The sequence below is a fragment of the Rana temporaria genome, chromosome 12 (genome assembly GCF_905171775.1).
Source record: "Rana temporaria chromosome 12, aRanTem1.1, whole genome shotgun sequence".
In the NCBI taxonomy this organism is placed as follows: Eukaryota; Metazoa; Chordata; class Amphibia; order Anura; family Ranidae; genus Rana; species Rana temporaria.
This window is the reverse complement of record NC_053500.1, coordinates 40,072,125-40,144,213: the sequence shown is the minus strand read 5'-3', so window position 1 is coordinate 40,144,213 and position 72,089 is coordinate 40,072,125. Positions and strand designations below refer to the sequence as shown.

At 43.7% G+C, this 72,089-nt stretch overlaps 3 protein-coding genes across 3 annotated transcripts in view; all 3 read right to left on the bottom strand.

Moving 5' to 3' along the window:
* Window positions 1–116, bottom strand: part of LOC120919265 (keratin, type I cytoskeletal 19-like) — an 18,788-nt gene extending 18,672 nt beyond the window's left edge. The window contains exon 1 of the mRNA XM_040331333.1: window positions 1–116. This exon is cut by the window's left edge and continues 647 nt beyond it. Coding sequence (XP_040187267.1) covers window positions 1–25 — 25 coding nt within the window. The 5' untranslated portion in view covers window positions 26–116.
* Window positions 117–26,734: 26,618 nt separating this feature from the next.
* LOC120918551 (keratin, type I cytoskeletal 14-like) lies at window positions 26,735–44,833 on the bottom strand. Its single transcript, XM_040330184.1, has 7 exons — window positions 44,239–44,833; window positions 39,112–39,194; window positions 38,794–38,950; window positions 37,287–37,448; window positions 37,065–37,190; window positions 36,710–36,930; window positions 26,735–27,121 (listed from the first exon to the last, which is right to left on the bottom strand). Exons 1-6 carry the CDS (start codon window positions 44,701–44,703, stop codon window positions 36,886–36,888), a joined length of 1,038 nt encoding a protein of 345 aa, XP_040186118.1. The 5' UTR covers window positions 44,704–44,833; the 3' UTR covers window positions 26,735–27,121; window positions 36,710–36,885.
* A 17,300-nt stretch (window positions 44,834–62,133) lies between these two features.
* LOC120919275 (keratin, type I cytoskeletal 17-like) lies at window positions 62,134–70,752 on the bottom strand. Its single transcript, XM_040331350.1, has 8 exons — window positions 70,106–70,752; window positions 68,114–68,196; window positions 67,829–67,985; window positions 65,785–65,946; window positions 64,211–64,336; window positions 63,866–64,086; window positions 63,647–63,663; window positions 62,134–62,524 (listed from the first exon to the last, which is right to left on the bottom strand). The coding sequence occupies exons 1-8, from the start codon at window positions 70,685–70,687 to the stop codon at window positions 62,427–62,429; spliced, it is 1,446 nt and encodes a 481-aa protein (XP_040187284.1). The 5' UTR covers window positions 70,688–70,752; the 3' UTR covers window positions 62,134–62,426.
* Between the last annotated feature and the right edge of the window lie 1,337 nt (window positions 70,753–72,089).

Here is a 72,089-nt window from a genome sequence, read left to right as displayed (position 1 = left end):
CCTTAATTCCCTGCTTTGTGCTCATGGTGACAAAGAAAAGCTTGACAAGAAGATACTACAGAGGAAACTACACAGCTGGATCTGAGACAGGGCCACAGATGTATGTGTTCTGCTATTGATTCCTTTTATACTAATGAGGCATTGGGTGTCACCATTTAATTGGAGTTTACATATCGTTGCCAATTTTCTTTTAGCACCTCTTCTTTTTTTTTTTTAAGATGATGGACAATCATTACATGCAAAGCATCTGGGTGTTATCTTGTTTACACACAAATTGTATAGGTGGAAGCAGAAATTCATGTTCATCTGTTTTTCCTGGATGTAAGCCTGAAGCAATTAAATCAATAACTCCTGGAGTTTGGTAAAAAAAAAGCTATAAGCTATGTGTTGCTACAAAATAATTTTTTATAAAATGTTTCAAAGTGATACAAAACCAAAGCACAGCTGCATCATTTTTTTTACAGAAAAAAACAAAGTAGCATTTAAGTGAAGGCAATAAGAACTTTTTTAACAGCTTAGTCTACCATGAGGCCCCATTCTCACCTCAACAAGCTCAAAGCTCCAAAACGCTGGTGGAGAAAAAAAAAATCAGTTATTCTCTATGGAGATGGTTCACATCAAGTCGCCTGAAGCCAAACACCTGAATCACGAAAAAGTTCTGGAGCTCAATTTGGGCAGATTTGCGCATTTTTATTATCATAGAAAGGAATGGGACCGTGCCATTTGCCTTTTTTTTTATGCTCAAAAAAATTGGTAATAATACATTAATATATAAATGTAAAATAAATACACAAATAACTAAAAATCATCATAAATAAATAAAATAAGTTATTAATATGTAATAATATATAAATAATAATAATTAAAAAAATTACCCCTACAGTAAAAAAAATATTAAATAATAATAATTATTATTATTAATATTATTTATAATAATAATAAAAATAATAATAATAATAATAATAATAATAATAATTATTATTATTATTATTATTATTATTATTATTATTATTATTATTACTACTATTATTATTATTATTTTAAAGAGTTTATTTAAAATAAAAAAAGAATAACAATTGTACAGAAATGGAGACAGATCATGTGAGCAACTGGTACAGAATGTATAACAATTGAACAAAAATGTATGTGAATAAATGATACAAAATACAGGACAATCTCCAACATATACACAACAGACTCATTGCAGACAAGTGAACCGGGGGATAGATAGAAGAAAAAAAAAACAGTACTGCAAAACTCTGTTTATGGAACCCCTCACCCCCCCCCCCATTTTGTCCCACGCACCCCAAATGGGAGCCTGCTGTACGCGGGTAAAAATGGGGGTACGACCAGAAAGCATATGGAGAGGACTAGGCCACTCTCCTAAGCGAAGCCTAAAACCCCATGTGAGTCAAGTCATAAAGGAAAGCCTGTTGATAACCATAGTGATATGAGATAGTCAAAAGGAGATTATCATGGAGGGGTGGAAAATAATAATAATTATAATAATAATAACAATAATAAAATTATGAATGAACACTCAAACCCGAACAAAAAAAAACAATAATAAATAAAAATAACAATAATAATTTATTATTAGTATTATTAGTATTATTATTAGTAGTATTATTTATAATAATAATAATAATAATAATAATAATAATAATAAAATAATAATGTATTTATTTTGCATTAGGTCTAGGGTGTTTAGTCATTTAATATTATTTTATTATTATAAGTTTTTAACAGTTAGGGGTTAAGGATAGGGGTTAATTATTTATTATTATCATTATTATTACAAAGTATTCATTTGTATGTATTTATTTATTATTTAAGTATGATTATTTTTATGTATTTGTGTATTTATTTTATATTTATGTATTCATTTATTATTATTATTATTATTATTATTAGTAGTAGTAGTAGTAGTAGTAGTAGTAGTAGTAGTAGTAGTAGTAGTAGTAGTAGTAGTAGTAATAGTATTAATACCCTAATCCTAACAAAAAAATAATAATAATTAATAACCCTAACCCCATCCCTTAATCCTAACCCTAACCTAATCTCAACTGCATCACCTTACCTTTTTTTTTTTTATAATCAAGTTTTTTTTTAATTATTGTTAACAACATTCCATACAACATTGTTATTTCTTATGTTCAATCGTTTACATAGTAGACACAAAAATTTCAGGAAATAAAATAGACCAAAATCGTCCTATCACAAGCTTATCAGTTATTCTTACCCCCCTAAGACAAAGAAAGAAAAAAAAATTGAAGAAGAGTGGAAAAAGTCGATTATAATTCACTTCCCCTCTTCCAATTCAGTTCACCCCTAGCTATAGTGGAGTCTGTCTGCTCTGTCCCTACACGCTTCATTCCTTCTACTTGAGTACTTAAAGGGGTTGTAAAGACAAAAATATTTTCCTCTTAAATTAAAGTCTGACAGTAGCTGATAAAGTAAAAAGTAATGTTTTGCATTATAACTAGTTTGATACCTGTTGAAATCTAGCTGTTTTATTCACCTCCAGCACTCCTGAATCATTATTCTCACTGACTTCCTGGTTTGCGGTGCGCATTCATTCTTGCTACATCACGGCCCAATGGGAACTACAGTTCCCATTAGGCTTAGCCTCCATGCCTGTGAGGGATAAGAGAGCATCTTCACGCAGGGCTGTAGTCATAGGGAGGGGGTGAGCACATTCTGCTTTCCACCATGCAAAACGGCTCAGATGCTGGTGGAAAGCAAGAAGAGAAGTGACAGGAAATGGCATTTTCAAACCTGGATTACTGTATTTTGGAGGTCAAAAGGAAAAACGAGGTAAGTGATATTTAAATGCTTTAGCTTACAGCAATCAATTGATCTAATAAAAAACGAACCTTTAGTGTTCCTTTAAGTCATGTGTTCTCCAGATGTGTCCTTCTATACCCCGAGAAAAAAGGAGAAAGGAAAAAAAAACACCATCTCACTTCCAAGGAGGCCACTGTGTCTATTCTTTTTATGTGAGAATTTTTTTTTTTTATTTATTTAAAATTAAATACTTTAAAATATTAAGATAGTGATCACCTTACCTAACAAAAAAAAATGAATAATAATAATAAAAAAATACGGTAAAAGCTGAAGTTAGGGGTTAAGGATAGGGGCTAATTATTTATGTATTATTATTACAAATTATTCATTTGTAAGTATTTATTTATTATTAATTTATGATTTTTCTTATTTATTTGTGTATTTATTTTACATTTATGTATTCATGTATTATTATTAGTAGTAGTAGTAATAGTATTAACACCCTAACCCTAACAAATAAATAATAATAATAATAAATAATCCTAACCCCTAACCCCATCCACTAATCATAACCCAGGGTTTGACAAATTTGCTTGGAATCTAGGAGCCAGCTAAAAATGTTAGGAGCCAGAAAACGCGCCCCATCCCGCCGTGCTCGTGCGCAGAAGCGAATGCATACATACGTGAGTAGCGCCCGCATATGTAAACGGTATTCAAACCACACATGTGAGGTATCGCCACGATTGGTAGAGCGAGAGCAATAATTCTAGCCCAAGACTTCCTCTGTAACTCAAAACATGCAACCTGTAGAATTTTTTAAATGTCGCCTATGGAGATTTTAAAGGGTAAAAGTTTGTCGCCATTCCATGAGCGGACGCAATTTTGAAGCGTGATATGTTGGGTATCAATTTACTCGGCGTAACATTATCTTTCATAATATAAAAAAAAATTGGGCTAACTTTACTGTTGTCTTATTTTTTAATTAAAAACGTGTATTTTTCCCCAAAAAAGTGTGCTTGTAAGACCGCTGCGCAAATACGGTGTGACAGAAAGTATTGCAACGACCGCCATTTTCTCCAGGGTGTTAGAATAAAAAATATATATAATGTTTGGGGGCTCTAAATAGAGGGAAGGAGATGGCAGTGAAAAACACATTAAAATTGCTGTTTTTCTTGTCATGTCAGCGGCCACCACAAGATGGCGCCATATCACAGAAAGAAGGTTAGGCCTGCAGAAGGCCGCAAAGCCGCAACCTCAATTACCGGCCGGTGCGGGCCCTGCCGCGATCGCGTGGCGGGGGAGGTGGGGGCGCACGGGGCACAAGATACGCCCCCACCTCCACCGCCGTGCAAAAGCGGCAGGCAGCGCCGGCTGGTAATTGAGGCCACGGCTTTACGGCCTTCTGCAGGCCTAAGCTTCCCCGGACTCCACGTCGCTATTTCTTGTCGCAATTGCAACCGGGCGCCCGGATTTTGTCGAACCCTGTATTATGCAGTAGAATATGTACACTATTGGGGTTATTTACGAAAGGCAAATCTACTTTGCACTACAAGTGCAATCTACAAGTGCACTGTAAGTGCACTCGGAAGCGCAGTCTGCCAACCAAATTACCTGTCCAACAATCTGCGTTAAAAACAGGGGTTTAGTTAGCACGCATTTGCAAAGGCATGCGTAAGCTGCAAGGCCTCTTCACTGCTTGCAGTCTTAACACAATTACATTTATAAGCGTCTCCACAATAGAAGCACATGCATTATGAATGAATGAGCAGGTGGCCCAGGAGGCAGCCCAATTCCCCTTAAAGGAACAGGAGCACACTGGACACCCAGCAATAGCACAGTGGCAGCGAAGGTGCCCAGTGTGTCTCCGGACCATATTTACATCAAGGTCCATTTACACCCACCTGTCCATTAGCATGAAAAGACCAGCTGATCAAGTCCACCTGAAAAACCGACAGGTGGACCTAATCGGATCTCCGTGTTAAAAGAGCTGGAATTCTACATTATTCTTTCTGTGGTGGTGCTGTTTCAGACCCCCCCATTGGTGGATCGTGGTGGTTCTAATTAATGCCTTTTTTCTGCATCAGTGGCCACTTTCAATGTTTAGTAACCCCACCCCTTCATGCTGTGGCATAATGGGTTCATTAATAATGCCACTGGTGCCACTAATGCAGCACAAAGGGTTTAATTACCTGCCATTGGTAACTAATGCATCAATGACCAGTGGCAGTACATTAATCCCTTCATGTTTCCCCCTCCCTCCCCCAAAGAGTCAAACACTCCAGTCAGTTCACTAGAAAAGCCTGATTACTAACAGTGTAACACATTACACTGTCAATGTATCAACAATTAATTATGAAGAAGGATCGGGCAGCCCAGTCCTTTGCTTAAATTACAGCTCACTTGTACATACGTTCCCAGCTGGCGTCAGAGCTACTCTCTCTCCCTTATTCTATCCCACCTCCCGGCCCCGAAATGACGTCACACTGGGCTGACTTCAGGTCAGTGCTTTCCTTCTATCTAGTGCCGGTTGCAGGAGTGCCCTCAGCACACTCAGGGCCATCTTTAAAGGGGTGGTTCCCCCTAAAACAAATTTCTAACAATGCCTGCGTGACGCGCAGTATGCGCCGGTCGGAGGAACGTCAATCAACTAGGTCCAGCAAGACTCATACCTGGAAGTCGAGGGATGAAACGGCGATATCGAGGTATGTACGAAAAAAAAAAAAAAAAAGCCAGCCTACCCGCAGTGTAAGCAGTCTTCCAAATGTATTGTTAGAAATTTGTTTTAAGGGGGAACCACCCCTTTAAGGCAGGGCAAAAGGGGCTTTGTTGTGGGGTTCAAAGCAGCTGCCTCCTACTTGCCAACTATCCCAGTTTAAATTCCCCTGTCCCTTGAAGTTTTAGTCCTGTGCTGTGTCCCGATATCTCAGTGTAAAGTGCTGCTACTAATGCTGTCCAGCTCTGCCCTATTGTTGTGTACAGATGACTCACCTGCAGACCCTGTGTTTACATGTAAAAAAACATCATTCATTTGTAAATAACATGAGCATTCATATGTTAATAGTTTATGCCGGCAGCATTCATATGTAAATAAAGGCGGCATTCATATGTATATCATGCCCCTCTGCAGTGAAGAGATGATGTGCTGGAACCTCTAGCAACCAGTCAGTAAGTGGTAATGATATGCTGTGACCTCTGGCTACCAATCTCAATCACTGCCTGATCTGATACAGTAAACTGATTTTAAGTCACAATGATATTTTTGTCTCAGAGCAGGTGGAGAGCAAAATTGCATGGGGGGGCAAGAATTTTTTTGCCCAGGGTCCAATCAACACTAAAGACGGCCCTGAGCACACTGCTGCAGCTCTGCAAGTGTTCGGTGTAGGTGATTTGTGAGCAATGTGAGTTGGCAATTCACCTGAAAGGTTGTGCCAAAAGACCCCCCCTTTAGTAATATTTTGCACTCAGGGCTTCCCCCCCCCCTTCTGCCCCCTTTGTACCATCCCTGCAGATGCCTATATCTGCCTGCTGCAAGCTGTGCCCTCCCCCATGCCCTACACCCCCCCCCCTCAAGCCACTACATCACCTGCAGTTCTAAAAGGATGCATTGGTGATGAAGGTTCTACTTCTTCCCATTAAGCGTACAATAATGGTAGGAGTCTCTGGCCACAAGGCTTTGCCAATGAAGTCTCAGAGAGATGCAATAAGCTAGTGGGTATAAAATCCTATAGCACCTGACCAAATTTAAATGTTGGGTTGTAAGTGGGTTGAAATTATGCTAGTTAGGTGCTTGCCCAAACAGCAGGGTAAGGGCTTTGCCGATTCTTTGGTTTTTGGCGTGTTATCCTTGGGTCCGACCCACTGCTTCTATGTTATAAATGAGGGACAGTGGTTCAGAGCAGGTGGGTGGGGGGGTTGCTAACAGTTGGTGGTTGGGAACGGTGTGGAAAAGGAGTGCCCATACTGCACCAGCGAGGAGTGAAGGAATGTGTCACCTACTGCTAGTACAGTACTACCGCCTTGTAGGAGGTCATTTTGTCCTGGGATTCGTCCCCAAAGATGCCAGCTACTGGGAAATGCCACTGATGCACTCCTGTCTATACTGTCTATACATGGACTATATCTTTGCAGGTACGACGGGGCAGCACATAGCCTGAGTTAGAGGTAGGGACCTAGGAACAATTCTTATATCATGGCCGGATCTAGCAGGTTGCTGAAGTGGGCTGCGCCCACCCAGATTTCGGTTTGCCCTAGGAGGGGAATTAGAGAAAGACGTTTTTGTGCCAGGAGAGGATGGGGAAATTTGGGCTAATAGGAGGTATTGGGGGGATGTGTGCTGGCAGAGGGGATTCGGGGGAAAAGATTTGTGCTAGGATGGAACACTTAAGAAAATTTTTGCTGGGAGGGGGGATTTGAACTGGGAGGAGGGGGAAATTTTTCATTTTTGTTCAGGGTGAATTTTGGCTTGCAGACAGAATTTATGCTTAGAGGGTGAGTGCTTATTAGTGTATTTTTTTTTTTTTTTGATGGGGAGGGATTTATGGAGAGACAGGATGCTCACACTTGGGGGGGGGGGGGTGCTAGATGACCTCCTTGTCCTGCCACTGCCCGCTTTAAACACAGGACACTCAACAGATCTCCCCCTCCCCACACAGCACATAGCTGAGATCAGATTCCATTACAGACACAGCCTCAATCTGTACAGTGTATAGCTAGCTGTAGCTGCTGTTTAGTGGTGCACTGAAATTTCGGCCACAAATGGTGTTTTCGGCAGGCGGCCGAAAGAAAAAAAGTACAGATAATGAAACCGAAAAGGGAGCGAAAAGGGAGCGTCCCACCTCGGATGCCACACATATGTCCCCCTGGCGTGCCCTTGTCAGAGTCCTCCCCTCCCTCCTCTCCTTCTCTCCTTGTAAGTTCCATCAGATGCAGCCTCACCAATGACTGGTAGTGTGATCTCCCGTTGTCACAGAGCTGGATTTGAATCGCCGGGCAGCTGCTGTAACAATGTCCCGCCTCCTAGACTGGCTCTGGTGATAGAGGGCGCACTAATCCAATGCCAGGAATCATTGTGCCGTGTGTGATAGGAGTAGGTCTAGGATGTGTTACAGCGGCCATCCAGCGATTTAAATTTAGCTCTGCGACAGTGGAAGATCGCACTACCAGGCACTGGTGAGGCTGCATCTCATGGGCACTGGTAGGCTGCATCTTACGGGCACTGGGGAGGCTGCCTCCGATGAGCACTGGTAGGCTGCATCTGATGGGCACTAGTGAGGCTGCCTCTGATGGGCACTGGTGAGGCGCCCTTTGTTGATGTCGGAAGTGACGAAACGCGTCAAAGCGTGGCTACAACGGCGTGACCAGGAAGAGAAGTGCGTTCCACCGCCAACCAGACTGTAACCAGGAAAGGTCTTACCAGCATAGTGCCTTCTAGCACACCCGCGGCCCCTGTGTTCGGAGGATAGCATTGTACGTATATTGGAAGCGGGGCTGTGTTTTACAGGGGGGCGTCTATTAAAACGGGATTACACTATATAGTGCCTTTGTTTTTTATATGCCCTGAATGAAATTAACCCTTGCTGACCCTGGAGAGATGATGGAAGTCTGATAAGGAGAAATTGGTATACAAGGCTCTAATTTATATACCTTCTGGTGAGTTTAAACACCAGAGGGGGAGTGTGACCCACTTTTGAGGTGAAGACTGGGAATTGGTGTAGGGTGCACTACAAAGCCTATCCTAGGAGCACAATTCACCGTAGAACTGTACCTTTTTTTCTGGACTTTTGTTGTATGAGGAGTTGGACTTCATCCAATAACTAGCGCTGTTTTATCAATCAGACTTTGGTTCTTTTAGCTTGATAATTTGTTTATGTTTTATAAATGTCTCTTCATTTATTTTAAACAGCTGCTGCTATAGATAATTTCACTTCATCTTGAGGATTTATCTATTGAGTGTTCACTCAATTTATTTATTATTTAAACTACTGTGAGATATGTTTTTTTCCTAATAGTTGTCACTCTTAAACAGTTGATACAATTTTCCTTGGCGCCGGGAAGTGCACTGTGGGCCCCTTTTTGTGCATCTCTGTCTGTTATCTCTTGTATTATGTCTGCAGTCTCTGACCATTTTCTGGAATATGTCTGCAGTCTATGACCATCTCTTGTATCATGTCAACAGTCTCTGACCATATTCGGTTTCAGTTTTTGGCTAAGTGCATCCTGCATTTTTGTTTTCGGTTTCGGCACCAACATTTCCATTCGGTCCACCTCTAGTTCTGTTTGGGAAGGAATAGTTTGGCTGAGTGACCAGGCAGTGTGCAGTGTGAGGATGGGAGGAGGATCTCTGCTGAGTTCTCTGCCACCAGTAATCCTTTCCTTTTCTCTGCTGATCCCTGTATACTGCCCTACTGACTCCTGTCCTCTACCCTGCTGACCCCTGTACACTGCCCCACTGATCCCTGTACATTCCCCTGCTGACCCCTGTACACTGCCCTTCGGACCCCTGTATACTGCCCTTCTGACCCCTGTACACTCCCCTGCTGACCCCTGTACACTGCGTTTCTGACCGCTGTACACTGCCACACTGACCCCGGTACACTCCGCCTCCTGACCCCTGTACACTGCCCTTCTGACCACTGTGCACTGTCTTGCTGACCCCCTTTCTTCTGTCCTACTGACCTCTGTCTTTTGCCCTGATAACACCTGTTCTTCATTCTGCTGACCCCTGTCCTCTGCCCTTCTGACCCTCTGTAGTACACTCCCCTGCTGACCTTACATCCTCTTTCCCACTAACCCCCTGTACACTCCCCTCCTGACCCCTGTACACTGCCCTTCTGACCACTGTCTTGCTGGCCCCATTTCTTCCATCCTACTGACCCCTGTAATTTGCCCTGATAACACCTGTTCTCCATCCTGCTGACCCCTGTCCTCTGCCCTTCTGACCCTCTGTAGTACACTTCCCTGCTGACCTTACATCCTCTGCCCTGCTGACCCCGGTCTCCTTCCCTACTGACTGCTTGTACACTGCCCTACTGACTCTTGTACATTCCCCTGCTGACCCTTTCATCCTCTGCCCTGCTGACCCCATCTGCTGCCCTGCTAACCATGTACACTGCTCTACAAACTAATGGGTTCTGTATTCTGCCCTACAAACTGCTGACCCTATCATCTACTCTGCTCACACCTGAGTACTGCCCTACTTACTGCAATACACTGCCCTGCTCACCTTGCATCCTCTGCCCCCCTAACATTTTTTACTGCACCCCCATCAGACAGGCTAGATCCAGCCCTGTCTTACATGTTGGACTTCGGGATGTTCATTCTGCAGGTTTCCAAGTAAAGCTCTGAAACCTTGCTCCTGCCTGTGCTGAAGTTTCATGGGGTGTATTGCAAGTAACCGGCACATATAGTCTACGGTTTGGGTCATTGGCACATTGGGGTATGAGGACAGCTCCGTAAGAGTTAACATAGTGTGGAGTGCAAGTCAGTTGGATACCTAGTGTAACAGAAGTTCATCAAGCAGCCTATCATTAAGCGTGCACCTGAGATAGGTGGGGTAGCCTCTTGCAGGGCCTCTATGGGTTTAGTCCCAGGTGCTTTGGGAAACTGACCACTGGGGAGAGAGTCAGAACACTGACAACCTTGCTACTGGAGGACCCATCACCTACACCAGGTACAAAGCCTCAAAACTGTCTGGAATGTACCGTGCACTAGTTCTTGGTTACCCGTAGCATATGCATTACTCCTTCTGTTTGCCTTGCAGAGTACATCTTGCGTAGTGGCCCTGCTTCATATCCTACATGGGCTTTACTGACCCTAGTTCTTTCATACGTCAAGAACATTCATGCACTCCCTTAAATGACTTCAGACCAGGCTTAGAACAGTTTTGACTATTTTACTTGAACGTTTTGCAGTACAGTTCAACATAAATAATTTAATGTAACTTTTCCTAACTAACTCAACTAGCCTGGTCAAGCATACCTCAGCAAAGTGATAGTCCATAATTGGAGTTTTCCAAGACTTGGCAGTCCTCCAGACTCCAGATGGACTGCAGGGTGCAGCTTTCCTCTCAGTAGGTGCTCTGCAGCAACCACTGCATCTTCCTGAGTGGGCCAAAGTAATGTTTTTGTCATACCTCTAGGCTTTTTGAGCTCCCCTCTAAGTCTGACAAAAAAACTCCTAGTTACCAATCCTCACTTCCTGCCTTGTTAATAGGACGTGAAATCAGTTGGATGGTCACTCCCAGCATTACTGGAGCAAAAACCAATAAGGCAGTATTTCTGACAGGCTTCCTGGGACACAAATGGCCTATAGATAAGACAATAAAATTACTGAATTACTGTACAGTTTTTTTTATTATCTACAGGGGCCCATAGCCTGCATGGGTTATTTTATGGAAAGAGTAAGCATAGCCTTTAAAAATGTATTTTGGCCAGACATTTTCCTTATGTACTGCTCCATATGTTGATTACAGTACTTCATAGAAAGATTTAGTGGTCATACTGTTTGTATATTACAGCAAGAATGCAGCTAGTAAAGGCTGATAAGTCTAAACTGTTATCCACCATACTTTTCCCAGATCTGTGACTCACCAGGCCAAGACCAGGATAACAACCCTACAGCCTACACCATTAAAAACACATTGGGGTGCCACTTGGGTGACCAATACATACATGTAGCACCTGGTTACTTCAAAGTACCAGTGCTATTTAAATTTTGAGGGAGATCAGAGTGTAGTTAAACTCTGATCTGGTTTATGTGTTCAAATTGGGTCTCTGTCTCAGCTTGCCTGTGCTGTGGGCTCATTCTGTTGTGCTGGGGTGTTCTTCCCCCCCAGAGCAGTAGATGGCAGCAGTGGAGTCAAGGTTTGGGTGCTCTTCCCCAGCAGCCAATCAGGAGGGTTGAGCTGTGCATGCTGGGGGAGGGTATTTATGGGGCAGACGCCATTAGTTCCGGGTCTTCTTCTTCAAGTGCGGCATCCACCTTCTGCACCACGGCGCCCCAGCATTATGGCCTACCGGCTGGGGCGTGCGTGCCACGTGGAGTTCCTTGTTCCGGGACCATGTTGGTCCGGAACATTTGAGTTGTGGCAGGGAACCCAGTGGTCGACTGGGTTCCCAATCCTGAAGATCCCAAGTGGGATAGCTGTTCGGTGGGGAGTCCATCTGAGGAGAGCCAATGAGAGGCTGGTGATCCAATAGGGTCTCGACAATCCACTGGGGATTGAGGTATCCGGACACTGAGAGGCTGGTCACCTGTCAGTCGGTACCTGAAAGCAACTTGAAGGAGATCCAGGCGTAATTCTACCAAGGAGGTTGATCTCCGTAACCACAATCAGGAGGGCCTGTGGCAGAGGTTTCTCTCTGAGTCCATTCCAGGAGGGTCTGTGGCAGAGACTTTTCCCTAAAAGGTTCCAGTTCATTCCAGGAGGGTCTGTGGCAGAGACTTATCCTTAAAGGTTCGAGCGATACTCTGGCTGCCCAGTCAGTAAGAGAGGCCTGTCCAGGTACGCTATACCCACTCAAGCAGGAGTGGCGCAAGAAGTGCTACACGTGGGAGCAGGATTGTTTCCCTATTGCTACGCCTGAATTTGCTATTCTCCTTCTTCTTTCAACTCTACCTTCTTCACCACAAGTTTTATTGTTTTTACATGGCTGGGTAATAAAGAGCACAGCAAAGAACACCTGTTGCGGACATTCCTTTATTACTGCTATATGTACCATTCACCCCTAGGAATTCGGAGAGCCATGAGGTTAATGTGCCATCCAAAACAACCTGCAGCTCCTCAGGGGGTAGTGCTACATACTGTACAGTGTACATATTTTTTAATTTTATGTTTAAATGTTTTTATTGAAATTTTCACAAAGAAAATAAATACAATCTTGAGTCCAAAAAAAAGGGGGGGGGGGAACAATATTAAATGTAGGCAAAGTCCTGAGTCATCCTGAGGCTCCATTCACATCTATGCGACAAAACGCCCGACGCCGGACGCTTCTGCCGCTAGAGGGGAGAATTCCCATTGCTGTCTATGGAGATGGTTCACATCTCATAGACGCCGAACACCTGTCGCCTGAAAAAAAGTCCCGGACCCTTTTTTTCAGGCGACATTGGCGTTCACCCATTGACAGCAATGGGAAGAATCTGAAAAAAAAAAAAGATACACACTCGCGGCAAAATACGCCGCGTACGCCGTACGCCGCTGTCGCATAGATGTGAATGGAGCCTAACAGTGAATGGAAACCTCCATAGCAGCCAAGTTGCAAACTAGAGTCATTATGAAGTGGAGTAAGTAAGACGTCTTCAGCCCTAACAATAACCTCAAAGCTTGTTTGAATTTTCACACATGGGCTGGATCTAATACCGTGTGACATTTAGAGATAGATCCTCCAACCTTTAAAGATCAACATCAGTCATATTTTTTAATTTTAGATTTTAAACTCTGTCAGATTGTTATCATTCTATATGTCCTTTATGGGGAGATTTACTCTCTCTATTTGTACAGGCAAAATTACAGCTGTAAATATGTTGGTTGCCACATGAAATAGTCCCTTTTCTTTGTGTCCCTTAGTTGCACAAGGCAACAATGAAAACAAATGAGTGTTATTGTACATTCAATCGGAACATCCCTTAAGAACCCATTAGTACTGTCTATAAAATTTAATCTATTCATATTCTGGAGAAAATTAATGGAATGAGGACACTGCAGTATATTTTATAGGCGTCTTCTGATTTCAGATAGGGCTGGACAAGTATCTCCTGGAAGGAATGTTGCTTGATGTGGCACATTACCGATCTATTGCAGCAACGGCTCATAGTTCCTGCAATAAGCGTGAGTCAGTACAAACTTGCCTGAAAACCTTATAAAATCTCACAGTAAACATGAATAACATGCCGGGGCAACTGTGGGAAAAACCAGTGCAAAATTTCCACCTGCATTTCACTTCAATTATTTCAACACTTAATGTGATTCGATTATTTTCCATAATATCTACTTTGGAAAGGTCCTACGCCCATGTTTATTGTAATATTGCTATGAGGGAAGGAAAGGCTCTGATTAATGAGAAGAGAGCCTTAGCGCTGCAGGGTGGGCTCTGGGAACTATACCGGTGGATCAGACTTCACTGCCTGATGACCAGCCAGTACAACTGCACAGGAGGAGGTGGGCCAAGGTTATACTGAGGGTACTTACAGACTGCCATTTAACAAACTGTCAATCCTTACCAGCATCGGGCTGTACCCAATGCAATCATTGCATCCCCACCTGCTGCTTAAAATAATGATTTAAACCAATGAGCAGTGGTCCTACAACACAGAGTCCTGCCATCCATCTGATTAGAGTCCACCCAAAATGCTTAGCACTTGGGAAAACATCCAGGCACACATTGCAAAAAACACCACCGAATGAACCCTATAAGCAGTGGATGAAGGGGCCCCGTGCAGCACTGGATAAAGCGCAATGCAGGTGGTGCTTTTGTAGCGCCCCCTTACTTTCAGTATGGGCACTACGCTAAAGTTAGTGGGGAATGGGAGAGTTATTTTGCTCCCATTCACAATTTGCTAAAATTGGGACTTCTGTCACTCCAGAAACGTCCACTGGGTCAGTCTGTACTCCAGGGATGCAATACCATCCCTAGCCAGCAGTTGGCACCAGAGGGGTTCTGGCAGAGCAACTTTCCCCAGCAGCCAATTAGAGAAGTTTCTCCCTCGCAAGGCATGCTGGGGAGGGGTATATCTGTGACAGGTGTCATGTGCTAAGCAAGTTTCGCGGGGTCCCGCTTCCAGGTGCGGCATCCACCTTCAGGATGCGCGCATCCATGGACCCCGCCAGCGCGGCCCACCAGGCCAGAATTGCAGTCTACACAAACCCTCATCCGGAGGTAAAAAAAGGACCCCAGTGACTTACTTGGTCCCCAGTTCTATTGAAAGGATCCCAGGCTGGGTGCCGTTTGATTGGGGGGTCGGCTTGAGGAGAATTTGGAGGCAGGTTGTCCAACAGGGCTTGAACGAACCAATCGGGGATCTGGTGACCGGAATGTTGACAGGTACGTTTTGCTGTCATCTGGTGACCTGTGCTAAAACCTACTGGGAGGATTCGCTCCATTTATCCATCTAACAAACCTAAAGTAATTGGCCTGTGGCAGAGGCCCTAGAGCCAGGTCTGTAAGAGAGATCTGTTCCTCCCAGCAAATCCTAAGTGACACTTCGGCTGCCAGGCTTGTGAGAGGGGTCTGTCCGGGGGCACTTTACCCACTCCAACTAGAGTGGCGACGAATAACCATTTGGTACTCTATTGAGCAAGTACTGCTCAATTAATATCCGGGCCTGACACTGCAAGGTTCTCCCTTTACTTCATCAACCTGCTCTTCCCATTTAGTGTTGATGTTGGCCGTGTTTGGCCAGGAAATAAAGCATTGGAAAACCTTTATTCACTGTCTGGACCTTCGCTCACTGCTTTGTTCTCCAACTGCACCCATACGCCACATTAAGGTAGCTCAATATGCCGATCCCAATAACAAATCAGCGGCTCCTGCGGGGGTAGCGCTACACTTGGATGACTTCTTAAAGGGTAATTTCACCTTTTCATGAAAAGCAAAAGGTAAACTAGCTTCAAATACCCTCAACACCCTCTGGACCTCGCGGCACACAGTGGCCATGATGCCTAGAGCTGCCGCTGCATCGGCTTGTGCACACCATACACCTCAATACATAGCCCCTGAGTGACTATCATCATGGGTACTATGTACAACAGGGTTTGGAGGGGTTGCCAGAATATTTGGAGTCAGTTCATCTTTTCATTTTTCGTGAAAAGGTGAACTTACACTTTAAAGCCCCGTACACACAATCGGACTTTTTCCATCTGAAATTCTGACCGTGTGTATGCCCCACCGGACTGTATTCAGAGGAATTCCATCGGAGTTTAGATAGAGAACATGTTCTCTTTTACTCCGATGGAATTCCGTTGGAATTCCGATGTTAGTTTGGCCGGGCAAAAGCCTGATCGTGAGTACGGGGCATAAAGGATCGTCTAGACATTCCGTCATCAATTCTCCTCCACAGACAAGTTGCCTGTGGCAGTTCTATCTGCAGATCGTAGGATATAATTTTAATGTCACAAGATCATTGATAATCGTTCTACAAATGATTAGTACTAGATCCAAACCCTACAGCAATGATGAAGAAGAGAGTAATTAGTTTTCTTTTGTTAATCAATCAATGGATTACTTCTTTATATTGCTGTTCATGCAATAAGTGACTTGGCACAGATAACGTCTACAGACAGAATTTGTTTTTATGACTATTGGGTGAGGTTCTAACAGGTTGGGCCAGATGATTCAACTGCTAATTACTGTGATAGATTTGAATACATATTAATGTAACATGGATAATAGCAAATTATCTATAAAATGAATATTACATTGGAACTCAAGTTTGTCAGCCAAATGTTTTCTAAAGCCTCATACACACGATCGGACTTCCACCTGACTTTTCCGTGGATTTTTGTCCAAAGAGGCGTTGGCCGTGAACTTGGTATGCATACACATGACAGAACATTTTCAGCCAGCATTCACCAAACCACGTGGTTTTTCATCTCTTTACTGCCATCCTTTGGGCAACTTCTGCTATTGTTGGCTGATGATTTCAGAGCATGCATGTTTGTACTTTGGATTTTAGTCCGATGGACTTGTGTACACACGATTGGATGATCCGACGTAACACATTTGTTGTCGGGAAGTTTGAGAGCATGCACAGCCAACATTTCTCTGGGGAAATTCCGACAACAATTGTCGATGGAGCATACATACGGTCGGATTGTCCGATAAAACATGTCCGTCGGACCGTTGTTGTCGGAAAGTCTGATCGTGTGTATGGGCCTTTAGAGACAGCAAAACTGCAACACTAGCCTAGCATTGAAGCCCACATAATAGGTACTCATTGAGTGGAAAAAGCAAGCAACTAGGAGATGATTGAGCCAAGGCATGTTTGTGCACATCCTTCTGGATTAGGTAAGTGCACACAAGAAGTGCTTGAAGAAGGTCGTGCAGGAATCGAATCTGATAGAAACCATCATCAGGTTCAGCATCTAGCATTCAGTCTCATTTTTTTTCTATACAATTCCTGGGTGATCATATAAAAAAAAAAATATTATCACTGTTTTCCACTGAAGTCCATCTCTCTTTCTTCTGCCGCGTACACACCATCACTTTATGTGATGAAAAAAAATGACGTTTTTAAAAACGTCACTTTAATTGACTGTGTGTGGGGGAAAACGTCGTTTTATGTCTTGTAAAAAACGACCAAAAAAAATTGAAGCATGCTTCAATTTTATGTGTCGTTTTTCAAAAGTGCACTTTTTACTTCACAGAAATTGACCGTGTGTAGCAAAAAACGTTGTTTTCTAAGACGTTTTTTCATCCACGCATGCCCAGAAGCTACTTATGAAGCAAGCTTCAATGGTAAAACGTGGTGGAACGTAACCTCACTTTGCAAGAACATTGTGAGAAAACGATGGTGTGTAGGCAACTTCGTCTTTGAAAATTGAAGTTTCAAAAACGTCATTTTTTACTTCACAGAAAGTTTCGTTTTTTTTCATCACATAAAGTGATGGTGTGTATGCGGCATTCCATCCACAACTTCCCACCTTGCCCTGTGTTTAAATGATTTGTGTTTTTGTATTTTTCCTTTCTTTTTGATGTTTAACCACTTCAGCCCCTGAAGGATTTGCCCCCTTCCTGACCAGGCCATTTTTTGTGATACAGCACTGCGTCGCTTTAACTGACAATTGCGCGGTCGTGCGACATTGTACCCAAACAAAATGTATGTCCTCCCCCCAGCCAGCCTAGTCTGCTTATGATGGGCGGCCTCAATGCTCCCAAGCCCATATCCCCTGCCCTCCCCTCCTTCCCCTATCTCGACCCCTTACCTTTTGACCCCCTTCCCCCTAGTCTTCTTTGGATTTTTTCTACTTCTCCGTCCTCTGGGTGCACAACTCCTTTTCCATTTGTACCACCCTCTTACCTAACTACCCCTTGGTCCATCCTTTGTTTATTTGCTGTATATAGGATGTATACCTATACTGTACCACTATATGGATGTTAAAGGGCCCAGGGGATGCCCCATTATTGTTGGGAGTCTTCCCAGGACCCTTTGGACTGTTACGTCTTCTGGACCATGCCTATCTGTTGCTGTTATATCCGCTCTCAGGGTTTTTGTTTTTTTTACACATCTTGTCTTTTTTGCCTTCTTTTGCAAACTTACCTGTGTTTCAATTATCAAAGCTAGCCCCTGCACTGGCGGAACTTTTGTATGTTATCTTTTTGCAATAACCAATTAAATACTATTGAAAGAGAAAAATACCCTTTTAACAGACTGTTCATTTTGAAACCAATCTTTCCATAAGATCATATGTCAATAACATATTTGCATGGACATCCAAATATCCTGAAACTGCTGCTAGGTGCCATCATCTTGTATTTCAATTTGTTTTTATTAAATTTTTTTTAAAAACACAGATTTATTTTACAGTTCATTGCCAGTAAGCATACGAAAAAAAAAATCTGGTGCCATCATCTTGGATGTCATGTCAGTGGCCCCAGCAGACTCAGAACTGTCAGTGATTCTCTAGTTTTCCCTGTTATTCCTGCCCCTCCCTATGTAAAAGGCTATTAACCTCCCTGGCGGTATTCCTGAGTCTGGCTCGGGGTGAAATTTCAGTACTAATAGCGGTAACCCCGAGCCAGACTCAGGATCGCATCGCAGTATCCAGGGCAGCAGAGTTACTTACCTTGTCCCCTGGATCCTGCGATGTCTCCCCCCTGTGTGAGCGAGCTGTCTCCACGCTTGATTCACACAGTCCCCCGAGTGCCGCCGAGCTCCGTTCCCTGCGACGTTACGACGCACGGGGGTGGAGATCGGCGCCAAATTAAAAAAAGTAAAAACACAATACACTTACAGTATACTCTAATCATGCATATTACAGTATTGTATAACATAATTACACACCCCCTTTGTCCCTAGTGGTCTTTCCAGTGTCCTGCATGCACTATATTATAAATACATTTTTTTTGCCTGGAAACTGGAAATTGTCCATAGCAACCAAAAAGTGTCCCTGTATGTCAGAAGTGCTTTTAGACCAGCTAGAAAACAGCGATAATAAATTAGAATCACTTGCAGAATTGAGCGATAGCGATTTGTGGGAAAATTCATCATCAAACACTGAAAGTAATGACAGCGACAATTCTGCAACTGAGCAAATTTCTGTGTTTTTGATTTGATTACATTATTGATTAATTTTCATTATTATTACATTATTATTTGTTATAATTATTTATAGTTATTTGGTATCTTATAATTTATGATTTTGTGTTTCAAACCCGGGATGTCTACTAGACTCTTGTTTGGACAGATTTAAATTCCTAAGAATTGCAGGCCTAAACTATAAAACGCAAAAAAACCAATGCAAAACATTTGTACCGCTTTGAGCATCAAAAATCTGACATAATCATACCGCCAGGGAGGTTAATAATGAAAAATGGAAGAGCAGAGGATCTGGACCAGAACAGACATTCTCGACCGACCAATGACTACATCCAATCAGATGCAGCCGACTGTTAGTAATTTTTAGTCAAAACTTAAAACTACAGTAATTAGATGATTTCCTTTTTAAATTATTTTTGATTCCTTTTTTTTTTTCTTTTTTTTTTAGAGAGATCTTTATTTTGTTTCTTTTTCTAAACATATAATTAAGAGTCGGTTCACACTGGGGCGACTTGGGATCCGACTTGAGGTCGCCTCAAGTCGTCCCAAGTCGCGCTGTAGAGAAAAGAAATGTAAGTGAATGGGAGCGGTGTTAATATACACTACTCAAGTCGCTCCGACTTCAGAAAAGGTTCCTGTACTACTTCAATCCGACTTGTAGGCGACTTGTACCCATTGATTTCAATGGAAGTCGCCTCCAAGTCTGATCACTGTCTTAACTGAAGCGACTTTCCAGGAAGATAACATACATTTCTCAGGCAAACCTCTCCCTCACCCTCCCTCCCCCTAGAGCTGATTGTTGTTTGATTGGCCACTGGAAAGTCTCCTGTCCTTAAGACGACTTCAAGTCGTGTTGTAAATCGCCCCAGATCGCCCTGTGGTTCATGCTCAAGTCGTGTCGGAGTCGCCTCTGAAAGTCGCGCTGGAAGTCGTGTCGCCCTAGTGTGAACTGACTCTAAACATCAAATAGCATAAATATAATCATAATTCCACATAAATACTGTAGCTTACCAGTACATACAAAAAAAAATTTCAAAATATAAGGAAAGACAAAATAAGCTTGACATCACCATCATCACCTCGTAACGGCTGCTATTTAAAATCTGTAATATCGTCAAATTCCTTTTCAACCCAGTTCCAGAAAACATTCAGACAAAATAGAAATATATGGAAATTCTGATAACTTTATTAAAATAAAATTGGCCTCAGGAAGTAGCATGATAAGTACATTGCAGACATTAGAATAGTAATTGACCTGGCACAATATCGGTGATTGATGTCTTTCATTTTCCAAATATCAGTATATTGTAGATCAGAAATAGTCGAGTCATTACACAATAAAATCGTGGTTTAGACTCAACCCCAAGGTATACATAGATAAGATATCTCCCCTACTTAGACTGTCCAATAAACCCACTGATATAAAACACACATTTTATTGAAAGTCACATAAACAAAACGCTCTCTAGTGTTTGGCCAAGAACACAAACACTAAAGGTAAAAACTTACAAAAATGCCCTGCCCCCCCCCTCTTAATTTATGTAGATTTGAAAGCAATTCTTATTGAAACAATATTAGCAAAAGTATTGGAACGCCTGCCTTTACACGCACGTGAACTTTAATGGCATGATAGTCTTCAGGCCTCGTACACACGGCCGAGGAACTCGACGTGCCAAACACATCGAGTTCCTCGGCCAGTTCAGCACTGAAGCCGCCGAGGAGCTCGGCGGGGCGAGAGCTCCCATAGAACAACGAGGAAATAGAGAACATGTTCTCTATTTCCTCGTCGAGCTCCTCGTCGGCTTCCTCGGCCGAAAGTGTACACACGACCAGTTTCCTCGGCAGAATTCAGCCAGAAACTCGGTCGAAAGCTGAATTCTGCCGAGGAAACTGGTCGTGTGTACGGGGCCTTAGTCTGTAGGGTTCAATATTGAGTTGGCCCACCCTTTGCAGCTATAACAGCTTCAACTCTTCTGGGAAGGCTGTCCATAAGATTTAGGAGTGTGTCTATGGGAGTGTTTGATCATTCTTCCAGAATGTGATTGGAGCTGGCTCACATATATTTATATTGGCCCAATTTCTCCCTGGATGTTGTGTTAGTTTAAAAAGTCCAACAGTGCTCCCATGTAGTTTATTGTACTAGAGAAAAGATACCATTGTGAATGAGCAAACAACATACTTTATCCACTTGAAAGTCAGTAAATTAGTACTTGTACGGTCCCATTATTTAAACGATTTGTATGTCAACATATCACTGGTCATGTCAATTTTAGATGTCAAATATCATAGAGGCTTAATGGCCCAGATTCACAACGTCGTATCTCAGCGTTGTGCCGTCGTATCTATGCTACTGATTCTTAGAATCAGTTACGCATAGATATCCATTAGATCCGACAGGCGTAAGTGTCTTACGCCGTCGGATCTTAACTGCAAATATTTTTTTTGCCCGCTAGGTGGCGCTTCTGTCGATTTCCCCATCGAGAATGCAAATTAGCTAGATACGCGAATTCCGAACGTACGCACAGTAAAGTTACGAAGTTTACGTTAGGCTTTTCCCAGCGTAAAGTTGCCCCTGGGTCTATGAGGTGCAGTCAATGTTAAGTATGGCCGTCGTTCCCGCTTCGAAAAAAAATTACGTTGTTTGCGTAAGTCGTCCGTGAATGGTGCTGGACGTAATTTACGTCCAAGTCAAAACCAATGACATCCTTGCGACGTCATTTAGAGCAATGCACGCTGGGATATTTTAGGGACGGTGCATGTGCAGATCGTTCGGCAAGGGGACGCGCTTCATTTAAATGATACACGCCCCCTACCCGCCGAATTTGAATTCCACCGGGTGATTTACGTTACGCCGCCGCAACTTTACACGCAAGTGCTTTGTGAATAAAGCACTTGCCTGAAAAACTTGCGGCGGCGTAACGTAAATCAGATACGTTACGCCCGCCCAAATTTACGCCCATCTACGTGAATCTGCCCCAAGGTGTCTAGAGGTGGATGAATGTAAACACTGCTCAACGTAGTTTGGACAAATATCACATCTCATATATAGATGTAAAACTCATGGTGGCGGTTCTATTCAAACCTCCCTCACACCAGTGCAAGAACCAAAGCCCAATGCAATGCTGTAATTATGCAGGATAAAGGCCACCTGCAAGGGAAGGTGCAGACCAAGTTCATCCAGTCAGGCATTCCTTTTTTTTTCCGACTCTGCCTGGCCCTCTCCCCTGAACACGAGCTTACCTGAATAGGGACTGTCAGGTATTCTTTTACTTACCCTCTGATGCCCCCACTAAGATGTCCACATGCACTGAACTGTAGGCCTCATATGCCATTATATAATCCTTAGGTTCCTCCTATGGATGAACTTGTTCTTCACCTTCCCTTGCAAAGTGACAAAAAGTTAGTGTTAGGGCTCATCCACACATGTAGCTATTATTGTCGCACCTCTGAAAAGTGATCTGTGGTGGGTCACTAACTCAGAGAAACAACCATGAAAAAATAAATCAAGAGTGGAAAGAGAAGCCCGGAGTGGGACATAGACATGACAGGGTAGCAGGGGAAACCAGCAGCAGAGGAGTTAAAAATAGTGGGATTGTACTGGCCAGGGTAGGGGGTGGCTTTGTAAGTTATCCCTGGGGGGGTACGAGGGGCCAAGGTCCGAGGCTCAGTCTCTTTCCACCGGAAGAAGAAGCAGCTCCCACCCTCCTGCCCTTAATGTTTTATGTTTAGGTTATTGGTGCTGTGTTATGCTAATTTTGAAAAATGGTGTAGCGGTTGGGGATCTTTGGAGGCATTAGGAATTAAGACCAACATGGCAGAAGTGGGGAACCATCTTGGTATGGGATCCTCAATTGATGCCAGTTAACCTAGGTTTAACTGGCATCGGGAGATGGGTATCAGCGTGGAAGGTGTAGAGTGGTGTCGTTCCCGAGTCGGCGCGGCCACGACTGGGGACCTTGTGTGGACACGCTGATAAATTTGGTTAGTGCCTCCCAAGGATCCTCAACATTTATTAAGATGTACCTGGGGGAATATTGGGTCAAATTCACAAAAGAGATACGACGGCGTATCTCCTGATACGCCGTCGTATCTCTGTGATCCGCCCGTCCTAACTATGCGGCTGATTCATAGAATCAGTTACGCATAGCTAGCCCTAAGATCCGACAGGTGTAATTGACTTACACTGTCGGATCTTAAGGATGCAATTCTATGCCGGCCGCTAGGTGGCGAGGCCATTGCGGGCGGCGTAGAATATGCAAATTACTAGTTACGGCGATCCACGAACGTCCGCGTTACCCGTCGCTCTAACTTTACGTCATTTCCGTCGAGATACGCGTCGTAAAATTAGGGCTGAGCCCTAGTTGTTCTAAGCCATGTTAAGTATGGCCGTCGAAATTAAAAAAATCATGTCGTTTGCGTAAGTCGTCCGTGCATGGCGCTGGACGCCATTTACGTTAACGTCTAAACAAATGACGTCCGTGCGTCATTTAGCGCAATGCACGTCGGGTAATTTTCCTGACGGAGCATGCGCAGTACGTTTGGCGCGGGAACGCGCCTAATTTAAATGGTGCCCGCCCCATTTGAATTAGGCGGGCTTGCGCTGAGTGGATTTACGTTACACCGCCGCAAGTTTACAGGTAGGAGCTTTGTGAATCAGGCACTTACGCTGTAAACCTGCGGCGGTGTAACGTAAATCAGATACGTTACGCTGCTGTGGAGCAATGTAATTCTTTCAGAATCTGGCCCATTGTTTTTTGTTATTAAAGGTTATGGTTTGAAATCTTTAAAGCAGAGTTTCACTCTAAAAATGAACTTTCTATTAACAGCTTGCCTTTAATGTAATTTTTTTTTTTTTTTTTTACTCACTTCTATCTGGCTCTTACTAGGCAAATTTCGTAATCTGCCTAGTTCCTGGTCCTAGGTGGTTCAACTTCCTATCCTAAGACCCCATTGCCTCCTGGGAAATGATGACACTCATTTCCCAGGAGTCTCTGGGAATTACTGTGCCTAAAAATCACCCAGCATGCACCTCTCCTTGAAAACCCCTGAAAACCAGGAAGAAAAAGGAACTGGGCTTCACATGTCCACACATATAATGGATACGGCCACAACATGAGCTGGAGGATATAAGGCAAGTGTTTGCAATGATTTCTGGATTGATTGGGGAGCTATTAATATGTTTTAGGGACTATTTAATGTGATTAATTTTAGCTTGCAAAAAAATTTTTTTAATTATGCCCAGAACCCTGCTTTAATAAAATGGCCGGTGTGGCCAATTTACTCCAAAACAGGTGTTGTCTGGTTATTTAACCACTTAAAGCGGTAGTTCACCCACAATCCCATGATGTTACCATCGAGACAGGCATTGTAGCGCGAGCTACAGTATGCCTGTCCCGATTTTTTTAACCCCGTACTCACCTCGTAGTCGTCCATCGTAGATTCCGGCTCCCGCGGGGAATGGGCGTGCCTATGGAGAGGGAGGATGATTGACGGCCGGCCCTGGCACGTCACTCTCCCCGAAGACAGCCGGAGTAGGTCTCGGCTCTTCACGGCGCGTGCGCACAGGCTATGCGCACGCGTCGTGAAGACCAAGCCTATTTCGGCTATTTCCGGAGAAGCGTGACGCGCCAGAGCCGGCCGTCAATCATCCTCCGTCTCCAGAGGCACGCCCATTCCCCGGTATCTTCGATGGACGACTACAAGGTGAGTATGGGGGGAAAAAATTCGGGACAGGCATACTGTAGCTCGCGCTACAGTGCCTGATTTAAAGGTAAAAGAAAAATTTTTTTTTTTTTTTACTGTCGATAGGGTGAACCCCCGCTTTAAGGACCACCTAACGCCGATATACGTCGGCAGAATGGTACACGACTCAGTCCGAAGCTCCGTGACCGTGGCCGCGGGTCACAGGAGCTGAAGAACGGGGAGAGGTGTGTGTAATCACACCTTCCCCGTTCTTCACAGTGGCAGTGTCATTGATCGTCTGTTCCCTGATATAGGGAAAGACGATCAATGACGTCACACGTCCAGCCCCACCCCCCTACAGTTAGAAACACATATGAGGTCACACTTAACCCCTACAGCGCCCCCTAGTGGTTAACTCCTAAACTGCTATTGTCATTTTCACAGTTATCAATGCATTTTTATAGCACTTTTTGCTGTGAAAATGACAATGGTCCCAAAAATGTGTCAAAATTGTCCGATGTGTCCGCCATAATGTCGCAGTCACGAAAAAAACGCTGATTGCCGCCATTAGTAGTAAAAAAAAAAATTATTAATAAAAATGCCAAAAACTATCCCCTATTTTGTAAACGCTATAAATTTTGCGCAAACCAATCGTTAAATGCTTATTTCGATTTTTTTACCAAAAATAGGTAGAAGAATACGTATCGGTCTAAACTGAGGAAAAAAAAAAAAAAATTATATTTTTTTGGGGGATATTTATTATAGCAAAAAGTAAAAAATATTGCATTCTTTTCAAAATGGTCGCTCTATTTTTGTTTATAGTGCAAAAAATAAAAACCGCAGAGGTGATCAAATACCACCAAAAGAAAGCTCTATTTGTGGGAAAAAAAGGACGCCAATTTTGTTTGGGAGCCACATCGCACAACCGCGCAATTGTCAGTTAAAGCGACGCAGTGCCGAATCGCAAAAAGGGGCAAGGTCCTTAACCACTTAAGGACCGCCTCCTGCACATATACGTCGGCAGAATGGCACGGCTGGGCACATCCATGTACAGGTACGTCCTGTACTAGTACCCAGCCGGGGGTCACGGGCACGCGCCCGCGCTTCCGTGACCCGGTCCGAAGCTCCGTGACCGGGACCGCGGGACTCACAGACCCGATCGCCGCTGGAGTCCCGCGATCGGTCCCCGGAGCTGAAGAACGAGGAGAGTCGTGTGTAAACACGGCTTCCCCGTTCTTCACTGTGGCGGCAGCATCGATCGTGTCATCCCTTTTATAGGGGGACACAATCGATGACGTCACACCTACAGCCACACCCTCCTATAGTTGTAAACACACTTCAGGGAACACATAACCCCATCAGCGCCCCCTGCTGTTAACTCCCACACTGCAACTGTCATTTTCACAATAAACAATGCATTTTAAATTCATTTTTTGCTGTGAAAATGACAATGGTCCCAAAAATGTGTCAAAATTGTCCAAAGTGTACGCCATAATGTCGCAGTCATGAAAAAAATCGCTGATCGCTGCCATTAGTAGTAAAAAAATAATAATTAATAAAAATGCAATAAAACTATCCCCTATTTTGTAAACGCTATACATTTTGCGGGACTCGCGTACCCGATCGCCGATGGAGTCCCGCGATCGTTTCCCGGAGCTGAAGAACGAGGAGAGCCGTGTGTAAACACGGCTTCCCCGTTCTTCACTGTGGCGGCAGCATCGATCGTGTCATCCCTTTTATAAGGGGACACAATCGATAATGTCACACCTACAGCCACACCCCCCTACAGTTGTAAACACACTTCAGGGAACACATAACCCCATCAGCGCCCCCTGTGGTTAATTCCCAAACTGCAACTGTCATTTTGCTGTCGCTCTATTTTTGTTTATAGCGCAAAAAATAAAAACCTCAGAGGTGATCAAATACCACCAAAAGAAAGCTCTATTTGTGGGGAAAAAAGGACGCCAATTTTGTTTGGGAGCCACATCGCACGACCGCGCAATTGTCAGTTAAAGCGACGCAGTACCGAGTCGCAAAAAGGGGCAAGGTCCTTAACCTGCATATTGGTTCGGGTCTTAAGCGGTTAATAGGTTATGTGGGATGGTGTAGAATTAAGAGGTAACAAGAGGTTTGCACAGGCTATACCATAGTCAAGTTGCAAAGGGTAGGAATACAGTATGTACGCTGGCATTGTGGTGAGTATATAATGGATAGTTTTAAATAAAAAAAAATTTAAAAAAGGGAAGTGTGTTAACCATGAGTAACCCTACAAGAGGATAGTGTTTGTTATTGTATATATTATGTTAATAGTTTGTGTGATAGTCTTTGTCATTTGTAGAAGCAACCTTTCCATCTATGGTTTCCTCAGAGATGGTGCGGACATAACGTGTAGTTTCAGAGGCTAAGAATAAAGAGAAAATAAGGACTGGTTAGGATTAGTGTTGCTCACGAATATTCGCATTGCGAATATTCGACTCGAATATAGCATATTCGAGAAATCGCGCTATATTTCGAATTTCGCGGTGAATATTCGCAATTCCGAATATTCGCATTTTTTCAATTTGATTTTTAAAACAGATCACATCCTATCGACGTCTAAAAGCATTGCTGGTATGATTAGAGACCCTGGGCCGAGTAGCTAAGCTGAGGCGATCCTATTATGTTGCCAAATTGAAAAAAAAAAAATTGCGATTTTTCGCTATTGCGAATGCGAAAATGATTGCGAATTTTCGATAACTGTGGTAGGAGAACTCTGATTGTCTCTGATGCAAAAGGGGGGGGCTTTGTGTATGTGTATGTGTATGTTATGAATATTTGTATGTTTGATATTATTATTTTTTGTAAGAAGGAAAAAATTGCGCATACCTTAAAAAAGGGGAGAATACAGCAGCAACTCAAAAATGTTATACAACATAAATTAATACAAGACAGAAAATGGAGTCGCTCTACAAGAATAAAAAATATGTCTAGTGACAAGACATGTGGGCAAATTATAAAATAAGCAAGCGCAAATAACTTGTGAAATACACAGTGAAACAAATATATAAAGAAATATAGTCCCAATAATAGAAAAATAATCTTTCATAAAAATGTCTTTGATATGTGAAGTGAAAAAAAGTCCAAAGCATGCAGCATGAACGTGTTCAATCTTTAAGGTGTTTGATTGACAAACGGCTGTGACAGATGGATAGAGTAAAGAATCACCACCAATGCAAAACACTTTTTATTTTCTATTGTAAAATATCAAGAATATTCTGAGCCAATCAGAGTGCTCCTTCCGCATTTGCCGAATATTCGCAATTATTTTGTATTGTAAAATATCAAGAATATTCTGAGCCAATCAGAGTGCTCCTTCTGCATTTGCCGAATATTCGCAATTATTTTGTATTGTAAAATATCAAGAATATTCTGAGCCAATCAGAGTGCTCCTTCTGCATTTGCCGAATATTCGCAATTATTTTGTATTGTAAAATATCAAGAATATTCTGAGCCAATCAGAGTGCTCCTTCCGCATTTGCCGAATATTCGCAATTATTTTGTATTGTAAAATATCACGAATATTCTGAGCCAATCAGAGTGCTCCTACAGCATTTCTCGAAATTGCGCAATAAATATCGCATTCGCATGTTGCGATATTTCGATAAAATATCACGAATATTCTGAGCCAATCAGAGCGCTCCTCCAGCATTTCTCGAAATTGCGCAATAAATATCGCATTCGCATGTTGCGATATTTCGATAAAATATCACGAATATTCTGAGCCAATCAGAGTGCTCCTACCGCAGTTATCAAAAAATCGCAATTATTTTCGCATTCGCAATAGCGAAAAATCGCAATCATTTACTTTCGATAAAATATCACGAATATTCGAATTTAGCGAATATATCTCGAATATTCGAATATATATTCGAGATATATCGCGAAATCGAATATGGCATATTCTGCTCAACACTAGTTAGGATGGAAAAAGTAAATATCATTTTTTGCTACAAATACTTTTCAATATAACTTTTCCCAGTGCTTAGTGAATGTGTTGAGGTTTTACTTTGCAAAGAATACCCAAGGAAAATAACAAACACAGTATTTTTGTTTGCACATGATTGGACAATGGAAGCCAGCAGAGCTTCACCTTGATAGCTATGCTCTGTGGAAACTTCCCTACCAAAATGCAACTTCTGTTGAACAGTCTAAAGCAGTGGTCTCAAAGTACCCGCGGACCGGTTTTAAATGGCCCGCGGGTGCCGCGGAAGTGTAGATCGAGATGCATGAAGAGTAGCGCAGGAAGCGTCTGTCATAAGTTCACTTGTCTCTCATGTCACACTGCTACTCCCCGGCGGCTCCTCCTCTCTTCTCGTCCATCCCCATTTGCTTGTGACATCATCTGAGATGGACGAGAAGAGAGGGGGGGGCTGCCGGGGAGTAGCAGCGTGACATGAGAGACAAGTGAACTTATGACAGACGCTTCCTGTGCTACTCTGCCTTTGAAGAAAACAACAAGTAAATGCTGACCTGTGCCCTGGTGTGCTCTCATGTGCCATCATTGTGCCCTAATGTGGTCTCATGTGCCCTGATTGTGCCCTAATGTGCTCTCATGTGCCCTGATGTGCCCTCATGTGCTCTCATGTGCCCTGATTGTGCCCTGATGTGCTCTCATGTGCCCCATGTACCCTCATGTGCCCCAATGTGCCCTCATGTGCCCCATGTACCCTGATGTGCTGGGCTCTGTACATAAGGGTACCCTGTACCCTGATGTGCTGTGCCATGTGCCCTGTCCTGATGTGCTGTGCCCCATGTGCCCTGATGTGCTCTCATGTTCCCTGATTGAGCCCTGATGTGCCCCATGTGCCCTGATTGTGCCCTGGTGTGCTCGTATGTGCCCCATGTGCCCTGATATGCCCCATGTGCTCTGATTGTGCCCTGATGTGGCCCATGTACCCTGATGTGCCATGGGGCACATGAGAGCACATCAGGGCACAATCAGGGAACATGGGGCACACCAGGGAACATGGGGCATATGAGAGCACATCAGGGCACATGGGGCACAGCACATCAGGACAGGGCACATGGCACATCAGGGTACAGGACATGGCACATCAGGGCACATGGCACATCAGGGTACAGGGCACATGGCACATCAGGGTACAGGGCACATGGCACATCAGGGTACAGGGCACATGAAACAGCACATCAGGGTACAAAGCCCAGCACATCAGGGCACGTGGCACATAAGGGTACAGGGCACATGAAACAGCACATCAGGGTACAAAGCCCAGCACATCAGGGTACATGGGGTACCCTGATGTGCTTGGCTTTGTACCCTGATGTGCTATTTCATGTGCCCTGTACCCTGATGTGCCAAGTGCCCTGTCCTGATGTGCTGTGCCCTGATGGGCCATGTCCTGTACCCTGATGTGCCATGTGCCCTGTCCTGATGCGCTGTGCCCTGATGTGCTCTTATGTGCCCCATGTTCCCTGGTGTGCCCCATGTTCCCTGATTGTGCCCTGATGTGCTCTCATGTGCCCTGGTGTGCTCGTATGTGCCCCATGTGCCCTGATGTTCTGTGATTGTGCCCCATGTACCCTGATGTGGCCCATGTACCCTGATGTGCCATGTGCCCCATGTACCCTGATGTGCTGGGCTTTGTACCCTGATGTGCTGTTTCATGTGCCCTGTACCCTGATGTGCCATGTGCCCTGTCCTGATGTGCTGTGCCCTGATGTGCCATGTCCTGCACTGTGCCATGTGCCCTGTCCTGATATGCCCTGTCCTGATGTGCCGTGCACCCTGATGTGGCCTGTTGTGCTGTACCCCTAAGTGCTGTGCTCTGATGTGCCCTGTACCCTGATGTGCTGGGCTTTGTACCCTGATGTGCTGGGCTTTGTACCCTGATGTGCTGGGCTTTGTACCCTGATGTGCTGGGCTTTGTACCCTGATGTGCGCTGTGCACTCATGTGTGCTGTGCCCTGTGCCCTGATGTGCTGTACCCTGATGGTGAGTGGTCAGTGTGTAGTGTAGTGGTCAGTGTGCAGTGTAGTGGTCAGGGTTAAAAATGCGTTCGCTGACACCAGTACTGTTTTTGAAGTTTGAAAGTTTGCATGCGGCCCCTCATGGGATATGGAAACTTGTCTTGTGGCCCTCAGGTAATTTGAGTTTGAGACCCCTGGTCTAAAGCCTCATACACACGATCGGACATCCATCCAACTTTTCAGTGGATTTTGGTCCGAAGAGCGTTGGCCGTGAACTTGTTCTGCATACACACGACACAACATTTTCAGCCAACGTTCACCAAACCACGTGGTTTTTCAGCTCTTTACCGCCACCCTTTGGGCAACTTCTGCTATTGTTGTCTGATGTTTAGCATTGGTTGCGAGCATTCTTGTTTGTAGTTGGACGGACTTGCGTACACATGATCAGATAAACCGAAGTAACAGATTTATTGCCCAACAATTGGTGAGCATGAACAGCCAACTTTTGTTGTCGTTATTTCAGCCAATAATTGTCTAATGGAGCATACACACGGTTGGATTATCTGACACAACACATCCGTCAGACAATTATGGCCATGAAGTTGGATCGTGTGTACGAGGCTTTAGTGTCTTTAGTAAATCAACCCCATTGCCCTACTGAAAAGGGCTGTTGATACTGTCCACATATGTACAATACATGGTAAACTGTCCTTTTATAAGACATTGGGTACAATATTTTCATTATCCATTAAAATATTTCTGCTTTTAGGCTAAAATTGTCTCACTAGAGATTTATTACAGTGCAAAATGGCCGAAGGTCACGTGACCCTGTTAAGGATTGAAACAATTCTGAGTTATTTCTAAGGCCTCCTTCACATGGATGATTACCTGCAGACTTTGGATTCCAGTGGTAAGAATTTGCATAAATTTGTTGCTGGAATGGCAGGTGTATGCAAATAGTGGTGGCCGCTCTCTCTCTGAAAAGTAATGACAGGCTGGCAGGGACGATTGTTGTTCGCATGTAGCCGCACACCAAGCAGTTGCTTGTGGTTAAAGCGGAGTTCCACCCTGTTTTTTCACATTGGCTCCAGGCATTGCTTACCGCTATGCCATCAATGTTTGGGAAAATATTATTTTCAAAGTTTAATTACCTTTGGGCTTCCTGAAGTGCTGCACCTCCGTATTGCCTTACTACTGTTGGCTGCTGGGATATATGTGTCATCAATCCCAGGAGTCAAAGAACATCCTCTGTGCCACGTCAAATGTGCCTCGCTTTCTTCACACTGCCCAGGTATGAGATCAGGAGGTGCATGCTGGGTAGCCAGCTGCACCATATCCTGGGAGAAAGTCCTACTGGGCTTTAGATGTCCACACTGAAGATGGAAGATTACAGGATTGAGAGGCAACAGTGAGTAACATTGGCTTTACAAAGAAAATTAACTTGCAGCCTATGCCAATTTGCATGTCAAAAGCTGCAACTATCACAGGGGGGCTTTTAAAAAAAAAATGATTGGAGCTCCGCTTTAAGGCCGCATTCACACCTGAGCGTTTTGTCGCCTGAAGCATGAAGCTCCAAAACGCTAGAGGGGAAAAAATACATTATTCTCAATGGAGATGGATCACATCTCCACTCCAAAACACCGAACGCCTGAAGCTCAAACAAGTTCTGGACCCTTTTTTGTCACGCGAATCGGGCGGATTTGGGCGTTTTTGAACGTTTGTATTCCCATAAAAACGAATGGAAACGCTCGATTCAAGCGTCTAGCGCGACAACGAGCGTTTCTACGGGCGTTTTGTCGCTTTAATCTGTTCTGTGAAATAGAACATTTCACCCAGGAAGAAGATAAAAAAAATCTACAAACATAGCAACAAGTGATGAAAGAGATGATAATTTTTCCTATTGGCTAAAAGAAAAAACGATGAAGTTCAAAAAAGTCGGACAACGCTGTATGCAAACGCGCGAATACATGTGACAAAATGCCGGAAAAAAACGTCCGAAAAAACGCTCCGCTCAGGTGTGAATGCGGCCTAAGGACAGACGTGAAAGACAGGCCTAAGGCTCATTTTACTAAGTTAAAGCGGGGGTTCACCCTAAAAAAAAAAATTCTACCATGCCATCCAGCATACTAGCGCGAGCTACAGTATGCCTTTATTTTATTTTTTGGCGCCGTACTCACAGTTTAATCCCGTAGTTAAGTTTCAGACTCCCCACGAGGAATGGGCGTTCCTATGCAGAGGGGAACATGATTGATGGCCGGCTATGGCGCGTCACGCTTTCCAAAAATAGCCGAAATAGGACTTGGCTATTCACGGCGCCTGCGCAGTCAGCTCCTAGTCTGTGCGCAGGCGCCGTATAGCGCCGTGAAGAGCCGAGTCCTACTCCGGCTATTTTCGGGAAGCGTGACGCGCCATAGCTGGCCGTCAATCATGTTCCCCTCTGCATAGGAACGCCCATTCCTGCGGGGAGTCTGAAACTTAACTACGGGATTGAACTGTGAGTACGGCGCAAAAAAAATAAAATAAAGACATACTGTAGCTCACGCTACTATGCTGGATTTCATGGTAGAAACTTGTTTTTTAGGGTGAACCACCGCTTTAAGTAAAAAATGTGTCTTTTCATTCTTTTAACCACTTGCCAACCGCTTCACGCACTTAGATGTCAGCAGAATGGCTCCTGTGGGCAAAGCAACGTACCTGTACATTGCTTTGAAAAGCCTGCCGTGCGGGCATGCGTGCCCGCCGCAAGCTCTGTGACTGTGCCCATGGGGAGCAATCGGGAGCAGTGATCAATGTCGTGTCACTGGAAGCCCAGCCCCCCACAGTTCGAATCACTCCCTAGGACACACTTAACCCCTTCCTCGCCACCTAGTGGTTAACCCCTTCCCTGCCAGTGTCATTTACACAGTAATCAGTGCATTTCTATAGCACTGATCGCTGTATAAATGACAATGGTCCCAAAATAGCATCAAAGGTGCTATAATGTCGCATTCATGATACAAATCGCAGATCACTGCCATTACTAGTATAAAAAAAAAATGCCATGAAACTATCCCCTATTTTGTAGATGCTATAAGTTTTGTGCAAATCAATATACGCTTATTGTGTTTTTTTTTTACCAAAAATATGTAGAAGAATATGTAGCGCCCCCTTACTTCCAGTAAAGGCACTACGCTAAAGTTAGCGGGGGAATGAGAGATATAATTAGCTCTCATTCCAAATTATGTCAAATTTTGCTGTCGCCAAATCTGGATTGTTCTGTGTGCTATACTGCGTTCTAGGGATGAGGTACCATCCTTGGGCAGCAGGTGGCGCCAGAGAGGTCCAGGCGGAGCCGCTTCTTCCTAGCAGCCAATTAGAGGAGTTTTCCCTCACGGGGCATGCTGGGGAGAAGTATTTCTGTGGCGGAAGCCGTTGTTCTTGGTTCTTCGCGGGTTCCTGGTTCCAGGTCCGGCACCCACCTTTAGGGTGTGCGCACATTGCGGGCCCCACCACTATGGCCTACATGGCCTGGGGTCGCGCACAACGTGGAGTTCCTGACTCTGGGCCCTCCTGGCCTGGAGCAACTGATGCTACCAGGGGCCCCAGTCACTTACTGGGTCCCCAACTCTACTGAAGAGATCCTAAGCTACGTGCTGTGCGGTGGGGGATCGGCTCAAGGAGAACCCGGAGGCAGGTTGTCTGAGAAGCTTGAACGAACCATCGTGGATCTGGGGGACTGAACACTGACAGATAACCTTAGTACTGTCAGTCGGTGACCCCAAGAAGAAAGACTGGGGAGGATTCGCTCTGCTGTTCACCATTGTCAGCATTGAGCCTGTGGCAGAGGCCTCATCTGGCATCTTATTTAAAATCAGAGGCAAGTCAGTGGCAGTGACTTGTTCTTCCCAGCGACTCTAAAGTGATACTTCGGCTGCTAGGCTCGTGGCAGGAGTCTATCCGGGGGCACTCTACCCACTCGGGCTAAAGTGGCACGGAACTGTATCTACTACTACTGAGAGCAGGATTGCTCTCCTCATATCCAGGCCTGATACCGCAAAGTTCTCTTGCTTCATCAACCTTTCCTCTCTACCTCATGTTGATGTTGGTCGTGTTGGGCCGAGAAATAAAGCCTTCGGAAAATCTTATTCGCTGATTGGACATTCGTTTACTGCTCTACTCACTACAATCACCCTAGACAACGATTAGAGGTAACTTAATACGCCGATCCCAAAACAACCAGCGGCTCCTGAGGGGGTAGCGCTACAAATACATATTGGCCTAAACTGAGAAATAAATGTGTTTTGTATATATATTTTTTGGGGGATATTTATTATAGCAAAAAGTAAAAAAATAATTAATTTTTTCAAAATTGACGCTCTTTTTTTGTTTATAGCGCAAAAAATAAAACCACAGAGGTGATCAAATTCCACCAAAAGCTAGCTCTATTTTTGGGGAGGAAAGGACGTCAATTTTGTTTGGGTGCCACATCGCACGACTGTGCAATTGTCAGTTAAAGCACCGCAGTGCCGAATCGCAAAAAATGCTCTAGGAAGGGGGTAAATTCTTCCAGGGCTGAAGTGGATAAACTGTCTTTGAGTGTGTTATTATTCACTAGGAATCTAATAAGAGGTTTATATTTGTTGTATTATTAATATTATCAGTGCAGTCAGGCTATTTGCAAATCCCATGACACTACATATTTAGTGGTATTACAATATTTATTGGTCATTCTTACATATTCGTATAATAATTTAGATTTGCCATCCAATTAACATATTTTTTCACTCTAAACCAAATCTATATGACTGAGGGTCCTTTCACATGGGTGTTCTGATCCGATCCACCAGTAGTTTTTTAAAGGTGGATCCAGAGGCGTAACTAGCACCTTCAGGGTTATTTTTGTTATTTTATTTTATTTTTTATTATTTTTACAATTTTATTTATTATTATTTTTACAATGTTATTTATTATAATTTTTTTACAATTTTGGTGAAATGTCAGGGGTCTAAACAGACCTCTGATGTTTCACCTTTGAGGTAGAGAAAGGAGATTGAGTATGCAGCCCTCAATCTCCATCACTATAGCCTTAGCTGCACTCCGAATGAACGGACAGGAATAGTGTGGGGAGATGAGGCTGGTATGGATTTTGGGTGGGGGGACCACAAATATTACTGAAACACAAATAGTCCCGAAAAGCTAAATTGCCGGTCGCATTTGTAAATTTGTATTCGCCCAAAAAATTGACTTACAAATTAAGAAAAATGGGCCAGATTCACATAGAACTGCGGCGGCGTAACGTATCATAGATACGTTACACCGCCGCAAGTTTTCATCGCAAGTGCCTGATTCACAAAGCACTTGCGATGAAAACTACGCCGGCGGGCACCGGCGCAAGACAGGCCAATTTAAATGGGCGTGAGCCATTTAAATTAGGCGCGCTCCCGCGCCGGACCTACTACGCAGGCTCCGTTTCCTAATTCCCGTCGTGCTTTGCGCGCCGTGACGTCATTTTTTTTGAACGGCGACGCGCGTAGCGTAATTCCGTATTCCCGGACGGCTTACGCAAACGACATCGATTTCTAAATTTCGACGCGGGAACGACGGCCATACTTTAGACAGCAATACGCTTGCTGACTAAAGTTAGGGCACCTAAAACGACCACTAACTTTGCGACGGGAAACTAGACTAGCAGCGACGTAGCGAACGCGAAAATCCATCGCGGGTCGCCGTAACTCCTAATTTGCATACCCAACGCTGGTTTACGATGCAAACTTCCCCCAGCGGCAGGCCGCTGTACTGCATCCTAAGATCCGACAGTGTAAAAATATTACACCTGTCGGATCTTATGGATATCTATGCGTAACTGATTCTATGAATCAGTCGCATAATTAGAAACAGAGATACGACGGCCTATCAGCAGATACGCCGTCGTATCTCTTTTGTGAATCTGGCCCAATATATTTAGGATTCTTACATCATATCTAAGTTTTACTGTTTCCTGTTAGGAAAACAATCATTCCAGTATGTATATATGTGAACATACCTAACATTTTCTCCATCCAGGAGGCGTCTGTAGGTGGAGATTTCCTGTTCAAGACGGGTCTTAACGTCCATGAGGATTTTGTGCTCTGAGTTTTGGCGTTCTATATCTGTTCGCAATTCAACGAGCTGAACTTCTATGCCATTAACCAGATCTTTCAGTTGAGAGAGCCGTACGCACTATTGACTTTCTGTCTCTTCCAAGGTACCTTCCAATGCTGATTTCTGTAATAGGGTAATACATATATTTGAGCGAGTCTTGTATATTAGCATTTACTGTACATTTTACATCGGAAGCAATGATGATGCAAAAGGTTCTTTGTGATTAGGTGTGAGAAAAATTTGAACAAAAACCTAACCATGCTTAGTTGGGCCTGCAGTTCGATCTCTAAGCCTTGAAGTGTACGTTTAAGGTCAGTGATCTCGGTATTGCTAGACTGGATCTGTTCACTGTGACTTGCAACTTCTCTGTTCAGCTCTTCTGTCTGTCAGGTTAACAAAAACATTTAATATGTTACTGACTTTGTCCATAATCTGAATAATTAATCTTTAGAACCAGCTCTATTGTTCTGTAGCCCTACCTTTTTAAAGTACCAGTCTTCAACTTCCTTGCGGTTGATTTCAGCCAGAGTTTCATATTCGTCTCTCATTTGGGCTAACATCTTGATCAGGTCAACAGCTGGGGCAGCGTCCATCTCCACACTGACCGTGCCACGAGCTTGTCCGCGCAAGGCATTCATTTCCTATACACAAGCATTTTAATTTTAAAGAGTGGTTACATGGTTTTACTCTGAAATGATTGTAATACAAACATCATATTTTATCTTATTATAGTTTCGTGATAAGGATTTGGGTGGATTGTTTGGGGCATCTTAAATGGTAAGCCAGTGGGAGGTTTCCATAAAAAAAAGTATGTCCAACTTGGTAAAGCCGAGGAGTAGAACAGAGTACATCGAAAAGATATTTCCACCAAAACTAGCCTTAGACCAGGCCCAAACTTGCCATAGGGCACACAGGCATTTTCTCAATGGGTCAGTGCCAAATATTAAGGGCTGTCTAATGCAGGCATCCCTAACCCCAGGCCAGTTGGTAACAAGGTCGCACAGCGGGAAGTAAGTGGCAATCGCGGTCCGGACAGGGCTCACCTCCCGCTATGTGTCTCCCGCCAACTATGCCATCCTATCAGCAGAGCAGGGGGTGGGAGGAGCTGGAGATCTGCACAGAGAGTGGAAGTCTTCTTATAATCACAAATGCGTAATTACCTGCAAAATCCTGCTCTGCCCTTCTGGAGGTAGGACAGTGCAGGAGAGGCAGAGAGTAAAGGGGGGCAGTGTGATTGGAGAGAAAAGAGGGAGGGGAGCATGATTGCAAGGGGCACTGTGATGGGGGGTTGTGATTGCTAGGGGCACTGTAATGTAAAGAGGCACTGTGATATAAAGGGGATTGCACTATAAAGTGGCACTGTAGTTATTACAGTGCCCTTTTACAGTGTAGTCCTCTTTATATCACAGAGTGCCCCTTTACAATACAGTCAGGGCCGGCCCTACCATGGGACCCGATGGTACCATTGTACCAGGCAGCACTTTCAGGGGGGCAGCAAATGTCCTGCCTGCATGCCATGCCATTCCGCCAGCTTCACTCTCCATTCCACTGTGGGGCTAATTGCCGCCCAACCGCTCCTCCCGTTCCGCTCTCTGCTCCACTGTGGGGTAATTGCATGAATAGAGCCATAACAGGTCCTTTTTATACTCCTATATACATGTATAGAGCCATGATAGGTCCACTTTAGTTATCATGATATAAAATAAAGGATGTGGGGGCATTTTGGTGGGCGTAATCTTTTTTTGGGGGGGGCAGCATTTCATTCTAGGTACCAGGCAGCACAATGTCTTGGGCCGGCACTGAATACAGTGCAGAGGACCCAGTCCGGACTAGGCAAAGGAAAGTTAAGAAGGGCTTAGTCAGCCTGTTGCATTCGTAACCCACTTTAGGATAAATGCACTGATCTAGAATACATTCCCAACTTTCTACATGGACCTATATTTCTTTAGAAAAAAATACCTGTATGAAAAGTTTTATTAACCCTACCTCTTCGTTGTTCTTCTTCAGGTAAATCAATTCTTCCTTCATACCCTCAACCTGAAGCTCCAGGTCAGACCTGTTTAGAGTCAATTCATCCAGGACTTTACGTATGCCACTGATGTCAGCCTCAACGTTCAGTCTAAAGGAATGTTCTGTTTCAAACCTAAGCAAAAAAAGTTGTAACTTGACCTAACGTTGTGATATATTTTTATTTTTCTCTCATTGTTTCTATATTTTTGCACAGTGTTGTGTTGTAGTGTGTCTGTTAATGACGGCATCCATTGTTAGAGTCTTTTATGGATCAAAATAAGGTCAAGTTCTTACTTTGCTCGAAAGTCATCACCAGCCAGTTTGGCATTCTCAATCTGCAGGATCGTGTTGGCATTGACCAAGTTGGCATCATAGATCTAAGAATTGTGAAGATATAGTAATAACAATACAATTAGCAGATCAGGTTATATTGGCTGTGGTTAACAACATGGTAGAAAGGAGAGCTTTGTAATTTATTCCACATCTATGACCATAACCACAATAAAGTTTCATTAAAATGGATTGCCACTTGGAAACTAATCAAGTATGTCGTTTTTGCATTTTATAGTTAATGTAGTCATGATATTTGGGATGACTTCCTAAAAAATTTAAAACCATATCCCAGTTTAAGGAAAAAATGGGACATCTACACTTAACTAAAGCTGTACATAAACCATAAAGCTGAACTCTGGGATAAGCAAATATTGTCTAAATAGATTGGTCATGTCTGTTCTTCTTGAATCTTGGTGTGCTTTGTGTATTTCCTCCAGATCTGTGCAGTAATCCTGTGTAAAACTTTGCCTCCTTGCAGGAGCTTCCAAGACCTGTCACTGCTGCTTTCCCTCCATATGCAGGGTGAATGGTCTTGTCTCCACCCCTCCTATAGTGTTCTGCAGGCAGCCAGTAGTGGGTGGGGCCTGCCAGGTCCCTCCCACAGTTCTGTTCTCTGCACAGGATATGTACAGCACAGTGGTGATGTCACTGCTACATTTAAAAAGCAATACCTGGGCTTAAAAAGACATCTGACACACACAAAGTGATTTTTTATCCTTTGTGGCTATTGAGGAATATATTTAAATGTTCGTCTTTAAAGAGTTTCTTTCATTACATAAAACACGTGGGAATACGAATCCTCGCAGAACAGTAAAACAAGCCATTAGGTCATTGAAAGTCATTAAAATCATTTCTGGCCATTTTCAAGACTAAAGGCTGGTACACACGGGCTGATTATTGCACGATATTGGCCGATTCAACAGAAACCATTGGACATTTGGCCAGTGTGTACCGCAGCCTGTCTGACAGAAGCCAGCCTAACGTTCAGCTTCTGTTGAACAGGCATGCTGGAAAACCAGCAGCTGATCAAAATACGATCAGCACTGGCAACCAATGTCTGAGAGCGCTGACCAGTGTGTTCTGGCAGAACACAATAGCTTAGAGGGGAAATGGCATAAGTAAAGTGAATGTAAAGTCTCAATGTTGTTCTATGCAGTAAGGCAAAAAAACTTTTATTCTGCAACTGCCCCCAGAGCACCACCCCCTTTTTCTTACCTGAGCCAGAGTCGATTCAGCGATGTGTATGAGCCAGCGGCTTCAGCAGCCGTCTCTGTACTCATTGGACAGAACATTAGCAGCAGACTGCTGTCAATCAAATTGGGCTAAGTCTGGCTTTCTGTGTCAATGGACGCAGCAGTGAAACAAGGGTGCCCCCATGGAAAGTGGCTTTCCTTGGGGGCACCTGATGAAGAGGAGGAGCCAGGAGCGCCAGCAGGGCACCCCAGAAGAGGAGAATTGGGGCTGCTCTGTTCAACTCTGGACACCCCTGCCCCCCCCTGATCATCGCTCTCTGCCATTGTCAGCCGGTATTTTTGTACCGGAAAATGTCTCCCGGCATTCTGCCGTGTGAATTTCCTGTGTGTAGCAGGCTTAATATTCAAGGATTGTCAAACAAATAACATGCTGGGCATTGCCAGGGGAGGGCATATACCAATGCAAGAAATATTTTTAAGAAATACTGCAGCACTTTTAATAAGTCTAAGGCCTCGTACACACAACCGAACATGTTTGCTGAAACTGGTCCGCGGACCAGTTTCCGCGGACATGTTCGGTCATCTGTACGGCCGACCGGACCAGATTCCCGGCCGACCGGACAGGTTTCCAGCGGACAAATGATTCTTAGCATGCTAAGAAACATGTCCGCTGGAAGCCTGTCCGTCGGACATGTTCGGTCGTCTGTATGACTCACCGGACATGTCCGCTCGGCCGAAAGCCCTTGCATGCGTCGAAGTGATTCGACGCATGCGTGGAAGCATTGACCTTCCAGGGTCGCGCACGTCGCCGCGTCATCGTCGCGGCCACGTCACCGCGTATCCTGTCCGCGGGGAATTTGGTCTGATGGTGTGTACAGCCATCAGACCAAATGATTCCAGCGGACATGTCTGATGAAAACGGTCCGCGGACCGTTTTCATCGGACAGGTCCCGTCGTGTGTACGAGGCCTTAAAGAGAAACATTAAAAATACACAATTCCTTTAGGAACCATGTACTATACTAAAACTGTATTTACAAATACAAAAAGGGACCCCCCCCCATATACAAAAATATCTATCGGACTCTAGACTCTGGGGGTCCCCATGCTGGTTTTTATGGAAAATTAGGCCAACACCATGGAACCAATGAATCAATATTTACAAGCAGAGGTTTTTGTTTTTTTTCCTTTCTTAAAATGCCTTTTGCTGTTGTACATCCTGCTGGGGGTTTCCCCTAAAAATGCATACCAGACCCTTATCCATACAAGATTCATATATATGTCAGACCATTATTAATACCAGACTCATATCCATACCAGACCCATATCCATTCCAGACTCATCAATACCAGACCCATATCCATACCAGACCCATAACCATATAAGACCCATATATATGCCAGACCCTTATTAATACTGGACTCATATCCATACCAGATCCATATCCATTCCAGACTCATCAATACCAGACCCATATCCAGGGCCGGACTTACCATTGGCCTTGACTGGGCTCAAGCCCAGGGGCCCCACCCAATAGGGGGCCCCCTTTAAAAAAAAAAAAAAATTTTTTTTTTTTTTTTTTAGGGGTCCGGAGGTCCCCAGGGGCCCGGGGGCCCCCAGGGCCCTGGACGGCAACCCCCCCTTTTTTTATTTATTTTTTGTAAAAAAATGTTTTTTTTATATATTTTTTATTTATATATATATATATATATATATATATATAATATATATATATATGTGTATATATATATATATGTGTGTATATATATATATATATATATATATATATATATATATATATATATATATATATATATATATATATTTTATTATTATTATTAAAGGGCCCAGGGGTCTCCAGGGCCCCCGGATGGCAACCCACCTTTTTTATTTTTTTATAAAAAAAATTACATTTTTTTTTATATATATATATTTTTTTTTTATTAAAGGGCTCAGAGGTCCCCAGGGCCCCATGTGGCAACCCCCCCTTTTTTATTTTTTTTATAAATGTTTATTTTTTTATTTTTGTTTATTTTTTTATTTTTTATTAAAAGGCCCAGAGGTCCCCTGGGCCCCGGATGGCTACATATATTTATATATATTTGTTTTCTTCTTTATTTCTTCTTTTTTTTGTAAAGGCCCCCCCGCTTCTCAATTTGCGGCAGCCCCCACGCTTCTCAATTTCAGGCGGCAGCACCCCCACCCCCCCTAGGTTCTCTGCTTCAGGGGGCCCATGCCTTAAGCTGTGCAAGGGGCCCCAAAATTCCTGATGGCGGCCCTGCGCATACCTCCCAACACGCACGGATTCTGTGGGACTTTCCCGCACAGACAGCTTCTTCCCGCAGTCCCGCAAAAGGGTTAATTTTCCCGCACTGCAAGAGGAGGCAGCACGGAAGCAGGAGGAACCGGAGCGGTGTGTGGAGGACTGTGGCTGCTGAAGGGAAGAAAGCCGACAGCCGGGCTAATGACAGTCTGTGGCCCCGGCTGTTGGCACAGGTGAGAGGCACTCCCCCCTCAACAACTGCAAAATCCCCCCCCCGCTCAACAACTTTAATGCGCTCCCCCCCGCTCAACAACTTCAATTCGCCCCCCCCCCCGCTCAACAACTTCAATTCGCCCCCCCCCCCCGCTCAACAACTTCGATCCCCCCCAATTCTCGGCTCCAGGGGGCCCCTTCAACACTCAAGCCCAGGGGCCCCCACCACCCTAAGTCCTGCCCTGCCCATATCCATACCAGACCCATATCCATTCCAGACTCATCAATACCAGACCCATATCCATACCAGACCCATATCCTTATCAGACCCATATCCATACCAGACCCATATCCTTACCAGACCCATATCCATATCAGACCCATATATATGCCAGACCCTTATTAATACCAGACTCATATCCATACCAAACCCTTATCCATACCAGACCCATATATATGTCAGACCCTTATTAATACCAGACTCATATCCATTCCAGACTCATCAATACCAGACCCATATCCATACCAGACCCCAGACCCTTATTAATACCAGACTCATATCCATACCAGACCCTTATCCTTACTAGACCCATAGGCACACACTCTTGTGTTGTTCTTAAAAATGGTTTAAACATATGTCTAATGTTGTTTTATTTTTGAGAACTTGGCTGGTAGTTATAATCATTTCACCCAATTAGGATTATGTAACAAGGTAATAGGAAAGCCCAGGAATGTAGCAATTTAATAGTGGTTACAAACCTTTTATATATTTACCTTAATAAAAGGTTGCACATTTTTTATTTATTTTTTTCAAGCACAGTGTTCTTGAATGTAGAGATAATGATATACAATGAGGTTCATTTACTAAAGGATCTGAGAATGTTCACACAATAAATTATATGAAGATTCACTTTAATTATCCAATCATGTAAAAAGTAAATCCCTGTTCATTTTTTTTTTTTTCATCTGCACATGATTGGATAATTGAAGTGAATCTTGTTACAATTTATTAAGATCTATTGAGATACGATAGTGTTAAATATTGCATTGTGCTAGGGCCGTGCATATTGCATTAATATATTTATTTGCTTTGAATGTTCTATGACTGTATTAACTATTTAACTCATAAGTTATACAAGACAAGGGAAATACAGTTAATAATCAGATCACAATAAATATAGATGCTTTTATTAGGAATAGTAGCAATATTAGGAAGAATGATATGCTGGTTTGATTAACGAGACATTGCAAAGAGTTGATGATGATGTACAAAGTGCCTAAAACCCATAGCAGCCAATAAGAAATAGTTTCTTCACTGACATGGCCGCCTTTAACAGAAATGTGATAGGTTGCTTTGGGTTACATTGACATTTCACATCATCTTTGTATGAATAAACATATATGTATGGACCTCATCTTACCTTGTTACGAAGATCTTCAATAATCTTGTAGTACTGGTTGTAGTCACGTGATGGGCTGGGGGCTTGCTTCTCATACCATTCCCTGATGTTGATCTCTAGCTCAGAATTGGCCTTCTCCAGAGAGTGCACCTTGTCCAGGTAGGAGGCCAGACGGTCATTTAGATTTTGCATGGTCTCCTTCTCCCCTCCACCCAGGAGGCCTTCTCCACCTGAAAATCCACCCCCATAGCCATAACCAAATCTAGATGAGTAGCTGCCACCGAAACCACCATCTAGGTCACCTAGTCCACCACCTAAGTTGCTACCAAGACCACTGACCTCAGAAGTTGATATCCTTGAGGTTAAGAAGGAAAGGTTTTTGCCACTGCTACCATCATGAGTGCTAGGTACCCTTTGGCTAACCGTGCTCGATCTGTTTGAGCCACCACCAAACCCACCTATTCTCTTGAAGCTATATGAAGACATTATGAACCTTTAATGACTTTCTTTTCCTATGTGCTATCTGGGATGTTTTGGGCTGGGAGTTAGAAATCCAGACTTTACATCCTTGACTTTATATCAGAGTTGTGGGCGTCATTTCTTCCAAAGGATTGGTTCTTGTGTGCCAACATTTGTGAGAGAAGTGGTATTTATGATTACCTCACTGGAAGAACAACCTTTCTTACCAAAATGCTTTCACAGATACCAGAGGAGGCATTGTACGTGTGAACACTCTGCTGGTTCATAAAACAAAAGGTCTGATTCAGTTGGAGTTAAGGAGGCTCCTATCTTCAGGCTATGCATTTGATATTCTTGTACTCTTAACCAGAAAAAACAGTATGGTCACCCCTCCCTACTCTTGAAAGTTTAGGAATCCAGCTAAAATGAGTTGTTGTGTTGTTTTAGAGAACAATATACTCCTCCATCTTTGTGTTAACCCTTAAAGGGGTTGTAAAGGTTAGTGTTTTATTTTCTAAATAGGTTTCTTTAACCACTTAAGCCCCGAACCATTATGCAGCTTAAAGACCAGGCCACTTTTTACGATTCGGCACTGCGTCGCTTTAACTGACAATCGCGCGGTCGTGCGACATGGCTCCCAAACAAAATCGGCGTCCTATTTTTCTCACGAATAGAGCTTTATTTTGGTGGTATTTGATCACCTCTGTGATTTTTATTTTTTGCGCTATGAACAAAAATAGAGTGACAATTTTGAAAAAAATTCAATATTTTTTACTTTTTGCTATAATAAATATCCCCAAAAAAGATATAAAAAAAAATAGGGCTGTTACTGATCAAAATGTTTCTGTTCGATCAATCGTTTTTTTTTTTAATCGATTAATCGACTAATTTCGATTAATTATAACGCACATACAGATCCAACTACTTTTAGCTGATCTCCTTGGAGATAAAATCGATGTAGCTACATAAACTGTAAAAATGGTGCGAGTAATACCAAACAGTACCAAAAGCAGTCATAAAAATATGTAGCTAAGTATGATACTGGTATAAAAATGTGTACAACGATACCACTGCTGAATCCAGATGAGGAGGGGTTAACATCAGTCCGTCGGCATGTAGATGTCCCATGAAGGGAACTATCACAACTCCCAGTGGATGGTTGTAGAATCCCAGGTTGATAGAGGGAAGTGATAGAGGGAAGTGTAACAGCCCTTGTGTGTGGCAGATAGTAAGGTCCCGCCGGCATGCAGATATGAAGGCACAGCAAAGGAGCCCTTCAGATGGACACGGCAAGCCCCGCCAGTGTCCGTGACGTCACCGGATCTCCAACAGAACTCCCTGAAGGCCCAGAAGCAGGCGGAGAGGTGAGTACCAATCAAAATAATTTTAATCGATCAAAAAGATTTTGATCGATCAAAAAAATTAAAGATTATTCGATTCATTAAAAGTTAATTTGCACAGCCCTAAAAAAAAAACATTTATTTTCCTCAGGTTAGGCCGATACGTATACTTCTACATATTTTTGGTAAAAAAAAATAATAATAAGCGTTTATTGATTGGTTTGCGCAAAATTTATAGTGTCTAGGGCAGGGATATGTAATTAGTGGACCTCCAGCTGTTGCAAAACTACAAGTCCCATCATGCCTCTGCCTCTGGGTGTCATGCTTGTGGCTGTCAGAGTTTTGCAATGCCTCATGGGACATGTAGTTCTGCAACAGCTGGAGGTCCGCTAATTGCATATCCCTGGTCTAGGGGATAGTTTTATTGCATTTTTATTAATATATTTTTTTTTCTAGTAATGGTGACGATCAGCGGTTTTTATCGTGACTGCAACATTATGGCGGACACATCGGACCCTTTTGACACTATTTTGGGACCATTGTAATTTTTACAGCGAACAGTGCTATAAAAATGCACTGGTTACTGTAAAAATGACACTGGTTACTGTAAAAATGACACTGGCAGTGAAGGGGTTAACCAGAAGGGGGCACTGTATAGGAATTAAGTGTGCCCTAAGGGAGTGATTGTTACTGTGGGGGGGGCGTGGCTGGGCGTGTGACGTCACTGATTGTCGTTCCCTATGACAGGGAACAGACGATCAGTCTTCCTCTCTGTGACCCGATGGCGATCGGGTCCGCTGTTCCCGCGGGGACGGTCACGGAGAAAAGGACCGGGCGCTCGCGATCCATGGCTGGGATCTTACATGTACATGTATGCCTTTGTGCCCAGCCGTGCCATTTTGTCGACATTTATCGTTGTGCGGCGGTCCTCAATCGGTTAAAGTGGATGTAAACAATGTCGCAATGTACAGTATAAGATTTCCTATCATCTGTGCCCAGTCTTGCCACACAGAGTTAATCCAGCTCTGAGCAATTCTCTTTTATTGTTCAGTGAAATAAAACGGACTTACAGAGAAAAACCTTAGTCCGTTCCGCCCCCTTGCTGTTAGTGACAGGTTATTTCCATATCTCATGCACTAGTTTCAGACAGGCATTAATTTTTAATTCCCACCCCCACTCCATTTCTGAAGTCATGTGGTTATTTTTCTGGATTTTGACTGGATGTTAGTGATCATAGCAGAATGCAGTGTAAGGAATACATAGGAAAAAATGCATGTTGACAGGGGGAGTGTAGAGGAGGGCGGGGCAGTCTACTGACATCACAACTCCACCCACAGAGCTCCAGACAACAGAACCACCCACAGAATCTGCAGTTTTTCAGTTCTTATAACAGACAGAGGGGAAACATTTGACAGGTAAGGATACATGCAGGAGGCATCTATATCCTTATAGATCAGCACTATGGCAGTAGTTTAGAAAGGATGAGAGTGGGTTTAAATCCACTTTAAGCTAGTGCATTGTTGGTTCACTTACCCTTTCCTTCGATTTCCCTTCTAAATGTTTTTTTTCTTTGTTTTTTTTGTCTGAATTTCTCACTTCCTGTTCCTCCTCAGTAAGATGTTCTGACTGACTAACCCCCAGCCAGAACAGCTCGGATGATGGGGGCAAGCTTACTGAGGAGAAACAGGAAGTGAGAAATTCAGACAAAGAAAAAAAATATTTAGAAGGAAAATGGAAGGAAAAGGTAAGTGAACCAACAATGCACTAGCTTAAAGGAACCTATTTAGAAAATAAAAACGAACCTTAACAACCCCTTTAAGGAAAACAAATCGAGGAGGGTCTCCAGTAACAATCATTCAAAGATATCTAAAGCCTATACCTTTTAAAAAAAAAAATGGGATAAATTGGTAAAGGGTCAAGACCTCAGTCATGTTTTCATTTCTGTCTGTGTCCCCATTGGGTTGGTTCACCCTCTTTATTTGTACTGTTGACCATTGTCAGCAAAGTAGAAAGTGACAGTTGTCACACAGGGACACCTTTTTCGGTGAAAGTTTTCTACGTGGGTAATTTATCTTCAGTTTGGAGAGCATTCCTCTCATTTCCTGCTGTGTCTCTATGTCACGTACCTGAAGGGAGACTGAAGTGAGGAGGTCGGCCTCTCTTATATCTCCAGCCCTGGTCTCGCTGGAGGTGGAACAGAGGAAACCACTGGACAGGAGGAACATGAGTGCCTGCAGATGTAGACCCGGAAACCTGTAGCAGGGAGTGCGATCCTGGACGAGCAGGAGGACCATCAGATCACGGAAGGCAGCTGTGCACCAAGGATCAGTCGGGGTAAAAGAGGCTCTCTGCTGGATGATGTTAAGTCCCTGGAAGACTTGCAGCAGGAAGTCCCAGGACTGAAGTCGCAGACACTCGAAGGTGGAAGAGGAGCGACACAGGAAGCAGATGCAGGGTCACAAGGGTAGCTGGGTCAGGTAATAGGCGGGCAGCGAGGTACAAGGCAGCAGGCAGAAGCAGGGTCAAATGGGTAGCCAGGATCAGGAACCAGTAATCAGAATAAAAGCAGAGTCCAGAAGCAGGGTCAAGACAAGCCAGGTTCAGAAACAGGTATCAAGAAGGATCACAATATCAGGATATCGAGTAACAGCTGAAGACCAGTCAGCAAGGGTCTTAGGTCAGGGCACTTTCTTAAAGCGGGGGTTCACCCGCACATGACCCTTTTTCCCCTTAGATGGATGCTCGTTTTGTCTAGGGGAATCGGCTAGTTGTTTTAAAATATGAGCTGTACTTACCGTTTACGAGATGCATCTTCTCCGCCGCTTCCGGGTATGGGTCTTTGGGAGCGGGCGTTCCTATTTTGATTGACAGTCTTCCGAGAGGCTTCCGACGGTCGCATCCATCGCGTCACGATTTTCCGAAAGAAGCCGAACGTCTGTGCGCAGGCGCAGTATAGAGCCGCACCGACGTTCGGCTTCTTTCGGCTACTAGTGACGCGATGGATGCGACCGTCGGAAGCCTCTCGGAAGACTGTCAATCAAGAAGGAACGCCCGCTCCCGAAGACCCATTCCCGGAAGCGACGGAGAAGATGCATCTCGAAAACGGGTAAGTACGGCTCATATTTTAAAACAACTAGCCGATTCCCCTAGACACAACGTGCATCCATCTAAGGGGAAAAGAGAAAAAAAAAACATCATTGGGTGAACTCCCGCTTTAACCACTTCCAGACCTGCGCACGACGATGTACGTCCTTTTTTTAAAGATTGATATCTCGGTAACGGCAGCAGCTGCTGCCACAACCGAGGTATCGATCTTTAGTGTGCACGGTCTGGTACACGATAACGGCGGTCTCCGCAGCGGATTCGCCGCGAGATCGCCGTTATCTGTGGCGGGAGAGGGCCCCCCCTCCCGCCGCTCTCCCGCGCCCTCCGCCGCTTACTGGAGGAGATCGGGACTGTTCGGCAGCTGAGCGGGGACGAGACTGAAGGAAAAATCTCCTTCACCCGTCCCCATAGCTCTGCTGGGCGGAAGTGATGTAAAAACGTCAGTCCCGCCCAGCCTCTTAAAGAGACAAAACATTTTTTTGTCATTTGAAAAAATGACAGTTTCAAATGTTTTTATTTTTTTATTTTTTTTTAGTCTAAATATGAGATCTGAGGTCTTTTTGACCCCAGATCTCATATTTAAGAGGGCCTGTCATGCTTTTTTCTATTACAAGGGATTCCTTATAATAGGAATAAAAGTGATAATTTTTTTTTCAGTGTAAAAAGTAATAAAATAAATAAAAATAAATAAGAAAACAAAAAAAATTTTTTTTTTAAAGCGCCCCGTCCCGACGAGCTCGCGCGCAGAAGCGAACGCATACGCGAGTAGCGCCCGCATATGAAAACGGTGTTCAAATCACACAAGTGAGGTTTTGCCACGATCGTTAGAGCGAGAGCAATAATTCTAGCCCTAGGCCTACTCTGTAGCTCAAAAAATGCAACCTCTAGAATTTTTTAAACATCGCCTATCGAGATTTTTAAGGGTAAAAGTTTGACGCCATGCCACGAGCGGGCGCAATTTTTAAGCGTGACATGTTGGGTATCATTTTACTCGGCGTAACATTATCTTTCACAATATATAAAAAAATTGGGCCAAATTTATTGTTGTCTTATTTTTTAATTAAAAAAAGTAAATTTTTTCCAAAAAAAAGTGCGCTTGTAAGACCGCTGCGCAAATACGGTGTGACAAAAAGTATTGGAATGACCACCATTTTATTCTCTAGGGTGTTAGAAAAAATATATATAATGTTTGGGGGTTTTAAGTAATTTTCTAGCAGAAAAAACTGTTTTAGTCTTGCAAACACCAAATCTGAAAAACACCTAAGGTCTGGAAGTGGTTAAATAGCCCGTCTGGTGCCCATTGGCACTAGGGAAGCGCTCCTGCGCGTGCACGCAGTCCGTTGCGCGCGCAAGAGTGTGCATCGGACGAAAACTAATGGTTCTCTTACACTCTAGGACAGAAAATGAAAGTGGTTCTAAGGGCTGGACATTTTTTACCTTAATGCATTATCTGCGTTAAGGTTTAATAACGTCCCAATACTTGTATGGCACCCTCACCCCCCGGTATACTAACCTGAACCCAATCTTGATCCGGTACTGTGCCTGTCGGCAGTAGACATGTGTGTTTTGTTTTGTTCAGATTAGTTTTTCAGACCAAAATTTTATTTTCAGAGAATTAGATGTATTAAGATTTTCGAATGGACATAGTAAGGAATGTCAACGAATCTGAAAAATAATAACTGAAATTAATGAATAATTTTTTTTTTAAATCCGCTCTAATGGTGAAGAATATTGAAAACAGCTACTGTGCACAGTGTCCTGATACTTAAAGTGGAGTTCCACCCAAAAATGCAACTTCCACTTTTTGGATTCCTACCCCCCTCTGGTGTCACATTTGGCACCTTTCAGGGGGAGGGAGGGGAAAGGACGAGCAACAATTATTTTTTTCAAATTGACTCGTTTAAGCCGGATTTAAGCCTCTGCGATGTGCAGTACCGCATTTGGCCAGAGGTGCGGGTGCGTCGGTGACACTCGGAGCGGTTCGGAGCCGTTGGTAATTACTCAGTTCCCAAGTGTTTCTGAGTCTTTTGGAGGACTTCTGAGTTCAGCCGAGCTGTCTCTGATGCCGCGTACACACGGTCGTTTTTCGGCATAAAAAAAAATGAAATTTTCAGCATGTCCAAAAAACAACGTTTTTCCAACTTCATCATTAAAAACGATGTTGCCCACACACCATCGTTTTTGAAAAATGATGAACAAAGCGCGGTGACGTACAACACGTACGACGGCACTCTGAAGGGGAAGTTCTATTCGCCTTTGGGCTGCTTTTAGCTGATTCCGTGTTAGTAAAAGACGATTCACGCTTTTCTGTCTGTTACAGCGTGATGAATGTGCTTACTCCATTATGAATGGTAGTTTTACCAGAACGAGCGCTCCCGTCTCATAACTCGCTTCTGGGAATGCGCGGGTTTAAATGTCGTTTTATCCCACACACGATCATTTTTTACAACCCGAAAGACGACGTGAAGCCGAAAAACGATGTGAAGCCCACACACGATGATTTTAAATGACGTTTTTAAAAATGTCATTTTTTTTCATGCCGAAAAACGACCGTGTGTACGCGGCATAAGTGTTTCCGAGTCTCTCAGGCACCCGCCACCTCTGGCCACATGCGGTATTGCATGCAATAGAAGTCAATGCAGAACAAATTATCTTTGTTTCCATTGACTTCTATGGGGAAACTTGCTTTGATATGCGAGTGCTTTGGATTACAAGCATTCTCCAGGAACCTATTATTGGCTCATAATCCAAGGTTCCACTGTATTTGCAAAATTTTATAATAACAACTAAAAAAAGTTTTTTTTTTCCACCTATATCGCATAAAACTGTGGTGAATAAATACCACCAAAAGAAAGCTCTATTTGTGTGAAAATAATGATAAAAACTTTATTTGGGTACAGTGAGCCAAAAAATGTTTTTTCTGTCAATTAGGATAGAGTAGGAAGTGTTTAACCACTTCAGCACCGGAAGAATTTACCCCCAGACCAGAGCACTTTTTGCGTTGCTTTAACTGAAAATTGCGCGGTCGTGGAAAGTGGCACCCAAACAAAATTTACGTTCTTTTTTTCCCACAAATAGAGCTTTCTTTTGGTGGTATTTTATCACCTCTGCCGTTTTTATTTTTTGCGCTATAAACAAAAAAAGAGCAACAATTTTGAAAAAAACACAATGGGGGTTATTTACGAAAGGCAAATCCACTTTGCACTGCAAGTGCAAACTACACGTGCAAAGTGCACTTGAAATTGCACTGAAAGTGCACTTGGAAGTCCAATCACTGTAAATCTTATGTATCTTATTTATATTTTTGGTAAAAAAAAAATCACAATAAGCGTATATTGATCGGTTTGCGAAAAAGATATAGGACCGGATTCACAGACGACTTACGCCGACGTATCTATTGATACGCGGCGTTAGTTCCGACATGCGCTGTCGTATCTATGCGCCCTATTCAGGGAACAAGATACGCCTGAATTTTGCCAAGATACGACCGGCGTAAGTCTCCTACGCTGTCGTATCTTGGGTGCATATTTACGCTAGCCGCTAGGGGCGCTTCCGTAGATTTACGCGTCGAATATGCAAATTACCTAGATACACTGATTCACGAACGTACTTGCGCCCGCTACGCCGTTTACATAAGGCTTACGTCCGGCGTAAAGTTACCCCTGCTATATGAGGCGCAGGTAATGCAAAGTATGAACGTCGGAACAAGCGTATGTTTTTACGTTGTTTACGTAAGTTGTACGTGAATGGGGCTGGGCGTAGGTTACTTTCACGTCGTTGCCATTGAGCCGTCGTATCTTAGGGCGTAAATTCGACGTGATTCTGAGCATGCGCCTACTTTGAATTACGCAGGCTTACGCCGGCCCATTTACGTTACGCCGCCGTAACTTAGGGAGCAAGTGCTTTGTGAATACTGTACTTGCCTCTCTAGGTTACGTCGGCGTAGCGCATATGAGATGCGCTACGCCTGCACAGAGATACGCCGATCTCTGTGAATCTGGCCCATAGTGTCTACAAAATAGGGGATAGTTTTATGGCATTTTTATTATTATTTATTTTTTTACTAGTAATGGCGGTGATCTGCGATTTTTATTGGGACTGCAACATTATAGCGGGCACATCGGACACTTTTGACACTATTTTGCGACCATTTTCATTTATACAGCGATCAGTGCTATTAAAATGCACTGATTAATGTGTAAATGACAATGGCAGGGAAACACTAGAGGTCGATGAAGGGGTTAAGTGTGTCCTAGGAAGTGATTCTAAACTGTGAGGGGGCTGGGCTACCAGTGACACGACAGTCATCACTGCTCCCGATGACAGGGAGCACTAGGCAGAACAGGAAAATGTCTTGTTTACATAGGCATCTCCCCATTCTGCCTCTTCTTGAGACGATCGCAGGCACCCGGCGGACATCGAGACCAGCGGGCACGCTCACGGAGCGTGCGCCCGCATGGTGGCAAATTCAAAGCAATGTACAGGTACGTTGTTTTGAGCAGCAGTGCCATTCTGCCAACGTATATCTACAGGTGGCGGTCGGCAAGTGGTTAACCACTTCAATACCAGCCCTTTCACCAAATGATTCTATTGTATTGAGCACAGACAGCACAAGGATTCTTAAGAATACAGAGTCACTTTAAAGTTTTACATGTTTAACTTGTTCATTGTGGTCAGAAATATTATATATAATTCTAAAAAATTCAAATAAAACTCTTAAAAATATATATTTGCTTCAAGTACATTTATTTTATATTCTTATTAAAAGCCAGCAGGTGAAGCTTTAAAGCGGAGTTCCGGCCACAATTTCACTTTTTAAATATAAATACCCCTGTAATACACAAGCTTAATGTATTCTAGTAAAGTTAGTCTGTAAACTAAGGTCCGTTTTTGTTAGGTTGTTACAGCATTTAGACACTTTATAAAATAGAAATTGACTGGGGCCATCTTAAGTGTGGGCATCATGAAGCCAGACTGTATGACTTCCTGGATTTCAGCCTTGCAGATCTCGCACATGCTCAGTGCTGCACAAGCTGGGCGTAGTGTAATAGGTTTCAGATCAGGTTTCAGCACCCGTACTGTCCAAGTCACATGATTCTTCAAGACTGGGGAGTGCACAGACTCCTGGAAAGTTACACCCACTACATTCCCAGGAGTCTGTGCGGTGTAGGTTAGGAAGCTTAAGCACCTAGATGCAGGAAGTGGGAAGATTAACTATTCTGCCTAGCAACAACACTTTGAAGGCATCTAAAAAAAAAAAAATTCTTAAAGGACTAATGATTTTTTTTTAAAACTACTGATGTAATGTTATATTTATGGGTGGAACTCCACTTTAAAGCGGGGGTTCACCCTGTTAAAAAAAAAAAAAAGTTTTTTTTTATTAGACCATTACATTCGGCATCGTAGCGCGAGCTACGGTATGCCGGTCTTACATTTTTTATCCCCGTACTCACTGTGCTATCGATGATTGAAGAATCCGGGGAATGGGCGTTCCTATGGTGAGAGAAGGTGATTGACGGCCGGCCCTGGCACGTCACGCTTCTCCGGAAATAGCCGAAATAGGCTTGGCTATTCACGGCGCCTGCGCATAGCCTGTGCGCAGGCGCCGTGAATAGCCGAGACCTACTCCGGCTGTCTTCGGGGAGCGTGACGTGCCAGAGCCGGCCGTCAATCATCCTCCCTCTCCATAGGCACGCCCATTCCCCGCGGGAGTCGGATTCTTCAATCATCGATAGCACAGTGAGTACGGGGATTAAAAATTTAAGACCGGCATACCGTAGCTCGCGCTACGATGCCGAATGTAATGGTCTAATGATGGAAAGGAGGGTGAACTACCGCTTTAAGTGCTATTTCAATGTTTATCTATTTACCCTTCTGTTAAAATTTGTTTACAGATCTCAGTAGCTCAAGCTAAAATTTACAAATGCTCTCCTCCCTTATTTATTGTGAAGCTCATTCTTAGAAACATCACCATTCTAACTGAATGGAGATGTCTACTGCAGTGCAGTCTCTTTAGTTCTTTTTTGTGTTTTCATATTTATTATCTACTGTATTTAAAAAAAAAAAGATATAAAACATAAGTCTAAAAACTTAAACTAACAAGTAAACAAAAACACACCAAAACACAGTGGTGTGAAAGGCCGCATTGCACATTTCACAGGACTGTATCAGCAATTTTAAGTAAAAGTTTAATACTCAAAATGTAAATTCACTTTTTTTTTCTTTTTTTTTACTAAACACCCCCACCCCCCTTTCCCTGCCGGCTGAAACAGTAATCTTTCAGTAATGCAGGAGTTAATACCAGCTGCTGTCAAGAGTAGGACTATGCCTGCCCTTTCTACCCCCTCCTCCATTCACTGGATTATAGTTTCCAGCAATAACAAGTGCTCTGTGGATGCAGGAAGCAGACCTTTCTTCCATCCATTCATATTGACTTTTCATCATTTAGAACTTTCATGTGGAGTTGTATATTACAAAGATACTGCCAATAATTAATTCATATTTCAGCATTTGCTTGGTCTCTAATAAAAAATATGTGGTTAGCAAATTGTCAAGGTTGGAAGCTTATAATAACATTTGCTTAATGAGAAATAGCCTCATTAAAAGTCACAAAAGTACAATAATCCTTGTTGTGTGATTAATTTATCCAATTATGTAATGAGTTTACACTATGGTAATGGTGTGGAACTACCTGCTACATTGAAGGATAGTACAGTGAAACCTTGGATTGCGAGTAACACAATTAACGAGCGTTTCGCAAAACGAGCACTGTTTTTTTTTTTAAATCTTGACTCGGTTTTGAGCAGCTCCAGCACCCCCTGCACCTCAGGCCAAATGCGGTACTGCACACCGCTGTGGCTTGACTCCTGCTCGTTTTGTGAAAAACTAGCAGGATTCATGCCACATCGGTGTGCGGTACCGCATTTGGCCTGAGGTGCGGGGGCGTTGGAGCTGAGCGGAGCCAATCGGAGCCGTTCGGACATGTTCCGTGGACAATATGTGCAGGAGGGGAGTATGAAGGGTATGACCGTGGGTGGTATGTACAGGATAGGAGTGTGGGGGGTATGACAGTGAGTGGTATCTACAGGAGAAGAGTATAAAGGATAAGACAGCAGACAGTATGCACAGGAAAGGAGTACAGGATTATATGACAGCAGGAATTATGTGCAAGAAAAGCATGCAGACGGTATGAACGGGGTGGTATTTACAGAAGAGAATTGAAGGGTATTTGACACTATCTTGTAGTATGCAGCTCACGTAACACTGTCTGTGCTATGGTACAGCTTGCAATGCACTGTTTCTTTCTCTATATCTAATGTATAGCTCATGTAACACTGCCTCTGGGGACAAACAAATCATATAGTATGGACTTTAGTTATACACATGTAGCACCTGGCTACTTTTATAGCAGGCGCTGTTGTAAATTTAGAAGGGGGTCAGAGAGATAATTGGCTCTGACCATGTTAATTTGGCTAAATTTGGGGCCTCTGTTCCAGCCCTGGCTGTGCTGTGTGCCTATCCTCCTGTCTTGGGACTTCAGTCACCCCCAGACGGTAGGGGGCAGCAGTGGAATCAGGGTCGTGTGAATACTTCTCCTCGGCAGCCAATCAGGAGGGTTGATTGCCTCGCTGCACATGCTGGGGAGGGGTATTTAAGGCGCAGACGCCATTGGTTCGGGTCGTCGCCGCCCCACGCCTTCCACCTGGGCAGTCATCCCACCACCCCCGTGTGTGGCCCTCCTGGCCGGGGTGTGTGTTGCTGTGTTCCTGGCTCCGGGACCACGTTGGTCCGGAGCATTAATCTACCTCGTAGACTCGGTAGGCAGACTGAGTCTACAAATTTACAAGTGGTCTATGGAGAACATGTCTGGGGGACCCTGAGCACGAGGCTGGTGTCGCAGGAGAGGCCTATCTACTATCGAAGAACACTTCGTACCTGAGAGGCTGGACGGTGGTCACCTATCAGTTATTGATGCAACTAAAGCTGTGTGAAGGAGATCCGGGTGCTGAATCCAGTTGAGAGGAATTTTGGACCGAGATTGTCTCCATCTTTAGGAGGGTCTGTGGCAGAGACTTTAACCTAAAGTTTCCGAGTGACACTCTGGCTGCTAGGCTGGTGAGTGAGGCCTATCCAGGTGCACTATACCCACTCTGGCTAGAGCAGTGAAGAGATTTATCATTGGAAGCAGGGCTATTCCCGCGTTTAGTTAACCCTGAATCCGCCATTTCCATTTCTTCTATCCCTTCACCTACTTCTGCTTCTATAGTTTTTACCCGGCTGGGTAATAAAAGCACATAAAAGGCACCTGCCGTGTGGACATTGACTTTATTACAGCTCTCATCCAGTACCCTAGATGGCGAGAAGACAGAGGTAACGTGCCACCCAAATCAAACCAGAAGCTCTTTCGGGGGTAATGCTACACGTGGGGGCTCGTCCGGGATTGGCTGTTACCTCTAGCAAGTGAACTGAGTGATTTCTTTCTTTTTCTCCGCCATTGAGAGTCTGAAAAAACTTGTCAAGGTGTTGGACTGTGCACGGTGAAGAAGGGGTTAAAGCCAATTGCTGAAAAGTTCTGGGCGCATGTGCAGCGGAGTGACGTGTCCCAGCAACGTGGCAAGAAAATAACTCAAGTGGGAGGAGTTACCCAACCCTGCGTGAGACGTAGGTGAGTTTGGCACCAAGGGAGGGAGCGATTGCCCGCCCACGAGAGAGGATCGTGCAACCATGTCTGCATTCCCAACGCCATCCGAAAGGCTGAGGCCTCCCATGTCCTTTCCGGGAATTAACCCAATGCCTGTCCTCACTGGAGCTTCCCTGACAGACACTGGAATCCGTATGAAGTCCTGGGGGAGGTTTGTGCTGTATACAAATGGGGCAGCGTAAAGGCACGTGGCGTGTCTTGCCCAAGATGTACCGAGCTGGTAATCAAAATGCACAGGATGCAGGGAATTTATTTTTGAAGTGGAGCAGCCTACAGAGTCGCCCCGCGCTTATCGGGTCGACTGGATAACAGGGATTGTCACAGAAGAGGAGGTCACTCCCTGGCCTGCTCCCACTACTACTGCTGTCGCTGTTACTACTGTGTCTTCGGTTGCCACGCCGATGGTGTCTCCCACCGTGAGTGACTGTGATGCTAATGAAAGAGATTTGCCTGCTGTGAAAGTGGATGCTGTCACGGAGACCGCATGCATGGCAATAATACCCACGTGTCTCGCCCTCAAGAAGGTGGGATATGTAAAGGCCTCCCACGGCTGTGGTCGAGATTTTCCCCTGCGCATACCCGGACCAGACTCCAGGGAGGATGTTGCCCCTGTCGAGGCCAAAAGGACGTCTGGTAAGCAGGGCAGGGACAGTAAATCAAAGATTGTTCATACTTGTTTGCCTGCGGAGGAGTATGCTAGCTCTGAGATTGATTCTTCTTCTGATGCGGGTGATGACCATTGGTTCGAGCCGGAGCTGCCCGAGTTGAAGTGGAGCAAAGGGCCCTGTGTTACAACCACCCGCGATTTCAGAGCATGCTTCCCGATGGACTCAGGGGACAACAAGTTGGGAGGTCGCAGTGAGGAAAGGTAATGACACCAAAGAAGTTGCTGTACCTCAAGTTGACTTGCCTGTTTTAAAAAGGGCCCCCGATGCCTGTGTCATGCCTGGACTAGGACAATCCTGCACGCTACCAAAGCCTGCACGCTTGCAAAGGATCCTCATGAAATAGGTAGCCCTTGATTATGGGTGGGAGTTTCCGTATGTGCCCAACGATCTCATGCAAGAGATCGAAAAGATGCAAGAGGAATGGTGCAAAGACGCCATCTGGGACTATTTAAATGTGCCGAAGCCCGCCCGCAATACTATTCCTTCATTCGTGTCCACCATCGGTTTGAAGGTTGTCTGGAGGAATGGAGCTATGGCCGGCACATATACCACGATCGGGTCGTCATCAAAAGCCCCGGAAATATTGACCGGGTTTACTCGGTCCCCCTGCTAAATGATAAGGGGAACATTATCACTTTGCCCGATCCCAGGTGTTACCTGTGAGCCCAGGACGTAAGGACTCACAGTGTGTTTTGCTGCTTTAGAGAAGTCCCTCAGCGGGAACTGTTTTTCTTTTTTTTTTTGTGGTGATGTGTTTGACTTTGGGGGGAAATCCAAATGTTTAGTTAGCTAGACTAGGGTTCCTGAAGACTTCACAGCTCAAACAGGAGAACTTTTCCTCTGCAAAAGTATCCTATGTTTATTTAGCAGCGGTGGTGCAATTATTTTTCTTCTTTTGATCAGGGACATCGCCGCTAGGTGGCAGTGTTCTGCAAATTTTCTTGCTGAAAGAGACTGTTTTATTTTTGTCTCTAGGACTTTCACAGCAACTTAGCACTTAGTTCTTTGAATGCTCCTGGGGGGAGGAAGGAGGTTTGGCCTTTGCCACAGGAAGGTGCAGATTCATTCACCCCTAGGGAATGTAAATATGTTGATATTGCAAGTGTGTTTTTTTTTATTATTCAGTTTTTTAGGTCCTGTTGATCTTCTATCAAGACTGTCGGAGAATGGGGCAGACTAGATAGTTAGGGATATTGGTGTAAATTGTACTAATATGTAACTTTAAACATTGTTATGTTTTATTTTCCATTTCTCCTCTTTTACTCTTACTTTACTGTTAAAGACGGATTCAGGTCGGCACTCAGGACTGAGATGCCAACAGTTCTGACACTGGGGACAGTATCTAGTTTAGTGGGGGGAGTGTGTAGTGCCTGGCTACTTTTATAGCAGGTGCTGTTGTAAATTTAGAAGGGGGTCAGAGAGTTAATTGGCTCTGACCATGTTAATTTTACTAAATTTGAGGCCTCTGTTCCAGCCCTGGCTGTGCTGTGTGACTATCCTCCTGTCTGGGGACTTCAGTCACCTCCAGACGGTAGGGGGCAGCAGTGGAATCAGGGCCGTGTGGATACTTCTCCTCGGCAGCCAATCATGCTGGGGAGGGGTATTTAAGGGGCAGACGCCATTGGTTCAGGTCGTCGCGCCCCACGCCTTCCACCTGGGCAGTCGTCCCATCACCCCCGTGTGCGGCCCTCCTGGCCGGGGTGTGTGTTGCTGTGTTCCTGGCTCCGGGACCACATTGGTCCGGAGCATTAATCTACCTCGTAGACTCAGTAGTCTACAAATTTACAAGTGGTCCTGTGCTGTCCGTCCAAAGTGGAGGAAGCCGGTCAATGGAGAACCTGTCTGGGGGACACCGAGCACGAGGCTGGTGTCGCAGGAGAGGCCTATCTACTCATCGAAGGACACTTCATACCTGAGAGGCTGGACAGTGGTCGCCTATCAGTTATTGATACAACTAAAGCTGTGTGAAGGAGATCCGGGTGCTGAATCCAGTTAAGAGGGATTTTGGACCGAGATTGTCTCCATCTTTAGGAGGGTCTGTGGCAGAGACTTTAACCTAAGGTTTCTGAGTGACACTCTGGCTGCTAGGCTGGTGAGAGAGGCCTATCCGGGTGCACTATACCCACTCTGGCTAGAGTGGTGAAGAGATTTATCATTGAAAGCAGGACTGTTTGCGTGCTAGTTAACCCTGAATCCGCCATTTCTTCTATCCCTTCACCTGCTTCTGCTTCTATCGTTTTTACCTGGCTGGGACACTGACCTTATTACAGCTCTCATCCAGTACTCTAGATGGCGAGAAGACAGAGTTAACGTGCCACGCAAATCAAACCAGCAGCTCCTTCGGGGGTAGTGCTACACACAGTTCACATTCACAAAACTGTGTCTGCTAATATTTAGCTTGCATGGCCACCACGGCCATGCCATGACTCCTAGTCACCCAGGCTACTTTAAAATTCTGCTGCCCTGCATGACCATTGTTATTTATATCCTCATAGACCCTAATGCTTGACAGACTGCAACCACTCCTGGCATCCGCAGATTGATGTTAAAGGGGTTGTAAAGGTTTGTTTTTTATTTTCTTTAAGCTAGTGCATTGTTGGTTCACTTACCTTTTCCTTCGATTTCACAGCCTCTCCCCACAGGGATGTAGTCCCAAGGGAGGGGGCGAGCACACTGACTAACCCCCAGCCTGAACAGCTCGGATGATGGGGGCAAGCGATCGGTAGCAAACGCTCTCTATGTCCAATTCAGGAAAGGAAGGGGCCAGTAAATTACATATTTACCGGCCCCTTCCTCCGCTCTCCATAGTGACGCATCCCTTGACATCTGGCAGGAGAGGAGAGGAGAGAAGCTGGCTGTGGAGGGACCAGAACGGAGGCAGAGGATTAGAACACAGAGAACAACCAGGGATGATCGGTACCGCGGGAGGGACAGCTGTAAGCACCGATAGCCGCAGGAAGGGAGAGGAGGAGAAGCGACTGTCAAGCTATGCAGGGAGAAATCGGTGCTTACAGCTGTCCCTCCCACCGCACCGATCATCCCTAGCTGTAAACCATCCATGTGTGCAGGGTAGGTCTCAGTGGGCCCCCTCCCCCTCGGGGCCAGCCTTTGTAGACTGGCCACATACTGATCAAAATTCAAGCAGTCCAACAGGGCCTTAAAGCGGTGTTCCAGCCGAACATTTTCTTTTTTAAAGTCAGCCGCTATAAACACTGTAGCTGCTGACTTTTAATAAGGACACTCACCTGTCCAATAAGCCCACGATATTAGCCCCCCGAGGCCGTTCTGTCCATCGGATCCATCGGAACTCAACCACGACCCCCCAAATCCCCTCCCCTACACACACCCTCCAAATCACATCAAATAGTGGGTGTGGTCAATTTTCACAAACAGTAGGAGGGTCTTAAAGGGGCATTAAATACCAGGATTGCATTACATACAGAGTGCAGAGCTCAGGAGGGTTGCACACAGAGTGCAGAGCTGTCACTTGTAAACACAGAAACCAGACTTCTGTGTTTACAAGTGATTGTGATGAGCAGCCCCCCCCCCCCCCCTCCAAGGGTCTGAGCCAGAGGTGGTGGAACTGAGTTTCCCCTTAAAAAAATAATAATATTAACAAATAAAACAAACAGGCAAAAAAAAGTGCATGAAAAAGCTGAATATTTTATTCGTTAAAAGAGATAAAAAAAGAGGCCTCAAGAAGTAGCATGAGAATTACAGTGCAGACATTATAAGAGTAAAGGATCCAGCACAATATATCAATGATTGATGATTTTCATTTATCCAATGATCGATGTCTTGCAGATCAGATATAGTCTTTATGGTATTTCAGTGGTTCTGCAGTGTTATAGGTGGATCAGTAACTGTAGAACATGTTAGAATACGTGCATCATCTTTTCAATCAGACATGTGCTAGATTTGGAACCCTGTATTTCGTTAGTACTTTGCATGTTGGACTTTTTCACTTGAAGAAACAACTTTTCCATCAACGGTTTCCTGAATGATGGTGCGGACTTGACGTGTGGTTTGAGGGCCTGAAATGAAAATATATTATCAAGCACTGGCTAGCTTGGATGGAATTTTTTCTTTTTTTTACTGTAGCTATTATATTAAAAAGAATGGTTAATCCAAAGTAAAAGAACTGGGATATGCAATTAGTGGACCTCCAGCTGTTACAGAACTACAAGTCCCATGAGGCATAGCAAGACTGACAGCCACAAGCATGACACCCAGAGGCATGATGGGACAACAGCTAAAGGTCCGCTAATTGCATATCCCTGAGCTAGACATACACTAGTAGATTTTCTAACAAATGTTAGTACATTTGGCGGCTTAACAAATGATGTTCAAAAGTACTTAAAAATTTAATTTGCTCTTAAGATTCAACTTTGGTATGAATGGACTTTACCGATCAAACCACTTTCTCTGGTAGAAACTCGTTTGTTAAAAAAAAAATCCATTCTGCACCTGTGCATCAACTGCTTAGCCCCCATTCTTCTCCCACCCAATTAGCTGCTGGCCAAATAAAAACACATTCTCTGGCATTTATTGACAGCTAGATGGAGGTTTACTCTGTCCAGGTCTACAGAAAAATGGGACAGAACCCAATACTTATATGACCAAATTTACTATAAGTAAATAATATTTGTTAACTGTAATCTACTGTATATTAGAGTTATGCCCCTTACATGCGACCGGGTTTTCCGACAGGAAAACTGCGAGGAGAGCTTCCCGGCCGTGTGTATGCTTCCTCGTAGTTTTGTCAAAGGGAAAACTGCCAAACCCGCCAATCAAAAAAAAGAGAACCAGATCTCTTTTTTCCCGCCGGGATTCCCGACTGACTTTTTTCCCATCAGAAAACCCGGCCATGTGTAGCAGAAACCGGCCATTTTTGGCAGTTTTCCTGTGGGGAAAAACTCAGATGGAGCATAAACACGGTCGGGATTCACGAGAAAAAGCTCTCATCTGAGTTTTCCTGACGGGAAAACCGATCGTCTGTACGGGGGAAAAGTAGAGAGCAGGTTCTCGGTTTTCCCTTCGGGATTTCCAACGGACCTTTTCCCGTCGGGAATCCCGGTCGTGTGTACTAGGCATTTGTCCCTGTTTCCACTCACAAAGCAATCTGTTAGTTTGAAGTTATCTGGGATTGTACTTACTTTCTTTGTAGGGAATTCTGTTGGGAGGAAAAGAGAAAAAAAATATAAGAATTGAACAAGCCAGGATAGTTTTGAGAACAATGAAATTTTACAATTTCAGATTGATGAGGGCAGTTATAAAGCATGATGCTTATATTTGGGATGGCAAAGATAATTCTTTAATAGCTACTGATGTCTTTAGTTATTGTTGCTCCTCGTTATCTGTAAATTTCCACTTACTTGACATCTTCTCCCTCCAGGAGGCGTCTGTAGGTGGCGATTTCCTGTTCAAGACGTGTCTTGACGTCCATGAGGATTTTGTATTCATAGCTCTGTCGTTCCATATCTGACCGCAGCTCGCCAAGCTGAGCTTCTACACTGCTGATAAGATCCTGTATCTGGGAGAGCTGTACGCAATATCGGCCTTCTGTGTCTGCCAAGGTACCTTCTAATGCTGATTTCTAAAATAAGGAAACGAAAATATTTAAGTTATATACTGTTTCCATTTTGTGTGTGAAACAATGATGATAGAATTTCTTGAGTGAATAGGTATGAGAAAGAGAAACATATGAACAGAGGTCTTACCATACTTAATTGGGTCTGAAGTTCGATTTCTAAGCTTTGAAGTGTACGTTTGAGGTCGGTCATTTCTGATTTGCTGGAGTGGATCTGTTCACTGTGGGTTGCAACTTCTCTGCTCAGTTCTTCTGTCTGTCAGGTTGAAATAAACATTGAACATGTTACTGACTTTGTCCTCAGTCTGAAACAACCTTTCTTAAACTGGATTACTTTTAAACCTAGAGTTCCACCGAAAGTCACTAATGCCTCGTACACACGGTCAGACTTTTGACCGTGCAAAAGTCCACCATGAGTCTGTCGGAAGTTCGCAGGTTCTCTATCTAAGGTCCGTCCGACTTTCGACAAAAAAGTTAGATGGAGGCTACATACGGATGGACTTTCCGAGAAAAAAAGCCTGTCTGACTTTTTTCTTGGAAAGTCCGGCTGCCCGTGTGTACGAGGCATTAGAGTTCCTGGACGATAGTGTCTGCATAGTACCATTGATTATATCCTTGGCCAAACTCTTGGCTTGGGAACCTGTGGAGCTTTTCCTCTCATTCTTTAGTAAGTAACCGCTGTCTTTAATTATCTTTTTTTCAGCTGTCTCTGAAAGGAACATTCTTCTCACAGACTACCAATGCAACTCGATATTTTTCTTCCCACTGACCACCTATCTAAAGAGACCCTTTTCTCACTAGTCTCTAATGTAAGAGGGATTTTTCTCAACTGGATACTAATGTAAGAAGACACTTCTCACACAGAATAACACCAATGAAGGCCTCTTGAGACCCTATAGGGAAAGAGACCATTGGCTGATGGGGGCATGGCCAGGTGCTGGGCGTAGGCAGTGGGTGAGTGGTCACCCAAGATTGGTTAAAGTTATGGGGGATGAGCTGGGCCTGAGCTCACTAAAAGCATTGCCCCAGGGAATTCTGGGCCTTTTGAAGAAACGTGGCTAGAAGAGCTGCCCACCTTCCCGCCCCTTTTTTCTTGATGGTATGTCACAGCTTGCTGCGATTTCTGCACCTTACCAGCATTAAAAGTTGCTGTAATGGGCTATGCCCTTGATTGGAAATTGGAAGTAGGCTGTCTGTCCAGCACTTATGGTATGGATAGGCCCCTTTTGGAATTCAAATAGGTACGTTTAAAGTGTGCTCACCGTACAACTGTGACTGGCACTGGTTTAAAGTGTTCACATGTTCTGTATTGGAATTTAAATAAAGCTGTGGCCTTGCCCTTTCCAACCTAATGGTTGTAAGCGTGTTTTCTTATATGGGGTGAGGGCAAGGGTGGGGGTTTATCCCATTATATCAAAAGTTGGTTTGTGCCTAGGCCCATTGTGCCTCAGCAGTCATGCAAGAGAACACTACAACTACGAGTTTCCTTCTTTTTTGCCACTATTTGTTAAATTTGTACAGAAACAAGCAAAAATTCTACATTAAAATACAGAAATTAATGATTATTTTTTTATGTTTTATTTTTATATCTAGATATGAAAATATGAACAATTCTTTAAGGGTTCTTCCAGGATAATTAGGTCAGGAATAGGCTAGTTTTTGTAATATCGCTGCAAAATTACCAGTATTGCATTACTGTCTTACCCTCTTGAAGTACCATTCTTCAACTTCCTTTCGGTTCTTTTCAGCCAGACCTTCATATTGGCTTCTCATTTCAGACAAGATCTTGCTCAGGTCATTAGCTGGGGCAGCATCCATTTCCACATTGACAGTGCCACGGACTTGTCCACGCAGGGCATTCATCTCCTGTACACAAACATTTTTATTTTAGAAATTTACTATTAGAAGGAGATAATGTGAAGTTCTGTAATCTCATTTTACACATCATATGTTGTTTTATTTACATATAGGATGACTAGCATAACTCTAATGCAGTGGTCATTTATGTTATTGCTCCAATTTTTGGGTGGATGGAGATAATATGAGTTAGGGCATTCAAAACTGAAATTAATTTTCAATGATTTATAAAGCTTGCCATAGATAGATCAAAATTCGGTTGGTTCAACAGGGGACTGAAATTCAGCCAGTTCATAAGGGACTGGCTGAATTTTGATCCATTTATGGGAGTTACCATTCCAGAGAAGTCGATCTAATGATTGACGTCTATTGAACCAGCTTGTTGACCAGCTGGCTGATCGAAAAGTTATCCAGGTATGGCCAATCTTAGACATACATGTGAAAGGGATTAGCTTCATATAAATCAGTGGTTCTCAGCCTGGGGGTCCGGAATGATGATTTGCCAGGGAACCTGGGCTGTTCCTGAACCCCGCACCACTTTCCCGGTCTTTTTTGTGTCTGCCCAGTAGGGCTGTCCCTGGAGCCTGTGGCCGCCCAGCAGGGCTGTCCCTGGAGCCTGTGGTCACCAACTCAGCCTCTTTGAAGCCACCCGTTCAGTTCACGGCATGGCTGGGGGGCAGAGACTAGAGGTCAGCTGATTGGTGAGGAATGTGAAGTGGTAGCGGCTGGAGGAGACCCTATCTCCTGATTTCGGTATTGGTGTCACTGTTACAAGACACCACAAAGTTGGAGACACAGTGAGTAACACTACCTGTGATTACAGTTGCCATTAAAAGTCCCCACTACAGTTCTGAGATCAGCAGATGACCTTGATCAAGAGCACCCAAGTTGGCTGATCTGAACTCCCCCCAGCACTGCCACCAACCCCATTCCCCCCACCAAGGAGAAAAGGAGGAGCAAAGAAAAAAGGGAGAGAAAACAAGAAAGATGGCTAGAGAGAGGGACAGGGTAAAAAAAAAAAAAGAAAAGAAATAAGATAGAGAGAGATAAAAGGGTAACAAAGTGAAAACAAAGAGAGTGGTACATCCTAAAATGTTCCATAAGGGGTTTTAATACAATGCGAGTGGAAGGGACTCAAGGAGCGCTAAATTTCCATGGGTTAGGGGTACAAATTACTTGTCTTGCCTTGTGGGCTGACAACCCACACTACGAAAATGATTTTACTGTTATGGGTCTCCACAACTTGTAAAATGTTATCAAGGGGCCACGGCACTAGAAAGGTTGAGAACCACTGATAAAAATAATGTTTTTCCAGTGTCTTAATTATTTCAAACACTTGTCTATGTATAATTCATAATTACCCTTGAGCATAGGGGCAGCCAAATTTGCTCATTACAAATGTAGGCTGTGCTTCCTACTTTGAAGCACTACACCATGGTTATGCTTTACTGCTCCTTTTTTCAATCTAAATGAGAGTCAGCTGACTCATTAAAAACAATGCACTCCTTATGTAGAAGAAATCTTATCTCAGCAGTTTTTAAGGGGAGGATGTGTGATTTCAAGTTTACCTCATTTGCATTGTCTACCAACTAATTTTCGACACTGAATAATTAAAACAACAACAGCAATATGAAAAAACACACAAGTAAAATGTGAAATTCAATTAAAAGGTAGGCATTATAGCAAAATCGCTATTGTAATTCAACACATTTTATGGTTCCCATAAAAGCTGTTGAAAACACGTTTATCTTCGGGAAACTATGGGGCACTAAAGAGTGCATTGAAAGCATATTTCCCCTAAAACCAGCTTGTGTCCACCAGGCAAGTGAGGTAGCCACAAACTCATTCTTCTCAAGGATATCTGGATACATATCTTTTATTAAAAACATACCTCTTCATGGTTCTTCTTCAAGTAGGCCAACTCTTCCTTTAAGCTCTCAATCTGGAGCTCCAGGTCAGACCTGGTTAGGGTTAGTTCATCCAGAACTTTGCGAAGGCCGTTGATGTCAGCCTCAACATTCATTCTCAGGGAATGTTCAGTTTCATACCTAAATAAAATGAGAATATTTAAAGTTAACCTAATGTTGCGATATTGGTATAAATGTTATCATGGTGTTTCTTGTATTTGCTCAATGTTAGTGTCTTTTGTGCATCCAAACTAGGACCGCATTCTTACTTGGATCTGAAGTCATCGGCGGCCAGTTTGGCATTGTCAACCTGCAGGACCACGGTGGCATTATCCACAGTAGCATTCTGAATCTATGAAATGTAAAATACGAAAACATTGGGTTATTTCTATCTCTTATGACTAAAATCAGCTTTTTTAACAATGACATGGTGGGAAAAAATAGTGTTGTGTATCAATCAAAAGCATGCAATCAGGTTTCAGTTTCAGAATTCTGGAATTTAACACATTCAGACTAGTGAAAGCTGATTTCAGATTGGTCAAGCACGTCACTGCTCTTTGTAATCATATCACACTTCTTATCAGAAATCAGGCGAATAGTCTATAAAAGTGGAGGTAAGGGCTCGTTCACACAGGCTGCCAGTTTTACCACCTTTACAATCACCCACCTAAAGAAAGACACGCAGCTCTGGGTTATACACATGTGGCAGTAAAATTTAAACTCCTTGTCATGTTCAGCAGGAAGTACCGCCACCGAATATAAACCAATCAAGCGGTAGCGGCTTGGTGGTTCCATCGTTTCCAGGTTAAAACAGGTGATGAGGAAACCTTCCAGTCGCCTGTCAACCGCTGTCTGAAAAACGAAACCACTGTGGATCCCTTTGCGTCAAGGGCTCACGCACATCTGAACAAGGCCTAAGGGGTTGGGCCTCATGATACAAAGTAACTGTGGGACCCACAGAAACCAGAAACAAGAATTGAGTTTACCTAATGCCTTATACACACGATGAAAAAAGACGGACAGAATATTTTCATCGGATATTCCGATCATGTGTGGGCCCCATCAGACTTTTTTTCTTTCGGAGTTTAGAAATAGAACATGTTTTATTTTTTTCTGATGGAAAAAAATCCTATCGGAAATTCTGATCGTCTGTGTGGAACTCCGACTGAGAAAAAAACATGCATGCTCAGAATCAAGACGACGCATGCTCGGAAGCATTAAACTTCATTTTTCTCGGCCCGTTGTAGTGTTTTACATCACCGCGTTTTGGACAGTCGGAATTTGGTCTGACAGTGTGTATGCAAGACAGCTTGAATGGAATTCCGATGGAAAATTCAATGGGATTTTACCACATCAGAAATTCCGATCGTGTGTACAGAACATAGGACAGTTCAAGTCATAAGACCATCATTGCTTCTTCTGCTATTGAGACTGTTTTTTGGGGGGGGTTTAAAAAATGTTTCTAGAAGTATATATTGGCATTTGGATACAGCTTAAATATACAGTGTATCAGTACTTTAATGTATATATCATTTATTATAGGCCCTGTACAAAATGGGTGCAAGCCAGCTTGCATGTCTCACATTGATTGTGTCATCAGTGTGAGTCATTGCTGGAATGATGTCATCGTTTTGAGCATATACATAGTGTAATGTTGTGAAAACACAAAGATTCCAGATATATAATGCTAAATAGTTAAGTTGTATTGTTTGTTTACTTTGAGATTATTATATTGTGCTAGATTAATGTATTGTCTTTTTTTTTTTTTTTTTACGTTTTCTGTGTTTTGTATAATTGTAATAGCCATTTGCTTTTGAGACCAAATAAGGCAAGGCAAACACAATAATCCAGTGATGGCGAACCTTGGCACCCCAGATGTTTTGGAACTACATTTCCCATGATGCTCATGAACTTTGCATTGTAGTTAAGCATCATGGGAAATGTAGTTCCAAAACATCTGGGATGCCAAGGTTCACCATCACTGCAATAATCTTTCAGACAATGTAAAATAATAAAGTACTTGCCATTATTAATAACAATAGCAATAATAGTGAAAATTACACCCTGAAGCTTTGCAAAGAGAGATAATGGTGTGAAGAATACAAAAAAAAAAGAATGGATTGGTTGCTTTGAGTTGGATGTTTCACATCATAAATAAAAAACATTTTCCACATGATAAAGTCTTGCACATAAAAATACCTAAATAACGGTTCAAATCTGAACAGTGGGTGTAAATAGTAATGTAGTGAAACTTCTCTTACCTTGTTACGAAGATCCTCAATAATTTTGTAGTATTGGCTGTAGTCATGAGATGGCCCGGGGGCTTGCTTCTCATACCACTGCCTGATCTTGATCTCCAGATCAGAATTAGCCTCTTCCAGGGCGCGCACCTTGTCCAGGTAGGAGGCTAGACGGTCATTCAGGTTCTGCATGGTTTCCTTCTCCCCTCCAGTCAGGAGACTATCTCCACCTCCAAATCCACCTCCAAATCCACCTCCAAATCCACCACCATATCCACCTCCATATCCACCTCCTTGGCCATAACCAAAGTTAGATGAGTAGTTGCCACCAAAACCACTACCTACACCGCCTTGTCCACCACCTAGTCCACCACCTTGTCCACCACCTAGTCCACCACCTTGTCCACCACCATAACAGCTACCAAGGCCACTACCCCCAGAAGACACTACCCTTGAGATAGAGACATTTCTGCCGCCGCTACCTCCATGGATGCTAGGTGCCCTGTAGCTACCCATAGACACCCTGTTTGAACCACCACCTAACCCCAAGCCACTTGAGGATCCTGACGATGAATAGGTTTGCTTCACGTTGTATGAGCTCATGATGAAATTCTAATGTCTGTCTTTTTCTATGTGCTACCTGATGTTATGGTTGAGAGTAAGAAACCCAGACATTCTATCCTTGACTTTATACCAAGAAACGTGGGCGTGATTTCCTCTTAAGGATGGGTTCCTCGTAAGAGTCATCAGCTTTAATTTGCGTGCCAACTTCGTGAGAGAAGCGGGATTCATAATTACCTCACTGGTCTGAGAGAATAACCCAGAGGTGTCTCATACCCCCCCTCCCCTATCTCTTCTTACTTTAAAACTTTCTTACACAAAACTCTTTTACATATACGGGTGGAGGCATTGTCTGTGTGTATTCTGCTAGCTTCTAAAACAAAAGGTCTGATTCACTTTGAGTCAGGGAGGCTCCTGGCTTCAGGCTATGCATTTGACATTCCTGTACACTTAACCAGGTAAAACTGTATTGTCACCCCTCCCTACTCAGAAAAGATGGGAATGTAGTTGAAATGAGAGATTTTGTTGTTCAATAAAGACAATTCACTCCTCCATCTTTGGTTCTGTTAACCCTCAAGGCCAACATGACAATAAGAGTATCAGCCATGACAAGGGGAGTATCAGATATCAAGCATTACAGTAGAATCCAGATTTTTTAAACACTGTATATCACAAACAAATACCATGTTTTTTTTTTGCATAAAATACAGTTTTTAACTTTTTTCATCTTTGCTTGCATCTCCTGCAACTTATTTCAGCTTCTTCCTGTCTACATGCACTCACTATAGCCTCAGTTGAACATCATTGCTCTAGAATGGATTGCTAATAGGCCGTTTATGATATGCCTGATAGAATCTTACCAAATGAAGGTGTAAATATTGTTTATATTCCATATAAATACATTTTTGCTGGGATATCTGCGCAATGAACGTTCCTTTTTTCCTTTTCATGTTTATGTTGAATTTCGAGTGCTCTGATTGAGCGGTAGCATAGTCACCATAGGCTCCAATAGAGGAAGTTACCTTGATATACCTCTCTGGTCCTATAAGAGGAGTGTAGCACTACCCCCATAGGGCCTCGTACACACGACCGTTTTCCTCGACAGTATCCATCAAGAAACTTGGCGGCAGAGCTTTTTTGTTGAGGAAAACAGTCGTGTGTATGTTTTTCGTTCCTGAAACCTTTCGTGGAACTCGACGAGAAAAAAAGAGAACAAGTTCTCTTTTTCCTCGTCGGGAGTCTCAATTTCCTGTTCGTGTTTCTCGTGGGGCTGGTTTACGACGAGAAACGCGTTCGTGTGTATGCTTAGAAACCCACGCATGCTCAGAATAAAGTATGAGACGGGAGCGCACTTTCAGTAAAAGTAGCGTTCGTAATGGAGATAGCACATTTGTCACGCTGTAACAGACTGAAAAGTGCGAATCGTCTCTTACCAAACTTTTAC

Coding starts and splice junctions, on each gene's coding strand:
- LOC120918551 (XM_040330184.1), bottom strand. CDS start 44,703: ATGTCTTCATATAGCTTCAAGAGAATAGGTGGGTTTGGTGGTGGCTCA. Junction 39,195..44,238: donor TTGAAGATCTTCGTAACAAG/GTAAGATGAGGT, acceptor CACAATTCTTAG/ATCTATGATGCCAACTTGGT. Junction 37,191..37,286: donor AAGACTGGTACTTTAAAAAG/GTAGGGCTACAG, acceptor TTAACCTGACAG/ACAGAAGAGCTGAACAGAGA.
- LOC120919275 (XM_040331350.1), bottom strand. CDS start 70,687: ATGAGCTCATACAACGTGAAGCAAACCTATTCATCGTCAGGATCCTCA. Junction 68,197..70,105: donor TTGAGGATCTTCGTAACAAG/GTAAGAGAAGTT, acceptor TACATTTCATAG/ATTCAGAATGCTACTGTGGA. Junction 64,087..64,210: donor TTCAGACCCAATTAAGTATG/GTAAGACCTCTG, acceptor TCCTTATTTTAG/AAATCAGCATTAGAAGGTAC.